Here is a 72089-nt window from a genome sequence, read left to right on the forward strand (position 1 = left end):
CAAGTTCACTGCAGTTATCTAAAGAAGTAGAAAGCCGAACTGGGGTGACTATTTCCTGTGACACAATACGGCGTACACTGCAGAGGAATGGCATGCATCGGTGCCGTCCATGAAAGAAGCTTCTCCTAAAGCCCAGGCACAAAAAAAGCCCACCTAGAGTTTGCCAGGGCCCATGCTGACAAAGATGAAGACTACTGGGACTCTATACTCTGGAGTGATGAGACCAAGATAAATGTTTTTGGAAATGATGCCTTGTATGTTGTCGCAAAGGTGAGGAACACAAATAAAAATGCATGGTGCCTACAGTGAAACATGGTGGTGGCAGTGTCCTTGTGTGGGGCTGCATGAGTGCTGCTGGTGTCGGGGAGCTGCATTTCATTGATGGCATCATGAATTCACAGATGTACTGCTCTATACTGAAAGAGAAGTTGCTACCATCACTCCGTGCCCTTGGTCGTCATGCAATTTTTCCAACTTGACAGTGATCCTAAACACATTTCTGAAGAAGAACAGGATGAAAGTGATTCAGTGGCTCCTGATCTGAACCCAATCGAACACCTATGGGGAATTCTGAAGAGACAAGTTGAGCATCACTCTCCATCCAGCATCCAGTCTCTAAAAGAGGTCATTCTTGAAGAATGGAAAAAGATAGATGTTGCAAAATGTCGCCAACCTGTTCATTCCATGCCTAGAAGACTTGGTGCTGTCATTAAAAATCATGGAGGCCATACAAAGTACTAGATGTAGTAGTTTTTGTTGTGGGGTGTACTCATTTTTGCATCACCCCAATTTGAGTAAAACTGAAAAATGTGTAATCTAAGTTATATTATTAACCTTACTTTCATGTTATAAGTTAAACAGATTTTATATTAAACTTAGTCTTGTCAACATTTTGGAAACTGTTTTTGTGTTCATTGAGATATGGTTTAAATGTTACTTTTCAAAGGGGGTGTACTCATTTACGCTGAGCACTGTATATAGATGCCTCATTAGCAGCTGTTTCAATGGGCCGCTATACATAAGCCGTCCGCCATATTGGAATGGTCAAAGCCAGTTTGTGAACAAGCATTTAAACATTTAAGCTTAAGCATTTAGATCAAAATGGATTTAGTCTTTTTGAGCTGGTCTCTTCACCTTATTAATAGACATGGAAACAGCTAGAATAAACCAGTTGGTTAAGTTTAAATTATTTTAACTTATTGTGGCAAGTTTCCCAACTCCAATACTGTATTGTATCAAGTCACTCAAGTTTGTACAGTAAACCTTTTATCAAAGTCCCTGTAGCCAAAAATGAAAACATTGGCATTACACAAACACTTTCCTCATATGAAAGGAACATAAAAGCACCACTTGTAGCGGTTTTCCACAGTGTGTGTGTGCGTCTATTTTTATTTGCTCTCTTCTATCTGCCAGTCTCTTCATCTTTAATTAGCACAGTAGAAACATGTCAGGGCCTTACAGTAACCGCAGGTATTTGACAGATGAAATAAAATGTGTCTTTTCTCCATGCATTCCTCTATGCGATCTGATCAGGTTTCAGACTTGAAAGGAGCCTTCCGTAATTACACTCCATGGGAAATTAGATAAACATTAACAATTCAAGGTCCAAAACATACCATTTGGCTTATCGGAAAATAACAAAACCAGAGCATGAACAAAGCCTGATGATTGATTGCACACTGAAGGAGAAATGGAAAGTTGCAACTGAGATGTGTTGGATGTTGAGTGGTGCTAAAGCCCTTAGATAAATTAATCCGTTCCAGCAGACTTGATGTCCATAACATGGTGATTTATCTTCTGCCAGACCAAGTGCATCATGCCATCTTGAACACTGAAGGCTATTTCTTCATGTTGCCGTAAATGCACAAAGCAAAGATGCCTCATGCCTTTCATGTGTTCGCTTGCAGATGACCTTGACTTAGAGGAATTCCAGTTAGCTATTGAAGAGTCCAAACTACAAACCAGCATACAGTGTACCCCTATCCCAGGTAAATTCAATCAGCAGCAGATCTCACCCTGTAGGTCAAATGTATGCCACCAAGACTATGAAGGTCTGTTCATATCAAGTACAAACAAACTAAACAACAAGCATGTTACAGGAAAAACATATTTGCAAAGAATTTTTACACCAAAACTACGCACACTTCTCAGAATTTCCACCAACACTTGGTGTGATTTGATTACCATCTGAAGAAACTTCAAGTGTTGCCATTTTCAGAAATGGTGCTGATCAAAGAAAGAAAGAAAGAAAGAAAGAAAGAAAGAAAGAAAGAAAGAAAGAAAGAAAGAAAGAAAGAAAGAAAGAAAGAAAGAAAGAAAGACGTAGTTGGTTTCAGCTGTGACCCAATTATGTTTAAAACATCTTGTGGTTAGATTTCATTTTGCATTTCAATAAGATTTGACAAATATGCTTCAGTATATTCAAAACGATAATTCATATACAGTGCCTAACTTTTTTTTCACACCTGCCAGTGGCTAGTGACTTCAGAAAATTTACTGGGCAGTAAACTGTTTCTGCAAAAACAGCCAGTTATGACACCAAAACGTTTAGATACCTGTGAAAATTCTCAATTCTCTATACCAATTTCAATACCACAGCTAACACTACTAGCCTAACTAATATAAATTTAAAACATTATTAAAGACAAGTAACAGTAATTTTAAGGTAGAGACATTGAATAAAGTAATCAAATTGTAAAATAATAGTCTTCACTGTATAAATGAAACATTAATCCTTATTAAAAAGTTATTCAGTCAAGAGCAGTGATTGATTATTTTTGTCTTTTTTTGTTTGATTAACATTAAAATCACAAAATGCAGCAGGAATATTAGGCTGCTGTCACTTTAAGACCTAATGCACAGATCCAATACACTGATGTTATACACTTGTCGTCTTTCTCGACTGTTACATTCACTCAAGCCATGATCGACTGTGGTCAGATACTCGCTGAGATGGTTGGATACTCACAGAGACAGGAATTTTTTGACAGTTTTGTTTGAATATGTCCATTCAAGTGCAAGAAGACATGAAACAGAGCTCATTTCAGTAGTCACATTCTGTCTGAGACGCAGCTTTCTGGGCACACGCTTCGGATTTGTGTGCATACTGAAATAGATACTCCCTTTCGCATCTTCTTGAGCTTCAATATTTAAATTGGTAAGGCTTAAACTTTTGAAAAAACTTATTACATAAAAGTTGACGCAAGAACTATTTTAAGAGAGATTTTCAAAATATTTTTCTGTAACATTTTGTTGTGCATTTGATCCGTAGTAAAAATTCAGTCTTGGTGTGAATAAGCCTCAAGTTAATTTGTTATTTCTGTTATAAGACTCAGATTATAATTTTTCATTTCACCCCTTCAGGTCCATTTAAACCATGTGATAACCTGTTTGACAGTTGGGTGGTACGGCTTGGCATGTGGCTCATCTCTTTGGTCTCACTGATGGGAAACAGCCTTCTCCTCTTGACTGTCTTTGCATCCCCCAGCTATCTCTCCCCAGTTAAGTTCATCATCGGCACCATCAGTGGCGCCAACCTGCTTACGGGCCTGTGTACCGGCACCTTGGCATTGGTTGATGCCCGGACATTTGGAGAGTTCGCCCTGCACGGAGCTCAATGGGAAATGGGTGCAGGTTGCCAAACAACAGGCTTTCTTTCAATTCTAGCCTCAGAGGGCTCCATACTCTTCCTGACTTTGGCTGCAGTGCAGTGCAGCGTGTCCGTGTCGTGTGCTCGCGCCTACGGAAAGTCGCCCTCCCTGGGAAGCGTGCGAGCTGCCTCAGTGGCGTGCTTGGCACTTTCGTTGGCAGTCGCCGCTTTGCCGCTGATTGGGGTCGGGGAGTACGGGGCCACTCCACTCTGCACGCCATCACCCCTGCCGGATGGCGAACCTTCCACGCTGGGTTTTATGGTTGCTCTGATAATGATGAACTCCCTGTGTTTCTTGGTGATCACCGGGACTTACATCAAACTATACTGGGACCTGATGAAGGGTGACTTCGACAGCATTTGGGATTGTGCCATGATCAAGCATGTGGCTTGGCTCATCTTTACCAACTGCCTGCTCTACTGCCCCGTAGCCTTCCTCACCTTCTCCTCCCTTCTGGGACTCTTTCCTGTGAGTGAGGAGGTTGTCAAATCAGTCGTCCTGATTCTTCTGCCTCTTCCTGCAAGCATCAACCCCTTGCTCTACCTCCTCTTCAATCCACACTTCCGCGAAGATGCACGTCTCCTTTTTAGCAGAGCTCACCACCATCATGACTGCAACCTGGATTCCTTCATCTCAGTTGACACAGAGAAAAGCTCATATGACTCCACTCAAGCCCTGGTGTCCATTGCTGCTGAAGCAGATGCAGTGTTCGAGAGTTCATCAGCACCAAACCCAGAGACAGTCACCCGGTTTTCCAGCCCACCCTCAGTGCCTCTCATCCCATGCCAGATGCAGATGAAACCCTCAACAAAGAGGGAGAGCGTTGGAGAGAACCTAGTCAGGTCAACACCAGGACTCCTCGCCAAAGAGCAGGAGCATTTTAGGAGCAGTGGACTGGAAACTCATAATGGCACCTTCTTTTCTGGAGTCTACCACTCCCCACTTCTCTCAGCTCATTCTTAAGTCTTCTCCTAAACTCTAAAGTTTTCAAGGACTCTATGAGTGTGAGAAGTCGCGAGCCCACATATGAACTGACCCCAAAATCTTCAGAGCTTACGAACAATGAATTTTAATGTGGGACTATATACAACTGTATTGTCCCAACTGCTACATGGCATATAAAAAAGAAAAAAAGAAAAGCCTACTCACATTTTGTGACACAATCTTGTGGGCCATTCTGTAATTTAATCTTAAATGTTCAAAAACAAATATGCATTTATTTTTTGTAACTTTTTAACTTGTTTGTGTAATTAGGCTTAAAGGAATGTTCCAGGTTCAGTATCATCACCATCCAGGGAATACTGAGGATTTTCATATAAAAATATTTATTATTTCCCATTCAACTCCCTTCATAAAAACAAGCGAAAAATTGCATAAAATAATGCACAAACAATAGAAGTCTATGGGGCAAAAGTACTGCACCGGCATAAACATTTAAATTCACACTGTATCTATAAAACAGTTTTACATAATTACAAATCCAACAACAGAAATAATTTTGGTAATACATAACCAGAAATTAATCTTATGGAAGCTTATTTCTGCCACCAAATAAAAAATAAAGGTAATTGTGACTTTTTATATCACAAGTCTGACTTTTTTTTTCTCTCAATAAGCGAGATATAAACTCAAATTGCGTGTTATAAAGTCAGAATTGTGTGATATAAAGTCAGAATTGCATGATATAAACTCACATTGAGGACTTATCAATCTCACAATTCTGCCTATAACACGCAATTGTGCAAGTTAAATCTTTATACGCAATTCTGACTTTATATCATGCAATTCTGACATCACGCAATTCTGACTTTATATCTCACAATTCTGACTATAATGCAATTCTGACTTTATATCATGCATTTCTGACTTTATATCTCGCAATTCTGACTATTTCTCGCAATTGCGACATTATATCTAAAAAAAAAGTCAGAATTGTGAGATAAAAAGTCACAATTACCTTTTAATTTTTTTTTTTTTTTTTTTTTTTTTTTTTAGTGGCAGAAACAAGCTTCCATACAGTACATCTCACAATTCTGACTATATAAACCTGCAATTGCGAGAAATAAAGAAATAAAGCAAACTCACAATTCTCGCAATTATGACTTCTTTTCTCAGAAATGAGTGCTAAAAAACATGAGCTCTACATGTTATTGTTTTAAACCTGGAACACTCCTTTAATTTGAAAAATATCACAGGGATGTTTGCTGATGTAAAAAAAAAAAAAAGGAGTTATGTATCTAAATATTTCAATGTGAAAAAGGTCTCTGCATAAAGCTCAGTTCTTATGTCATGTATCTAAATGCATTAATTTCCAAGTGTGTATATATCAAAGTCTTGTTAATTATTTGCAAGTCGTTACTTGCTTACGTGCCCCTAGTGAATAAAAAAAAATAATAATAATAATAATGTACGGGAAGGTAAATACCTATGTATATTGTCAAATAATATTTAGTGTCTTGAGAAACAACAACAACAACAACAACAACAAAAAGCATCATGCCAAGAGATGCTAAAACATAAGGCCAGAAACATACTCTCTGCAAGTACACAAAAGGCTTGGCCAACAGTCTGCAAGCTCCCTGTCCCATTCTACATATTTAACATGCATTGTGGTGGCAAGAAACCTCGAGAGAACAGAGTTACCTTCAAATATCTGTGCCATAAATTCAGGTGTCTAGCTATAAACATGCTGACAACTAATATTAACTAATTGACTTTCTTCAAACCATTGCTCCAACATGACACATGTTGATCTAGGAGACATTTTGCTTATTCATACCATAATCCACCTGCCAGAAACTCTGAGAATGCAAGATGTGTTAAAATGAGTTAAAACGTAATTCGTAATGCAACAGAATTCAACAAGGCATGAACATCAAGCTTGTGTAGTTAGAAGCATTGTGTTCACGTACTTGCATAGACGATGTCTGAGCCTCACAACATATATTTGTGTTGCATTTCCTTTTTTACATCAAGTTAACAGGATTAAGGAAAAGCAAAAAGTTAAATGAACATGTCAGTGCTATAAACTGAAGATATAAAAGGAACTATGAGTGATTTGATTAATAAAGCTTGGTCGGGATCTTTTACAGATTGTAAAGTAGGCTAGCTATTGTATTGTAAAATATAACTACCTCTGATCTAGCATGCTATACCTTTTTTATCCGTATTGATTTCTATTCTTTTTATATTAAAATGTATATTAAAATGTAATTTTTTATATTGAAATTTTAAGATCTTTGTACAACAGACACTATTCTGGATGTAAATATTTTCATATTTCTGTACACATGTGATAAAGAATGATTTAATAAAGTTATTAGTTTCATAAATGTATGTCTTGAGGACTACTGAACAATTCAGAGAGATGTGAATGTAGTGTACTTTTGAATATTTTATCAACAATAAACCCAGATATAAAAGAAACTATAAAAATGAGATTCAATTAATTTAATTCAGATGTTTGTTTAATACACTACATGCACATTTTCTTGGGTTGCTCTACAGTGCTTCTCTCTTTTGAGCAGTTTTCTTATTTGTATTCACATTATAAGTCTTTTCTTCTGTCTCCACACAACCCTTCAAACACAACAGAGAAGGCAAACACTGCGATTCAGAGTGAAGAACCAAATAACAATGGCTCCCCCCAGTGGCTCATATTTGTAATGACAGTGTATGAAGTGTTGAGCTCGACCTGGCTAAAAACCTTACATTGTTCTTCTGGACTGCATGTTCAGCCATACATTTCTTTGCCTTCTCTCTAGATTTGTTGTGTTTAAATTGTGAGAAATGAAAAAAGTCCTTTAATTTTCAAAAAAGAGCTAGCTCTTGACCTAGCTGTTATAGTTTTTCACACATGCTGACTTGATTCTCTTCATAATGTCTAAATGCAACATAATTATTAAAAAAATAAATAAATAATCCAGTCTTTGATAGTTTGAAGTTCACCCAAATACGAAAATTCTGTCACCATTTACTCACCTATGTTCCAAACACATTTAAGGCTAGTTCATTGTCAAATGAAGATATTTTTGTGCCTACATTGAACGTTTTCAAGCTTTGAATCTTCAAGCTTAAACAGGTAACGTTAAAGACGGTAAAAGTAATCCATGTGAATCAAACAATGTAATCCACATCAAGCTCAATCCTTTGGGCTTGACATGTGATCATGCCTCGTGGATTACTTGATTTTGGGGTGAAATATACCTTTATTAATAGTCAAAACCACCAAAAAAAAAAAAAAACTTGAATAAAGATTTTTAAAATGTCATGTTGATTCCCATTAATAGTAGCCAAATGTTTATATGCAGATCGCAACCTATGGTTATTGTCAACTCTCTTTAACTAAAACCATATACAGAAAATTACTTTCAGTGAATATTAGGTATTCATCGTGTTTTTTTACTTACTGGTGATGTTTCTGTCGAGTTTTGCTTGTTCACTGATTAACTAGGTCTGAATCATTTAGCCCGCTAAAAGTTCACAGTCTTCATTGTATGACCATGCGTGGCTTTTCTGCTAATGCATTATGGGTTTTGTAGTTTTGCGGCTTTGTTTGTCATAGTTTGATTCTTTTTCGCGTGAACTTAAATCAAAGTTCAACAGTTTCTGTCCTCTAAACTAAAATTGCAATAACTTTTTGTACCTTTCAGATACCAAAAACAATGGTTTTGTGGGCCTTTTTTTGTAACTTTTCCTTTGCTTAACTTTATTCATACACCTTTTATTGAAATGTTCCTTAAAATAACCTTAATGTAAATAGATATAAGCCTAGTGTAAGTGATGCACAAAACTTTCTACAACATATTCGACCAAAATGGTTGAAATCTAAAATGGGCAGAAATCACTGACTGAATCAGTGACACTTCATTAGCCCTTCTCCAATCTACCAATAATAATACACATCAAATTCTGTAAGCTTTATAATGAAATTCAAATAATAAATGATGTAATGTCACCATAGCCATTGCACTCATGAACCGATCATCTTTAGGACCTTCTAGTTATAGCATGAAATAATCATGAATGAATATCAGAAGTAATGTTGAAAGAAACAGTACAACTGAAATGTGTCATGTCTCATTTAATCACTAAATCAGTGTTTCAACCACAGAAACAGGTCATTACCCCAGGAAAGCCATTTAATATTCATAGTTCGTTAGTCAGCGCGAGAAAAAAAAAAAAATTCTATAGAGGAGCGTTTTGCTAAATATGCACTATATTACATATTCATTATATTTTTAATTGACCAGTTGTCTTCATTATTTAATGTATTAATGAATAAATCTGTCAATTTACAGCCACCGTTCAAATGTTCATTATTCAACAATGAATTAAAATACATTTTGATCCTGACAACATTTGGCAGGACAGATATCATTACATATCAGTATTACACGGTAATTTTACTTCAGAGCAGTGGCAAAAATAGCTTGAAATGTGATGAGTTTCTCTCTTTTGTTCTCCATTTGGACATCTGTGAACCCAGAGGACTGCAGCGCTTCCATGTAGACCTCAGGATGCCAGCTCTCCCCGCTAAACATGTTCTTTGCGGCTGCTTTTTTAACAGTCTCTAGTCTGAGAGTTGTAACCATAATTCCACCTAAGGAACAGAAAATAATTTTTGAATATTAAACATTGGTCAAAGTGACACAGCTTAATTCTTAAATCATGCTCACATGAATCATCAGGTTTGCAGAAACTACATGCTGCCATTAATGCAAAACCATTCCATATCAAGTCAAATGAGCGTTTTCACTCTAATTGTTATGCTGGTATCATTTTAATGAAAAAGTCTATTAAATTAGTTTTTTTTTTTTTGTTGTTTGTTTTGGAAAAATATTAGACTGTTAATATTAAGCAAATATTAGACTGCTGTCACTTTAAGACATAATGCACGGATCCAAAATACCTGATACACATGCCGTTGTCTTTCTTATCGTTTACTTCAGACATAACCTACTGTTTGCTAGGATACTCGCCAAGATGGGCATATTGACAATTTTTGTGGTTATTTGTCCGTTCAAGCAAGACTTGAAAGAGAACTCAATATTTGCATGCTGTGTGAGACGCGCAGTGTGTACTTCAGATGAGAGCACACAAATCTTCTCACAGCGTGCGCGAGTTCTCTTTCACGTCTTGTGCTCGAATGTTAAAACTGGCAAGGCTTAAATGAGTTTAGTTAAAACACAGATAGCAACGTGTGCTGTTCAGGTCTCACCTGCGCTCACGCGCTATTAACACCCAGGTGATGATGGCGTAATTGACTGGTCATAGAACATAGGGCACTCGCATTGAACAAAGTTTAGGAGAAGCCAGAATGCATATCCATCAACAGAAAAATAGCCTAAATACGGTTCGATTTTTTTTACAGAGAACCGTTACACCCCTAGTTTACATGCACTCTCATCATGCGATTATAATGAGATTTAGGTAATAGTGCAATTAAACTTTACCTCATTATTTGTTAAAAATTATTTTCAATGAATTGTTATCTTTCAATACTATTGAATAACTTTAAAAACCAATTATATCATAAAGACCAGATTCAAGAGCATTATCAAAACAATGTTGTAGGCCTACCTGGGATTGGGAAAAAAGAAGTGAATAAGGCCCAATCCCAATTCTATTTTATACCCCTTCGCCCTTGCCCCTTGAAACAGAGTGGCAAGGTGTAGGGGTGAAAATATTCCCCTAAGAAATGGGACACCACTACTACACCAGTACACACATCATCATACCTTGTTTCTTTTATTAGTGTCCTGTAACATTTAACCAGTATGAACAGCAATGAAGTGCGCATATCAACAGAAATCAGGAGCGAGCAAGTTTAACAAGTTTCCCAAGACTGATGAAGCCGCTTTTCCATCGGGCCAAGCTGTTTGTTTAACTGTTGCATTTCGTGCCGAGCCAGTCGGTACGGACGTGGTTTCGTTTTCTACTGTGGTGCTGCGATAACGGAGCTCTTTGCAATGTAATACAAACGAGTCAGTTGTTGCCTTGGTAACGCAAGAGTTTACAGAAGATACAAGATGCAAATAGCAACTGCGCTATGAAGGATGACCAGATATTTTGTTTAACTGTATCACTCATTTGTGTTCACATCATTCAGATGCGTTTAGCAAGCTACAGAGAAACTGGCAGCCAGGTAACACATAAGTGATTGATCCTGAGTGGAAATATCACTACCATGATCACTACACGCATTCTAGCAGCACGGTAGTCGGTGTATGCAGGGAAATTTCTCATACCCCTTCGTTCGAAGTGTGGTCCTGAAAAATCTTCATTTGAAGGGCTATCTGGCCCTTCCCCTTCCCCCTACCACTCCAGCCAAAAGAGAATCGAGACACCCCTACCCCTTCATGTGAACACGCAAAACGAAGGTGTAGGGGAAAGGGGAAGTGGTAAGGGGTAGAAATGGGATTGGGCCTAAGTCTACATTTGTGCTATAAAGACTTTTATTCTCAACTCTGGCCATCGAGGTCCACTTTACTGCAGAGTTTAGCTCCAACCCCAATCAAACACACCTGCAGAAGCTAATCCAGGAATGTGGTTGAGAATCACTGCCATAATCTAAGCCAAAGAGTATAGAACCCAAGAGGCGACACTCTTATCCTTTTTGGGCAACAGCCACTAGATGGCGCTCCGGTAGTGCGGCCGCCATTATAGGGTGAAAATACTAATTGTACCATAGAATCCTTCACATCTTACGTACCCAAAATCGACAAATTTCACTGCCAAATCAGAAGCGCAAAAGAACATTTTTCAAATGAAATCATCAGTAAATTTTATGGCATCTACGGTAAATGTTGTATTGTCTTATATATGTTTTATTTTACCAGTTGTGGAATCCAACCATTCAATCATCTGAGGTAACGTAGTTAGCATACTTTATAGAGTATTTCCATTTTATGCAACTTTACACATTTATTAATAGTAAATTATTAATTAATACATTTAAGATCATCATGTTTGCAGTGAACAATATAGTGGAGTAATAGTAATAATAGTATCACTCCACTAGGTCTGAATTGAAATAGGCTATATTGTACGTTTTAACAGATCACGCTACAAACATAATGATCTTACAATACATGATTCATTGCTGTGTCCGTTATCGCTTAAAGGGTTAGTTCACCCAAAAATGAAAATTATGTCATTAATGACTCACCCTCATGTCGTTCCAAACCCGTAAGACCTCCGTTCATCTTCGGAACACAGTTTAAGATATTTTCATTTCATTCGGTTTATTCTACATAGAGTAGCCTATTTCTTTTCGTTTTGAATTATTTTGTTTTCGTTAAAGTAGATATTTCATGCTTTCTATAGAGATATTTCTCATTTCTCTGAGGCAAGCAGCCTATACGCTGAGTTTCAGTTCATTCATGTAAGACGCGTTCCAGTTCACGCGCCAGTGATCGCGCATGCACCTCCACGTCATGATTATATTTTCTATTATATGTGCTTCTTATTTATTACATCCAGGCAATTGGTTGATGAAACATTGATTAAAATTAAGATACAATTTTTACAAAACGAAATTCACTTTAAAGAAAGGCTTTCTACAAAATAAAACTTCATGAAGTGGTCAAAATCATGTCTGAACACTCCATGTCTCCCGACATACTGCGCATCTTATGATGCATCTTACTCATGCTCTTCACTTTTCATAATCAAATAGATGAATTTAAAACATAACATAGGACTATTTAAACATAAATATGAAACCACGTAGCCTATAGTACAGTACAGAGAAATTTCACGTGTGAATTACCAATTCAAATGTGAACAAAAATAAAAGCAATTAAATGTGTTATTATAATTAAAAGATGAAAATTAAAATGATGGGTAATAATAGATGATGAGGATTTTTTTTACGACCCTGTCCGTCAAAATGAGTTACAGTCTAAGGCAACCTCTGGTCAGCAGCGTCACTGTCCGGAGCAGAAGGGGGCGGTAATGCACCAATAAGCTGGATGCCAACCGCCGTAAAACAGGAAAGAAGAAGAAGCAGCGTCACTGCGGAGTCGTGAACGCGGATTGTCAATAGACCCGGAAGAGAAGACAATGCTGATTAAAGTCGTAGTTTTTGTTATTTTTGGATTTGATGTCACATGGACTACTTTGATGATGTTTTATTACCTTTCTGGACATGGACAGTATACCGTACATACATTTTCAATGGAGGGACAGAAAGCTCTCAGACTAAATCTAAAATATCTTAAACTGTGTTCCGAAGATGAACGGAGGTCTTACGGGTTTGGAACGACATGAGGGTGAGTCATTAATGACATAATTTTCATTTTTGGGTGAACTAACCCTTTAATTCCCACTTTTGGACACTTTTGCTTTAACGGACATTAGACAATACTGTAAAATCAAACGGTTATATTCATATATTTATTGTCCAACATTCCCAATTTTTCTGATGCATGTCCTTAATTTAATTTCATATATTGGTATTAATTCATTGTTTATAAGCCTAATGCTAATACTAGATCTTTTAAAGAATTTTAACCCAAACTGACTGGGTTTCTAGAGAGTAAAAAGGTTTTGTGAAAAAAGTGGAAGGCTTACACAGAAGTTAACTAGTGATAGTATTTTATTCTGTGTTGTCATCATTCAGGTTGGATTTCAGCTTTAATGTACTTTTTTTTTTTAAACAAAGCAGCTGATATTGCCATAGAAACTAGTGGATTGCTGAGTCGCTTACACCCCAAAATGGCAGAAGCGCAGGGCTGCTGCTGGGCAATGCAACATTCTATTGAGTGTCGCTTCTTGTTAGTGTATATTCTTTGTCTAAACTCAGTAGGCTCATCAGCAAAAAGGTGGATAGGTGTGTAGTGTTTCTTTACACAGTGACCGCCATCTACTGGCCTGGCAGCATAATACAGCATTGTTAGTCATTTTCATGGAACGGGGATCATTTTGACAACTTTTCAAAAAAGGAAAAGTAAAACTTTTCTGTTTTTAGTACATTGTTGTTGTGTAAAATCGTGTAAACGTACCATTAACTTGTCACAATAGTTTTAGTAATTTCTACACAACTCAATATTCTTCATAATTAGAGACAACACAACACTGACATAAAAAAAAAAAAAAAACACAACTGAAAAGTTTTTTTCTTTGTATATGACAACACTGTCAAAATTATCCCGTTCACACAGATCTGTGAAAATGACTAAAAACTCTGTATTATTCATGCCAGGCCAGTAGTTGGCAATGTCACTTTGTAAATAAACACTATGCACCTGTGCCATGCTGCAACCTCCCCCAGTTTCTCTTGAAGCCAATACGGAAGTGACTTAAACTGCGATTCATCGAATGGCCGCTAGGGACAGGTTCCAAAAGAGAGCAGAATCTCATTGTGTCCCTTGTTAAAATGGCCAACTTTACAGCAGAAAAAAAACATGTTTACAGCCTGGATCAAATTGTGGTTTTGGTCTATACAGCTAATTTTGCCCTTCATGACAACTCTGAGGGGGGTGAATTTTTTTTATAACTCATCCATTTAAATTATATTAAGCCTTAAATTTCGGCATAATTAAGGGTGTGATCGCTTGAGTGACAGGTTTGCTGCTGCTGTCTGTGAGCCGTCACTTTACCTCAGCTAATTCCAACTGCTGAATTTGGCATCTCTGCCATGTTTGTGCTTTTTTTTTTTCGGGATTATTTTATAAAATTATAAAATAATAATATACAAACCCGATTCCAAAAAAGTTGGGACACTGTACAAATTATGAATAAAAAAGGAATGCAATAATTTACAAATCTCATAAACTTATATTTTATTCACAATAGAATATAGATAACATATCAAATGTTGAAAGTGAGACATTTCCAAATGTTTGGAAAACTGGGACGCCATGTCATCCGGACTAAAGAGGACAAGGACAACCCAAGTTGTTATCAGCGCTCAGTTCAGAAGCCTGCATCTCTGATGGTGTGGGGTTGCATGAATGCATGTGGCATGGGCAGCTTACACATCTGGAAAAGCACCATCAATGCTGAAAGGTATATCCAAGTTCTAGAACAACATATGCTCCCATCCAGACGTCGTCTCTTTCAGGGAAGACCTTGCAATTTCCAACATGACAATGCCAGACCACATGCTGCATCAATTACAACATCATGGCTGCATAGAAGGAGGATCCGGGTACTGAAATGGTCAGCCTGCAGTCCAGATCTTTCACCCATAGAAAACATTTGGTGCATCATAAAGAGGAAGAAGACCTAAGACAGTTGAGCAACTAGAAGCCTGTATTAGACAAGAATGGGACAACATTCCTATTCCTAAACTTGAGCAACTTGTCTCCTCAGTACCCAGACGTTTGCAGACTGTTATAAAAAGAAGAGGGGATGCCACACAGTGGTAAACATGGCCTTGTCCCAACTCTTTTGAGATTGTGTTTGTAACGTAGTTCGTAAACGGGAAGAAAGAGGCGGGAACCGGCGAATATTCAATCAAAACTTTAATACCAAAATAAAACAAAGAACAAAACGAAAGTAATGCCGGCAGACCCTCGCGGACGTCTGCCGGCCACACAAACATAATAAAACATAACATAAAGTCCAGGCCTGGTCCTCTCTCGTACGTCACGGTCGTCGCTCCTCCTTTTATGCTCCCGGAGCTCCTCCGTGAGAGACTCAAGGCCGGTGCGCTTCCCAGGTGATGCTCGTTATCACTTGCGTCACCGGCCTCGCGCTGTTCCCTCACGGCTCTCGCCCACCCTGGTCGCCACAGTGTTGATGCCATGAAATTTAAAATCAACTTATTTTTCCCTTAAAATGATACATTTTCTCAGTTTAAACATTTGATGTGTCATCTATGTTGTATTCTGAATAAAATATTGAAATTTGAAACTTCCACATCATTTCATTCTGTTTTTATTCACAATTTGTACAGTGTCCCAACTTTTTTGGAATCGGGTTTTTATACAATTATAAAATAATATAGCTTACTGCGTTAATGGTCAAGACTCGAGATAGATGTGTGTCTGTGTACATGTGCACGCATGCAGAAGATAAACAGAACACACGTTTTTGGATCGTGGGATTGGCTAAAATTTTTGTTCCTGAGATTTACTGCAATGACAATGGCGGCAGAATATAAAACGACAAAACTGCTTACTGCTGCATTTTGAAAAATTATACTTTGGACGTGGGCTCATTTGTTTGTGAGATATATATGAGAATATACAGGTTTACAACATAAACACTGCTCAGGTTGCATAATTTCTTGAAGAACGATGATGAAGAGCAGATCATTCAGAAGAAATGTGATGCAAACAATAATAATATTATGTTTATAATATGGATAATATATCAATATTTCATGGATTTAATGCTTTTGTGGACAAAAAGTACTGTTTTTTGTTTTTCAAAGGACACTCATGGACATTTTACCCAAGTAGATCTCGTGGTTGCTATTTCATTATAAAGGTACGAAGTCCCATTTGATTTTTCATGTTATTTGCACACCCGACACAAACTACAATTACTGGTGTTGGAGCATCTATATTGTGAAAAAGACATCGTAGATTGACAGTAAACATTTAGAACTTTGAAATGATATAACCTGTTATCTTTATTAATATTTTAGATAGTATCTAAGATGGATAGATAGCTCCTTTGCCTGCTAACATGATCACGTCAAGCTAGGCGGGCGTGGTTTCAGCACCCAGGCACCTCAGTTCCAACCACTTCCTGCCTCTTTGCCCATTTTCAGTTATCCGGGAGTGACATGCGGTGACGCTGCTAAGATGCAGCCGCCTCATTTTTGCTTCAAAAATGCTCTTCAGAAATCAACTGGTGACATCACGGACACTATGCCCATATTTTTTTTTTTACAGTCTATGGCCTGTGCACATAGACATTCTTTTACAGAGCACTCGCGCCAAACGCAAATGCCTATAGACTAAACACGTAATACACGTTAATGTCACAATTTTCACAGATCTGCGTTTTTGTTGTTGCACTTTAAAACCGTTTTCAAAAGTTTGAGTTTTCAGACCCCCAAAACGCCATTGTCGTGTCTGTTTTCTATTTTTAGTTGAAAACAGTGTCGTGTAAACAGCCCCTTTGACACCCCTGTTTATGGCATTGCTGCAAATAATAACCCTTTTTGGATCTCTTTATTTTTAAGAGTGTAAGATGCAAATATGTTCCCCTTAAGAACAGTGCGAATTTATTGCTAAATTGTAACATAAGAGTTTAGCGTGTAGGCTAGAGGATGATGATGGTGATGTTGCATCCTCCATTTTATTAAGGGAAATAAATAACACTTGCATATTAAGTTGTTATAGCACAATTTTGAAAATCATGTCCCACTATTGCTTTTTACGTAAGTAAAAAGAGATAGTGAGAGATTAAGTTCTCATGATCTCACCTGGTTTCATCACTCTGTGAATCGCTCTCGCTCCTGCTTTCAGATCCGGCCAGAAGTAATAACAGTTACAGTGAAACACCTTGTCAACAGTGTTTTCCTCTATCGGCATGGCCACCAAATCACTGCAATACAACACAGCCTTTCCTCTGGAGATCTGCTCCTTCATGCGCTCACTGGCCATCTGATGCATGTATTTTGAGTAGTCTACACCGATCAGTTTCCCTCTCGGGCCCGTGAGGAGCTGCGAGGCCGCCTGCAGACCGAGGCCCGGCCCGTGACCCAGCTCCAGCACAGTGTCGTTGGGTTGTATGTTGCTCAATTTCACTGCATTTTCCTCCAAAATCGGATTGTGCCATTTAAAGAACTTGCTTACCAACCATCCAGTTAAAGAATACGTAGGGTGACCCAGCTGTTTGCCCACTTTGTCAGACAGCATTTCTATACAAACAAATCAAAAGTATTTATTTTACACACAAACATTGTTATGTCCAAAGCAGAATTTAATGCAATTCAAAATTATTTCAAATGTAGTTTCAATTCATCCATATATATATATATACAACTGTTTTCAACATTGATAATAATAATGAATGTTTCTTGAGCATCAAATCATCATATTAGATTGATTTCTGAAGGATCATGTGACACTGAAGACTGAAGTAATGATGCTGAAAATTCAGCTTTGATCACAGGAATAAATTACACTTTACTGTATATTGACATAGAAAACAGCTGTTTTAAATTGGAATACTATTTCACAATATTACTGTTTTTGTTTGTATTTTACAAGTAGTGTAAATATTGTATATATATATATATATATATATATATACACAATATATAGTGTATATATATATACACTATATATATACATATATATATATATATATATATATATATACACACGATAGTGTGTATATATATATATACACATACATACACACACACCGATCAGGCATAACATTATGACCACCACCTTCCTAATATTGTGCTGGTCCCCCTTTTGCTGTCAAAGCAGCCCTGACCTGTCAAGGCATGGACTCCACTAGACCCCTGAAGGTGTGCTGTGGTATCTGGCACCAAGATGTTAGCAGCAGATCCTTTAAGTCCTGTAAGTTGCGATGTGGGGCCTCCATGGATCGGATTTGTTTGTTCAGCACATCCCACAGATGCTCGATTGGATTGAGATCTGGGGAATTTGGAGGCCAAGTCAACACCTCAAACTCGTTGTGCTCCTCAAACCATTCCTGACCCATTTTTGCTTTGTGGCAGGGTGCATTATCCTGCTGAAAGAGGCCACAGCCACCAGGGAATACCGTTTCCATGAAAGGGTGTATATGGTCTGCAACAATGCTTAGGTAGGTAGTATGTGTCAAAGTAACATCCACATGGATGGCAGGACCCAAGGTTTCCCAGCAGAACATTGCACAAAGCATCACACTGCCTTCGTCGACTTGCCTTCTTCCCATAGTGCATCCTGGTGCCGTGTGTTCCCCAGGTAAGTGAAGCACACGCACCCAGCCAGCCACGTGATGTAAAAGAAAACGTCATTCATCAGACCAGGCCACCTTCTTACATTGCTCTGTGGTCCATTTCTGATGCTCACATGCCCACTGTTGGCGCTTTCAGTGGTGGACAGGGGTCAGCATGGGCACCCTGACTGGTCTGCGGCTATGTGAAGCACTGTGTATTCTGACACCTTTCTACCAGAACCAGCAATCTGAGCTACAGTAGCTCATCTGTTGGATCGGACCACACGGGCCAACCTTCGCTCCACATGTGCATCAATGAGCCTTGGCCGCCAATGACCCTGTCGCCGGTTCACTACTGTTCCTTCCTTGAACCACTTTTGATAGATACTGACCACTGCAGACCGGGATCACCCCACAAGAGCAGATACTCTGACCCAGTCGTCTAGCCATCACAATTTGGCCCTTGTCAAACTCGCTCAAATCCTTACGCTTGCCCATTTTTCCTGCTTCTAACACATCAACTTTAAAGACAAAATGGTCATTTGCTGCCTAATATATCCCACCCACTAACAGGTGCCGTGATGAAGAAATAATCAATGGTCACAATGCTACGCCTGATGAGTGTATATATGTATACACACACATATATATTCTGATAAATTATTAAGTTATATGCTTTAACAGGGACACAAGATGTCTTAAATAATGTTCACAGTATCCATAAAGTAGAATCACAAGTATAAAAACTGTTGTTCTTTTGTCCTTTTGTCCCCAGCAGGGTGGACATTTTTGATCTACCATTTCTTTGATTTTGTTTAAGAAATGGTTACATTTATTTACCCGAGCTTGATCAAAATTATTTTTCAAATGTTTTAAATCACAGTACCATGATTACACACACACCCCAAACAAATCTTTTAAAAACTGAGTTTGATTTTCTAAATTTTATGAGGTCCAAATTCCACGCTACGTGCTGGACTATGAAATGAGAAGGCAATGTCCATTCTCTGCGTTCTAGTCTAATGTAAACTCACACAGGTACAGACAAACTTATGTTTAAGTAGTTTCAGGGTTAAAAGCTTTAGCGCGGTAAAATAACATTTAGTTGCGATATTCACTTTCCCTTGGCCGTGCTCTCTGTTAGCAAAAGTCTGTCTTTTATGACAAGCACAATTACGTATTCGATTTTATAAGTATACTACAAATATAGTTAACATAACATTTAATCAAAAACTGTCAACATGTGTTAATATAACAGAAGTATGTCTGCTGCTCCGACGCGCTTTACTTGCCTGCAGTAAATAAGGGACCGTGCTATTCCAATGACGACGCCACCGTCTGAGCGTCACGACCTGTCACTCACATGAGATCGACCAATAGAGGGTATGCAGGTGACATCACCGTCGACCGTTACGACTGCGTCACGCCCGCTAAGTGGCAAAAGACTCAGCGGCTATGGAAAGCCGTTTTAACATTTAAAAGTTAAGTTTGACTATCCGGAATTAACGTTGTAGATATCACCAACATCTTTCTGACTAGTCATAATTACATTTTGGATAGTTGGAATTGTCATTCGAGATATCTGTAACGTAATTGTGACTAGTCGAAACGACAGATAGAGATATCTGTAATGCAGTTTTGACTACGCAAAACTGAATTACAGATATCTGCAATGACGTCATTGAAAACGACATTCAACTCGTCACACATCTTAAATGACAATTGCAGATATCCGTAATTCAGTTTTGCCTAGGCAGAATGAAGGTTAAAGATATCTCAAACGTCATTATGACTAGTGACGGCATGGTGCCAATCAGTGCTAATTACGAGTTAACAGGTGCGATTTGAATGATTAGAACAACAACACGCTCAGCTCCCGCCTAAAAGTGCCGGCCTAATTTGCATAAAGATATCTGCAATGTCATTTCGCCTAGTCAAAACTCTAATTCGAGATATCTGCGATTACATTTTGACTAGGCGGAATGAAAGTTACAGATATCTCAAATTTCAGATATCTCTAATCAAAATTCATTTCAAGATATCCATAACTTGATAATAGATAATTAAATTATGACTATCCCTAACTCCAGTTTGAGATATCTACAACGCCATTTTGACTAGTCATAATTCCGGTTACAGATATCTACAACGTAATTTCGCCTAGTCAAAACTTAATTTGAGATATCTGAAAAGGAACATGTAGATATCTTGAATTGAGTTGAATTGAATCTTGAACTGGAGTTGTGACTAGTCAGAATCAAATTGTAGATATCTCAAACTGGAATTACAGATATCTACAATTCAGTTACAGATATCCATAATTCGCATAGTGGATATCTACAACTGAATTGTAGATATCTGTAATGATAAACCCCATACAAATGAATTGCAAAAGTGATGTCATTTGTCCTAGGAAGAATGTCTTTGTGGATATCTGAAATGACAATTATGGATAGGAAGAACGTAGTTGCGGATATCCGAAATGTTCTTTTTGACGAGGCAAAACTGAAATACAGATATCCGCAACACATATCCAGTCTAGCTGTTAAATGTTAAAACAGCTTGCCATAAACGGCAGCATTTGTTTTCAGCGTGAATGTCGCGAAAAACACCCAACACAGAAAAGAGCAATTGTGATTGAATGTACAAATAGCTTTGACACAAAACCTGAGGTATATATACTGCTGAAAGCTATAGAAAAAAGAAGCAAATGGATTGCTGCAATTCCCAGAAACAACTGGACTCCAGCAGAGAAACATGTTATCATTTTGTGTCAAATTGTTGGATTTTGAGGTAAAATCATACCGTATATATAATATAATTTTCCGTCTTATATCCTGCATAATTGTGTGTTTTAAACACTGACAAAAACTATATCATAAAACCATATATGTTTTAGGGCTGGACAATATATATAACATTGATATAAGTGATTACGCGGACTTAAACCTACCGATATTGTAGTTATATAAAATATTCACAGGCAGATTTTCTTTATGTATTTCCCCGGCGTGGAAATCAGGCACATTTAAATGTCAGGAAACACGACTCCTGGTTGCATGTCAATATCCATGGATTAGGTTTATTTGACAAGTTGTAAGAAACACTTTCGTGTCCAACCTTTAGTGTAATCGTTTGTTTTACTCGCGTTTTCGCAGTTATTAAATCCAGTCACGCAGCAGGTTCTTTTGCCACTCAGTCCCAAGAAGTCCTCGCTGCAGCCTGTAGCGCGATGACGTAGCTGGATCAGATCCAATACGTACTGGACGTTGTCACGCGCATGCGCGGTGGTGTTTTGCCGACATCATAGACGCATGCGCAGTACCGATCTCTGGATTATAATGCGCAAGCGCTGGTCTTGAGTGACACGCATGCTCAATATTGTATTGAGATGATGTTCTAACCTCTGTAGTACTGATGAATTTTAATAAGTAATTTTTGATGAATAAGTAATTATTTACATAAATGTGATGCTTAAGTCATCCTAACTTCTCTACACACATGCAAAATATGACACATTTAAATCACACGATTTTAGAGTTTTTAAACCTAAATTTGATAGATTAATAGCATAATGTCACCTTAAGTATTTTTATTTAATGTGTGTATATAGAACATTTTAAAATAAAGCCATTTTATTTTATTCAGGTCATATTTGCTGTTGAGTGGAACCAAAAATGAGTCAAATAATTGTCTCTGTAATTTTAATCCTAAAAAGGTACAATACAATAAAGTCTGTATACAACTTATAATACCAGTACACATTCAAGGGAAAATGCAAAACTTTAACAGCACCAAGAAAAAAAATATTGTCAGATGTCAAAATAAAAAAAAGTGCTTAATGATATTTTGTCTGGTTTTCAACAGTGATCTGTACATAAGATTCCTCTTAATTTGCTGTTCAGTGTCTGCAAGACATGCAAGTACATTTATTAAACAAAAAAAAACAAACAAAAAAAAAACAAAAACATGAATTCAATTTAAATTGAATATACCAGTGGTTCTCAAACCTGTCCTGGGGACCCCCCACCACTGCACATTTTGCATGTCACCCTCATCTAACACACCTGATTCAAGTCATCAGCTAATTAGTAGAGACTGCAAGAGTTGAATTGGGTGTGTTAGATGAGGGAGACATGCAAAATGTGCAGTGGTGGGGGGTCCCCAGGACAGGTTTGAGAACCACTGGAATATACAAACTGATCACAGCAGTCAGATCAACAGTTGTCACTCAAGTGACCATTTATTAACTTTGTTAATAGTTGTCCTTGGGGCTATAGTGATTGCCGTCACAGATGAAGCAGTCTGCTGAGCAGTAACCTTCAAACTCTTTGGTCGAGTAAAATGCACAAAGGATTCCTTTCCTTCCATCTCCAATATAGCCTGGCGGGAAGTCTTTAAATAAGTCCCCACAACAAAGGCAACTGGTCAGTTTATATGGCACTCGATACATCTCCTTGTAGTCACTGGAATATGCACTCCAGTTGACAATGCCTATTGTAAGAAAGAGATTTAAAGTAATAAAAATTTCTGAGAAACGCTTAAAATGCATTTGCAGCTTAAACTTAATGTGTAGAACTATCTACTGGTAAAAATATAAAAATAATAAAATTAAATAACTTACTGTCAAGCCAGGCAAAATGAGCCTCTTTTCTTAATGATGCCTCACAAACAACATCATGGAAAAGCCAGCACATCAGAGACAGTCTGAAGAAAGCCACATCTCCATCTTCTTTGACCACATTCATGAGGATATGTCTCAGGATCTCAGGTGGCATCTGCTGGAAAAAAATTATTCAATATTAAAATAAGAGTCGAATAATAGCATACATTTAACATGTTAAAAATAAAAGAATTTGAAATAGGGATAACTCCCACCTTACTTATGTAATCAGCTTCCATTTCCAATTCTCCTAAAGAAAGAAATTATATTCACACCAATACATCAATCATGAAATATTTATGGAAAATGGATCTTGAACATTTTATCAACAGTTGTCACAAACCTATTTTAGTTAAAGTTATACCTGTCTTCATTTCTTTGAGCCTTTTTCTGAGTAGCTTTCTTTCAGCATCTGATCTTAAATTATATATTTAAAAAAAGGTTTTGCCTAGAAAGCATTTACTCAACACAGGAAAAAAAAAATTCACCATAAAACACCAAATACTGTGCAAATTAACATTATTAGAGAGAGGATAAAAAAAAAAACTGCTACTTCTGCTCCTCCATCACCTACTGCTAATAAATATGTTTTATTTATTGGAAGTACTTGCAAATAGGCTTACTTCACAGGATAATTTGTTAGCAGGAGCAAGCACCACCATCTCCTTACTGCAGCCATGTCAGACTGGAAAATATGCTTAATGTAAATCACTATCACCCTTTAAGAATAAACTTTTCCCCAAATCATTAGTTTTGATAGCTCACCTCAGCAAAATCAAAGACACCTCCTATTACAACATAGAGTGCGTACTGTAAAATTAATATCAAGTTACATCAAAACAGACATAAACAATAGTAATGAACTTTAATTAAATGGTTTTGTTTGATAGTATCAATATCTTAAGTTTGTTGGATATTGATTTTGCTCATAAACTAAAAAATAAATTAACAAAGACCGCAATCTGACAAAGCTATCAAGGAAAATAAACAGTTCTTATTGTTAACAAATAATTCTTCCATCAACACAAACCCTCCACAGTTATTTGAACAATCATGCCTTGGAGCACTGTTGAGTTAAATTGAAATAAACATATTATAATTATTCAAAAATGCAATCAAAAACAATGGGGTTGAATATCTAAAATGGAATTTAGTGATGGCAACAAGAAAACTGCTTACGTTGAGATCATCACGTCCATACTCTTTCCACGGCCCAGGATGTAGTTGCTGTGCAAGTATTCTACAAAGCATTTAAACAACAACAACAATTAAAACAAAAATGTACTAAATAATAATAATGAAATAATAATAAACAAACAAACTGGGGTGGAACAACCCCAACCAAATTCTTGGCTCATTTATCACTGTTTAAACAATTTTATCTTTGAACTATAAAAACGAATTATCATCCAAAGGTTTGATGACCAGGAAGGCAGTAAGATAAAGTCACATTCTGCTATATGGTCCTAATACAGACAACAAACATTTTTAAATGCCACCCAAAATGACCCTAGTTAACTTCTATTAAAGGTGCCCTAGAATCAAAAATTGAATTTACCTTGGCATAGTTGAATAACAAGAGTTCAGTACATGGAAAAGACATACATTGAGTTTCAAACTCCATTGCTTCCTCCTTCTTATGTAAATCTCAATTGTTTAAAAGACCTGCAAAGAACAGGCGAATCTCAACATAACACTGACTGTTACCTAACAGTCGGGATCATTAATATGTACGCCCCCAATATTTGCATATGCCAGCCCATGTTCAAGGCATTACACAAGCCAGTATTAATGACTGGAGCAGCACAGCTGAATCATCAGACTAGGTAAGCAAGCAAGGACAACAGCGAAAAATGGCAAATGGAGCAATAATAACTGACATGATCCATGATAACATGATATTTTTAGTGATATTTGTAAATTGTCTTTCTAAATGTTTCGTTAGCATGTTGCTAATGTACTGTTAAATGTGATTAAAGTTACCATTGTTTATTACTGTATTCACAGAGACAAGAGCCATCACTATTTTCATTTTTAAACACTTGCAGTCTGTATAATTCATAAACACAACTTCATTCTTTATAAATCTCTCCAACAGTGTAGCATTAGCCCGTTAGCCACGGAGCACTATCAAACTCATTCAGAATCAAATGTAAACATCCAAATAAATACTATACTCACATGATCCGAAGCATGCATGCAGCATGCATGACGAACATTTTGTAAAGATCCATTTTGAGGGTTATATTAGCTGTGCGAATGTTTAAAAATGTCATAGTCATTACGGGTAAGTTAGTTGAAGGGTCTGCACACAATGGTGGCAACCATGTCACTGTCACATATGAGCTAAAACAATGAACCTTTATGTTCTGTTAGATACCATTTAAAATTACAGTTAATAAAGGATCACTTATGCACAGTTTCTCACTCCAAAAAAAAAAAAAAAAGGTTCCTCACAAAAGACAGGAAAAATATTACCTTTAAGTCAGCAATATCTCTGACAATTGAAAGGCAGGTATTCAAAATCTGTAATAATTTGAGAGAAACCAAATTTAATATTCGCTCATCACAAAACAAAAGCATGATTGTGCATGTGATAATACTCACAGTCCCTTCAACATCATTTGGATGTCCCAAGGTAATAAAATCTGATCTGTCCAGAATTGTTACTCCTACTTGAGCCAAAAATTGTTGTTGTGATTCCTTTTCATTTAAAGCATTTTTTATCAAGAAAAACAAAAACAATTGTATGTATGTTACATATACATATATACACTTTGCATAAAAATGCAAAATAATTCAACATAATTCATTTGGTCACTGCTTTGTGGATGCATCCAGCATGCCCTGTTTGCTCTGTTTCAGCGACTGCGATAGTGAAACTCAGTTCTCCTTGTGGTGAAGTGCCATGGAGTTTCATCGTTGCATTCCACCGTGTTCTCGCTTCATTGCGAGCAATGACCCACACAGTAAGTGTGTTAAATGTTTGGGTTTTTCGTACGCGCGTGAGGCTGTTCATGGCGCTTCTGCTTGTAAATTCTGTGAAAATCTCCTTCTCAAAACTCTCCGTTCTAGGCTCGCGGTTTTTGAGAAGGAGTCATCCGTTTTTCTCCGTTGCGCTCCCGAAGCCGCCGCAGTCTTCGAGGGCAGGCCGGCGTGTGGAGTGTGGACGGGAGAGTTCCTCTCTTGGCACATAAACAGCTTGGAGCTCAGGGCTGTATATCCCTGGCCCTGCTGCACTTTCTCCCCTTTCTCAGGGGATGCCACATCATTGTCAGGACGGACAACATGGCGGTGGTATCTCATATAAATCGTCAAGGGGGCTCATGATCACGCACCCTGGACAGGCATGCGCGTCGTCTCCTCCTTTGGGCTCAGAACAAACTCCTCTCCCTGAGAGCGGTTCATGTACCCGGGACCCTGAACCTCATGGCAGATTTTCTGTCGAGGCAGAAACTCAGATTGGGAGAATGGATGCTAAACCCTCAAACAGTAGCCCAGATTTGGGAAGTGTTTGGCAGAGCGGAAGTGGACCTCTTTGCGTTGCAGGAGTCATCTCAGTGCCCGCTTTGGTTCTCCCTGAGCTCACCAGCGCCTCTGGGCATAGATGTGTTCGCTCACCCATGGCCGAGATTGAAACTCTATGCGTTCCCGCCTGTCAAGCTGATCCCGGCTGTTCTGTGCAGGGTGAGGGAGAGCAGGATCCGTCTCCTACTTGTAGCCCCATTCTGGCCATCCCAGGCATGGTTCTCAGAGCTGACTCTTCTTCTGGACTCCCCTCCATGGGAGATCCCGATCAGACAAGACCTGCTGTCTCAGCTTCAGGGCAAGATATGGCATCCTTGTCCGGAGATTTGGAAGCTGTGAGTATGGCCCATCAAAGGCCGTCAGCTTTAATCTCTAGTCTTCCTGCTGACATCCAGGAGACCATCGTGAGTGCGAGAGCTTTTTCCACAAGAAGGCTGTATTCCTCCAAGTGGAGGGTTTTTGAGTCTTGGTGTTCAGCTCATGATGTGGATCCACTCAACTGCCCTGTGGGTTCAGTGCTGGAGTTCCTACAAGAAAAACTTGCTGCAGGGGCAGCTGAAACTACTCTGAAGGTGATGATACACGGGGCAATTTTTTGAGCAATGTTGCCGTCAACGGGCAACCTGATGAGACACAGGGCAACTAATTAGGGCAACAGACAGTTGGCAGCAACTAATCAGAAATGAGCAAATCTATTGCCAACTCAATAAATACTTTATTATAAACACTTGTTAGGCACTTTATTTCAACTTTTCAAATATTTTCTTCATTTTTATTAAAAATAAATGCCTTTCCGATCTGATTTGTGACAGGAAAAGGGAGAAGAACGAGTTCGGCAAAAGGCGGATTCGAACCCGCGTCGATCGCATCAAAAGTTATTTCTATGTCAAACGCCCTACAGCCTACGCTACTAGAGACGTTAAAAAAATCCCGTCTTTTTAGTATTTAACAGAAATCATTCAATAGCTTCATTACAGCATACACACATTACTTTCGGACAGTTGTTGGTATTTTAAGCAATATATGAGGTAAATTCCCTGTTTTGGGTTTACGCATGACAACTTACTAGCGTAAAAAGATAAAAGTTCACACTCCTTTTCTCCGCTCCACTGCCGCTGAGAGGCCGCCATCTTGTTTGAATTTTTTCTGAAATCTCCGAACCGGTCACGTGATCGGCTGCTAACATTCTGATTGGAGGATCTCAATAAATTGCCCACGACCGATCTAACGTATCCAGATATAAATTTGTTGCTCATTCTCAGTGGGAAAGTGCCCAAGCAACGTTGCTCGGCAACATTGCCCGGCAACATTGCTCAAAAAGTTGCCCCGTGTATCATCACCTTGAGAGTTTATATCACAACCGTTGCTGCTTGAAGGGAGTCAGATGAAATTCCCCTGGTCAAACATAGGTTGGTCTCGGCATTTATGCGTGGGGTTCAGCGCCTGAAGCCAGCACGCCCCCCTAGAATTCCCTCTTGGGATCTGTCAGTCGTCCTGAAGGGCTTAATGGAGGCTCCTTTTGAGCCCTTGGAGTCAGCTCCAGAACGAATTCTCACTCATAAGGTTGCTCTTTTGTTGGCTCTAACTTCTTTAAAGCTAGTGGGGGATTTGCAAACTCTCTCTGTTAGCAAGGCGTGTATGGACTTTGCCCCTGGTCTAGTTAAGGTAACCTTAAGTCCCAGGCCAGGATATGTGTCCAAAGTCCTGTCTACACCATTTCACTCTCAAGTTATCACCCTTCACTCATTTCATCCTCCTCCCTTCGCCTCTGACGAGGATGAAAAACTTCACTTGCTCTGCCCTGTCTGAGCTCTGAAGTCTTACGTAGATCGCTGTAGCGGTTGGAGAAGAACGAACCAGCTTTTTGTATGTTTTGGTGCTGGCTGCCACGGGCTTGCCGCATCAAAGCAGAGAATTTCTCACTGGGTTACGGAGGCTATTTCGCTGGCATATGAGGTGCGTGGTCTGTCTTCCCCTCTCAGCGTTCGGGCACATTCCACCAGAAGTGTGGCTTCCTCTCAAGCTCTTTTTAGAGGGGTCCTCCTGGAGGACATTTGTGTAGCGGCAGGATGGTCCTCCCTGCACACGTTTGTTAAATTTTATAGTTTGGATCTCGATATGGCTCCGGGTTCCCAGGTTCTGTTTGTTTGAACTGGCCATGGTTGCTATCTGGTTTTTCATTGTGCCAGATACGGCAGTGCTTTAGCTTGGTGTGTTTGGTATATCGTTCCCATTGCATCATAGCTACGCAGCGTCAAGTAAACCTTTGAAAGAGAACGTTTTGGGTTACTGTTCTCTGAATAGGGAACGAGATGCTGCGTCCGCTGCCAAGCTCCTCGCGCTGCCAGCAAGTGGCTTTTTCGGCAGAGAAATCTGAGGAGCAGATGGTGTATTCATCAGTATAGGATGGCGACGTAAGAGCGTCGGGGCAGTGCCCGCGCCATCAGCCAATGAGTTGGCGTGATTCTATACGGGCTTCAGACAATCGGCACACCTAGAGGGCGTTCCCATTGCGTCATAGCTACGCAGCGTTTCGTTCCCTATTCAGAGAACATAGGTTACGCCAGTAACCCGAGACGATTTAATAGGGGAAACTGCGAAAACGCGAGTAAAACTAAGAAATTACACTTAAGGTTGGAATTGAATGTGTTCCTTACAACTTGTCAAATAAACCTAATCCATGGATATTGACATGCAGGAGTCGTGTTTCCTGACATTTATATGTGCCTTATTTCGACGGCGGGGATATACATAAAGCAAATCTTCCTGTGAATATTTTATATAACTACAATATAGGTAGGTTTAAATCCACATAATCACTTATCAATGTTATATCGTCATATTGTTCAGCCCTAAAACATATATAGTTTTATAGTATAGTTTTTGTCAGTGTTGTTTATTTAAAAACACCCAATTATGCAGAATATAAGATGGAAAATATTTAATTGATGAGTTGTCAACATAATATATAACAGTACAATATATGGTATGATTTTACCTCAAAATCCAACAATTTGATACAAAATGATAACTGCAAAACATGTTTCTCTGCCTGCATGGTCCAGCTCTTTCTGTGAATTGCAGTGATCCATTTGCTTCTTTTTTTCTGTAGCTTTTGGTAGTCTTTAAATATATACCTCAGGTTTTGTGTCAAAGCTATTTGTACAGTCAATCACAAAGCTCTTTCCCGTTTTGGATGTGTTTTGTGTGTTTTTCGCGTCATTCACGCTAAAAACCAATTCACCGGCTCAGTCTTTTGCCACTTTGCGGGCGTGACCGCAGTCATAACGGTCGACGGTGACGTCACGTGCATACCCTCTATACACAAATCCGCCGCGAACTCTATGGGCGCCGCCATCTTGCCTGCCGCCATTACTGCGTGCCTGCGAAGTGTGACGGTGTGACACTTGCCGGTGCCCTCTAATGACATTTAAATTAAAGTTCATCCTGCTCATTAAAGAAAATCTCTGGTGAAAGGGAACATTGGTAGATGATGTCAGGCAGTGGCCAAAACTTACCGATAAAGGTAATTTATTGACAACATAATGTAATAATGTAAAAATGTAATGTAATGTAATTAAGAAGTGTATTAATTGATGACAACAATAAAACCGAACGCTGTCATTACTAGCTGTGTTGCTAATATGTTCACAAGCTTAAGTTTCAAATAATTATTAGGCCATCCTTAAAAATATTCTTGTTTGCCATAACCCGATTTCAATTTAGGACCGACCCAATTAATTATTTTTTCCCCTTTTAGTCCGACCGACTTGCCGATTGTAATTGCGTTAAGACCCACGGATTTTTTTTTACTCTTCAAACAGCTAATACAAATGCAATAAAATGTGAGACACACGCAATTGACGCTTTTCACACGCTCTCACGCCACACATCCATTTTCTCACGCACAGAAAAATCGCGAAGAGGACACAGAGACCGACAGACTAGACAGAGCAGGTTACTTATGATAGAAAAAAATCTCAGCTCTCAGATTCTGTCAATTTTATTACGAAATTCAAACAATAAATACCGTTTTGGTGCTTGTAAATGTGACATGCTAGAAATACAGATTAAAAAATATTACAACACCAAACGACGTATAATGTTATGTTCTTGTAAACATGTTTTTCAAAATGGATTTATGTATTCACACTTACCTTCGTCTGAGGTAAATCTCTCAGAAATGACCGAACGCTGTCAGCTAGCAGCCCCTCACACAGAACCTGTTTTGGCTGATATGTGTACTGTATTACATCTTTATTATATTTTTACTTATATCATTAAATAAAGTTGTTATTATAATAAAAAATGCATTATATTTAAATTGTTATTTTTAAATAATACTGCCAGCTGATAGGGCTCTCTGTATGTTTACAGCATTAAGTTAGGTGAGTTGTTTTTTTCTTGAGAAAAATTAATGCCTACCTTGTGTAGCCTAGTTAATATTTATCCAAATGAGTCAATATTAAATCAAATCACAATAATAATTAAATAATAATAATAATTGAATAAAAATAATAAAAAAAGTGTAACTTACCAGAAATTGTAGCCTACCATGTAAACATTGTAACGTCACTAAACCTAATAAAATTCAGCTTAGTTACTAAAATGTTTTGACAATCACAATACACTTAATGTGATGCAATAAAAAAAAGTTTTTTACATTTTTTACGACCTACCGACCATTTTTTATTTTTTTGGCTGTTAGGGCAAACCAAAATATTTTTAAGGATGGCCTTAGCCAGGACCAGTTGTAGCAATAAAATACATGTTCTTATAGGTATTCAAGATTATTTTATTAATCATCTGGCATGCGATGAGCCATCTCGGTTATGTGTTTCATCCACTTTTGACGCACATCTTGGTCCTCCGCTCGACCAGGAACTCTGTGCAATCCGTATGGCCGTAAACATGGGCAGTCAATGTGCAACAAAGCTTCGTGGATTACACAAACGGTTTTATTCCAGGCTTGTAGTTTTGTGCTGTTGTTAAAACAACCAGCCACACAACACGCTCTGCCCGGCATCACTGGACAGCATAGGTACTAAAAAACTATATAGCTAACATCTGCTACAGCCTACGGGACCAACACGCTACTTCTGCTACTTCCTTAGCAGCAAGGCACGCAGTAATGGCGGCGCTGCTTTACTTCCGTGTTTCGCCGGATTTGTCTATAGCAAACTATACACATCCAACCATCCAATCGATTTCCCATAGACAATATCAAGCCCCGCCCTACATTTTTTGTTACGTTTAAAAAAGCCATTTCACTAGGCAATACGTCACAACATGGAAGAAAAGTCTATCAACATTTTCATGTCGACTGAACAAGCATGTTATGCATTTTCAGAAATAATCCAGCAACAGCGCTATAAAGTTTTACCTAGCAACACTAATGTGCAACACTAATATTCTGAATGTTTATATCAACATACTCCTGTTCACATTTAAATCTCAAGTTTTTAAATGTTTACATTCTACAACAGATGCTATAATGTATTGAGGACTAATGAACAATTCAGAAGGATGCACATTTAGTGTAACTTTAAATAGGCTATACTTTTTACATCCACATTCAACAGTAAACAAGACAAAATAATCAAACCACAAAGATAATCAACTTAAAATCATTATGTATAAGTCATTTGTAAAATATAAACCTACTATATGCATACTTTCTTGGTATTCTCTAAATTCTCCTGCGCTTCTCTCTTTTTGCAGTTTTCATTGCAATTTTTATTCTCTGTAGAAGTCTTTTCTTTTATCTCCACACAACCCTTCAAACACAAGAGAGAACTGAAACAGAGTAAACAGAGTAAAGAATAAAAAAACAATGGCTCCTCCAAGTGGCTCATATGTGTAATGTCAGTGTATGAAACTCGACAGCCCTTTAAAGCAAAAATCGTACCTTGTTCTTCTGGATTGCATGTTCAGCCGTCCATTTCTTTGCCTTCTCTAGATACAGTGGTTTGTTGTATTTAAATTTTGAAGACTGGAAAGTATGTAAGACGCTCCATTAATTTCCAAGAGGAATGTGAGAGCAAAGAAAGTCAGAACACCTCATGAAGTCATGAAAGCAGCACAAAAACAAAGTCATTGTTTGAACAAACAGCTAATTCTCAACTTAAACCATTCGTTCAGTCAATGTTATGTCAGGCTGTTCAAACAAACAGATTTCAATTCCATAAGTTACACGCTTGACCTTTAAAATGGAGGGAACATACAGTAGTTTAAACTCACTATATCAGCCATGAGTGGGTTGTCAGGGTTCGGTTCGGCCATCAGTAACTGTTAAAATGACTAGAAGTGTCATACAAAAAAATATAAAAAATTATGTTTTGCAAAACATATATAATTTACACTAGATTTATATTAAAGGTTTTGGTTGAATTATTTGTTTAGTCTTTACCTTTGGTGGCAATTTCAGAGCATCAAAACAAATGCGTCCTGCATTGCAATGTTGGGGTGATAGATGGGTGTCAGGAAACGCATCTTCAGAGGCTCAAACGGTTACATTCAAACATGAGAAAAGTGTCTAAAACATGTCTAAAACATGTCTAAAAATCAATTTAATAAAACTGCACAATGATGCTAAGTTCAGTTAAACCTCTGGTAGATTTCAGTCATTTAAGACCGAAATTTTTTTTGTTTTGATTTTTAAAATTGTTTACGTAATCGGAATGGTAGGAAACTTGGTGACTATTTAACTTAATGTCTAAAAATATATCCAAATGCAGAACCTTATTAAAGTAAAAAATAATATGTTTGAAAACAAACACGGTTCTCAATATATATATGTGTGTGTGTGGTTTTATCTCTTCATCACGGCACCTGTTAGTGGGTGGGATATATTAGGCAGAAAGTGAACATTTTGTCCTCAAAGTTGATGTGTTAGAAGTAGGGATGCACCGATACCATTGTTGCTTGTCAGACTTTACGAACATGATCCTCATGTCACACTGTGGGATCTCAGTTGTCCTATATGTCAGACTGCACGACAGTCAAGACGCATTAAAAATGGACTTGCACTTGAAAACTTGTCCGGAGTTTTACATCATAAACCCACGCACATTCGGTGACAGTGAGCTGCATTACACGCGGGACTGAAATGATGGCTAACAAATAAATCTCTAGCGTTAATTTTGATCACGGCTTATCTTGAAAAACGAAGACAATTTGATGTTTGTTGTAGGAGAAGTCACACTGCAGGACTGTGCGCCAAATCTTCTGACACTGCCAGAATTTCGTCGGAGGTAAAATTTGATCACAGCTGTCGGTGAACATGTCAAAGTAGCGATCAAAGACTACAGATTTTTGCCTAGGATTATAGGAATCTTTTAGGATTCTCAAAATTTGTCTCAGACAACCAAATTATGGCCAAAATCATACAGTGTGCACCAGCTTTACATGGATGTCAGAAACAAAGAAAACATGTAAACTGTTCTTGGTGAAATTTTGCACTGTAAGAGCCCTAACTTTACAAAATTATGTTACTTGGTGCCATGAAAAAACTATGTTTTTAATAATTTTTTCAAAAACGTGCTAACCAAATGGTTGATTTGTCACTTTATGGTAAACGTAGAAAAGCTAAGCTAATGTTTTCAGATCATCCATTTCTGCAGTCAGAATTGACTATTTGCTGAGAAATATAAATTATTATCTATTCTTAGCTATTGTTATTTATTCATGAATATACTGAAATAATTTCTTAAGAATGTATTTTTTGCCACTTTTGGATATTTTTTGAAGTAAATATAATGAATTCATAGAATTAATGTGTGGAAATCATAATTATCAGAGGCAGTTACTTCTTAAATGACAAATGCTGGTGTACTAACATTACTAAAATTGTAAGAGATTATTTATTTATTTATTTGCTTGTTGTTGTTTTTTTTTTTACAATTACTAGATGGATGTCAACAGTTTCTATGGTACAAGAACTCTGCAGGCCCTTGTACCAGAAAACCCCCAAGACTCTGACCCAAGACCCCGTCCAAGAAGAGGTAGCTGGCAACAGTTGAGTCCCTGGATGAAGAAGATGTCCCTCAACAAGCACATCCTCTACAAAGCTTCCATGTAAGTCCAAGGAAAAGATGACTATCCTGTGTCCATCACTCATCCCTGATTACACTGAGCATATGGGTGGGATAGATCTTTCTGACATGCTGGTACACTTGTACAAGACCTCAGCCAAGTCAAGGAGATGTTACATTCCCCTCTTTGGATTCATCCTTGATCTGTCCATTGCAAACTTCTGGCTGGTCTACAAGAGGGACTGTGGAGGGGGGGTTCTCATGTTCAGGAAGCACTCGTGCTTGTTGTTGCACCATTTCACATGTAAGAGATGTTGCTGAAATGTTTTACAAACCCTAGTGTTTTATATTGTTTGAGGGATTTTTTCTAATGTTGGCTTACATTACACAGCATTGCTGGTTTACAAAGAAATGTTCATTTATCTAAAAAAAGAAAGAAAAAAAATCCTGTTACACTACCACACTTGACGGTGTGCTTCTTGAATCATAAAAGCCTAAAATGCCATTATGTTACTATCTTTTGCTATTGGTAACTAGCGACATAAGAAGATAAGAAATGCAAACAAAAAAAATTTCAAAAGCCTTTCAGTTGAATGAAGCAGTATGTAGAGAGAAATACATACTGCCATCTGTGGAAGTCTTGGTATGTTGGCAGGGGCCAAGATTTTCAGTAAGCTTGATGCAAACTCTGGATTTTAGCAAATTCCCTTAACTCGTCAGCTGATGGAATCAGACCTAGGGATGGTGAATCAGTTGGGCAAATTTATACCACAACTTGCTGAGAAAGATAGACCACTTAGAGATTTATTGTCAAAGAGAAATCACTGGGTCTGGGGATCAGAGCAGGACCAAGCTTTCAAGGAGTTAAAAGAAGAACTTGCATCTACTTCTGTGTTAGCAATGTATGATCTTGAAAAAGACATCAAAGTGTCTGCGGATGGTTCATCATTTGGATTGGGAGCTGTTCAATTGTAGAAATGGGAAAATGAGTGGAGACCTGTAGCATATGCCTCACGCTCTCTTTCTTTGGTGGAGCAGCGGTATGCTCAAGTCGAGAAGGAAGAGCTAAGTCTGACATGGGCATGTGAAAGCTTCAAAGATTTCCTTATTGGGAAAGAGTTCAAGATGGAAAAGGATCATAAACCCCTCACCAGCCTGCTGGGAACATAGTTGTTGGACTCCTTACCTCCTAGAATCCAAAGTTTCAGAATGAGACTGATGAGGTACAGTACTCCTATTCAGTGGAGCATGTTCCAGGGAAGAGTTTGTGGACTGCTGATGCTCTCTCATGCAAACCTGTAAAAACAGAGCTCAAATCTGATGATGCAGAGTTGCATTAGAGGACACAAATATTTATGTAGACACAGAGATACAGAGTTTTGAAACTTGTGTGTATTAACATTGGTAAGCTGTAAGATAAAAAAAACAGTACTCATAACTTGTAACGTTCATGCTAAAAAGGTTGTTGCAATATAGTAAGAAAGGGAAAAAAATATGTTTTTGGAAAAAGGAAGATGATATTCGTAATAATTTGGTAATAGGTGGATTGCGTAATGACAGGGGGAGGAGCTTCGGCTGTGTGGAGAGTGTGTTAGTATGATGGCAGCTATTGACAGATGTCATTTAACTAAGTTCCTGCAAGTGATAGACTCGCGCATGATTTTCTTGTTAGAAAATAAGACAGTGTCCACCGCCGAAAGCACCAACAGTGGGCACGTGAGCATCAGAACTGGACCACGGAGCAATGGAAGAGGGTGGCCTGGTCTGATAATTCACGTTTTCTTCTACATCACGTGGATGGCCAGGTGCGTGTGCGTCAATTTCCTTGGGAAACACATGGCACCAGGATGCACTATGGGAAGAAGGCAAGCCAGCAGAAGCAATGTGATGCTTTGGGCATTCGTTCTGCTGGGAAACCTTGGGTCCTGACACATACAACCTACCTAAGCATTGATGCAGACCATGTACACCCTTAATGAAAAACGGTATTCCCTGGTGGCTGTGGCCTCTTTCAGGATAATGCGCCCTGCCACAAAGCAAAAATATGAACCCTATATAATTCCGCAGACACCACTTAAGACAGCCAGCCATTGAGTAATGACAGTCTGCTAGGTATCTCATCACTCCGGTGAACAGGGAGGGGGCCAAAGCAAATTATAGTGTCTGACATTCATACTTGTGAGTTCACACACCACTTTAATATTAATATTAATGATCTTCGACTGGCTAAGGATTCTCAGTGGGTGCGTCACTGAGTGGAACGGAAAAGCGGTGTTTTGTCCCGCGACTATGCTGTCTCACAGTCACCCAGTTGCCCTGCTGCATGTGCTCTACAGCCAGAACCAAACAATATATGGGGTTCGCTAAAGCTAGTCGCATCCAAAACAGTATCTACAGCCCTTGCATTCTTACTATCCTCAATTAAAGTTTGGATGTGTTGTCTCTAATTCTGAAATCATCTCTGTCAGCCTTGACTATTTCCCTGCATTTAAGATGTGAATTCCTCGTTCGTTGACAGAGAAAGGAAGGCTCTTGATCTGCCGTCCTTTGGATGAGATGTTAAACCGAAGTCCTGACTCACTGTGGTCATTAAAAATGTCAGTAAAAAAACTTATTTTAGGACAACAAAAAAATGCTAAACCTGGACAAAAAGTGATTTTATTGTTATAATTGTGATTTAATAATATGTAGATATGACTCCAACTTATGGAAAGATGTCTTTCAGTTAGTCAAAAAGCATGCCAAATAGCATAGTAAATAGCAAATAAAAAGTGGAGCTCTGTAGCCATTTACTGGTGAAAGTGACATTTCTTTTTACTTTTAAAGGTCTATTTTTCCAACAGATGGAAAAAATCTTACACGAAACCATGTTATCTTCGATTAATGAAAATAAGAAATGTGGAGCTTTTTTTTTCTTTTTTTTTTTTACATGAAATTAAAGCTATTTTACATTAATGTTACTGTATTTTTTGTTTAAACCTATGTAAAAAATAAATAAATAATGAATTTATATAAAATTATTAAAACAATAAATAACGTGAGAAAAATTACATTTGTTTTTTAACATTTTATTCTGGGGTGTACATTCCAAGGGAACAGCTTACATGGGTGTTCTGGATCATTAATTTAATGATGATTACAATACCAATACATAGTAGCTTCTTTTAAAAAATAGTTGCCATAGTAACATTCCATGACAGTTAAATTCAGTTAATTGCATCAGTTAAAGTTAGTACAACACAGAAGAAACTTGAAGCAAGCCATTCATTTTGTGATCCTCTGTAGAAAGCATTGTCTGTAAGTTTTGTGATCAATTTGTATTCAATTTGTTAAATTTACTAGTTATAAAGCTGTGTAATGTGTAATGTTAGCCATTTTAAGAATTATATACAATGAATTCATATTAGTGTTATGTTGTTGGAGATAACGTAGTTGTTTTATTATGTTTACATCTCCTCTCTGTAGTTTCACTCTGTTTCAACATATTCATCGTGGTGTGAAATAAAGCAGCATTCTCCCACAAGCCTACGTGTTGGAAAGAGTTTACCTATCTGTCTAACTTTGGGAAGAGAGACGCCATTGTGAGGGCAGAATAATGGGTTAAATGAACATATGCCTACTTCAGTATGCTTATGCAGGCCATTCACACTGTGCTCTGATATTGGCCACATTCAAAATAGTGAACAGCCAAAGGAGAAGAAAAAAAAACAAACAGATCTTGTGTGTTACAATAGCAGTGTGAATGTAGCCCAAGTCTCAGTTTTCAAATTGTCAGTTTTATTACAAAATTCAAATAATGCCGTTTTGCCGCTCCTTAATACGGCATGACAATGTTTCAGAAAGCCATATTCAATGTCCACAGTTCGTTAGTCAGTGTAGAAAAAAAAAGAAAAAAACTCAAGAAAAGAGTATTTTGCTAACTATGCACTACAGGCCTACATATTATATTTTTACCTAACCTGTTGACTTCATTATTTAATGAATGTTTGAATAAAGTTGTCATGAAAAGAAGTTTTCATTAAAGCCACTGTTGTTTAAAGGTGCTACAGAGAATCTTTTCGTCGACTGAGAAACCAAAGACTGTTAGTGAGTTTTTGAAATGAGCGCATGCGTAAGAACAACCCCCTCCTTCACAGCTCATTTGGAGGGAACGCCTCCCAAAACTCATGCACGAGTATTGGAACATGAGTGTTTACCACCGGCATTCGCTGTGTCGTGTTAGTGGATTCATTATGTCGGACTCACCGCAGGTAACTCATAATCTGCAGTTGTTACTCCTGTCTCCTGACAAAAACATTGCATGCGGCACCTGTGGAGTGTGGAAAGTTACTGGAGCGCGCAGCCGCGCACGTCTTCTCACAATGTCATGGCAGTGATTGACAAGCCAGAGGGCCAATCCACGCACGTCTCTCACAAGGAACATAATGGCAGTGATTGACAAGCCAGAGGGCCAATCGCGTAAACGATTGGCTGATGTTTTTAAGGCCCTACCTCGTGCACAGATGATGTATATTAATATTATTCCTTTCAGTGCACCTAATAAATAGTCTTTTATCAGTTAGTAAGACAGTTTCAAGTAATATTGCAAAAATGTATAAAACAAAACATCCTCTGTAGCACCTTTAAATGTTTATATTTCAACAACAAACTGGAGTAGAATCAATCCTGTTAAAGTTTGGCAAGGCACATATCTTGGTTAGCACTTTATTTTAGTCATGTTCCGCATGTACATTGTGATGAAAATGTTTTATGTACTGGTCTCAGATTTGGTCAAAAGGGTATTTTCAACATGAAATGTACAGAAAATGCAGACTAAGGATGCTCAGGTCAAAGACCATGTAAACTTACCTAAAAAGTGCTAGAACTAACAGTAGAACTAACAGTCAAATGATTAGATCATTACAAACTAATCACCAGAACAAATCACAGTGAAGAAGACTTGAGTGACATTGATTTTTACTCAAGCTGTAAGATTTAAATGTGACCCTGGACCATAAAACCATCATAAGTCATAAGTGTCAATTTTTAAATTTATACATCATCTGAAAGCTGAATAAATAAGCTTTCCATTTATGGATGGTTTGTTAGAATAGGACAATATTTGGCCACTATTTGAAAATCTGGAATCTGGGGGTGCAAAAAAAAAAAAAAAAAAATCTAAATATTGAGAAAATCACCTTTAAAGTTACAACAAAAGTAACCGCTCAAGTGTTATTGAGGTAGTGAGGAATAGACGTACTAAAGCCACGTTTACTACTTTTACTTACTGGTATTCGGTGTGTTTCGACTGCAGGAACCAGGGTCTAAATGAAGTTCCAGGTAAAAAAAATTCACCCTCAGAAAGGCCCGATCCCAAATAACACCCTAAATCCTTACGGTCTTCCTCTGAGTCCACACTTGAATGACGTAATGCCACTTTGACTGCCGGGTAAAGTCCTCTGCGTAGCTTGCAGACTTGCAGGCTCAGCTGAAGTGCGCTCGGCAGCCATGGTAAGTCCACAAGACTGAAAGTGCGCCATTTGGGATTCAGCCAAGTACCTGCTTGTACTTTGGCATGTACTTTTTCAAAGTTCCGGGGTGGGACTGGGCACTAAACATTCTGATTGGTTGAGTTCACACAGCATTTTATTTCAACCATTTTTTAAAGTCTGTTGCGGTGTGTGCAGTAACAGTTGTTTGCTATTCGAATCAACAATGGAGTTTAAAAAATACGACCGATGGACTTGACGATGAGGTTCAGGCTTTATTAAGCTTATATGCGGAGGGACGAAATCCAGCGGGAACTGGAAAGTCGTGTGCAGTCCTACGTCAACGGACTATCTTCATGGTACTTTAGACAAAGAATATACACTAACAAGAAGCGACACTCAATAGAACGTTCCATTGCAACACCGGCGCCCAGCAGCAGCCCTGCATTTCCGCCATTTTGTGGTGAAAGCGAGTCGGCAGTCCACTAGTTTCTATGGCAATATCAGCTGTTTTGTTAAAAAAAAAAAAAAAAAGTACATTAAAGCTGAAATCCAACCTGAATGAGGACAACACAGAACAAAATACTACACTAGTTATTCACTAGTGATCATCAAATACTTTTAACAGTTTATTTTACAGACTTTGTGTTTAAGTCTTCCACTTTTTTCACAAAAACTTTGCTCTCTAGAAACCCAGACAGTTTGGGTTAAAATTCTTTGAAGTTCAAGTATTAGCATTATAAACACTGAATTAATACCAACATATGAAATTAAATTAAGGACATGCATCAGAAAAATTGGGAATGTTGGACTATAAATATATAACAGAAAATAACAGCTTGTTTTTGCAGTGTTGTATGTTAAAGCAAAAGTCTCCAAAAGTGGGAATTATGCGATAACGGACACAGCAAGGCATCATGTATTATAAGATCATTATGTTTGTGTGATCCATTAAAATATACAATATATATATTTCAATTCAAACCTAGTGATACTATTATTACTATTACTCCACTAGGTCTGAAATATATTGTTTGCTGCAAACATGATGATCTTAAATGTATTAATTATTAATTTACTATTAATAAATGTGTAAAGTTGCATAAAATGGAAATACTCAAAGTAAGCTATAACTACGTTACCTCAGATGGATGATTGGTTGGATTCCATAACCGGTCAAATAAAACATATATAAGACAATACAACATTTACCATAGGAGCCATACAATTTACTTGTGACTCAATTTAAAAAAATGTTCTATTGCGCTTCTGATTTGGCAGTGAAATTCGCCGATTTTGGGTGCGTAAGATGTGCCTAAGGATTCTATGGTCCAGTTAGTATTTTCACCCCATAATGGCGGCCACGCTACCGGAGCGCCATCTAGTGGCTGTTACCCAAAAATTATCAGTGTCGCCTCTTGGGTTCTATACTCTTTGCTTTAGACCACTATGGAAACGCAGCTAGCAATAGGTCTAGGGAAAAAAGTTTCTGGGATAAATTGTTCCGGGTAATTTCGGTGGAAACACGGCTTAAACGTATTGAGAAGTTTCCACGACAACATACTATGTACTTATTATAGCAATTACAATAACTGTATTTTAACTATGTACTAACCCTGAATCTACCCCTAAACGTAATCTTAACCCATGTAGTTACCTTATATTACCAGTACTTCCTTGGGTAAGTACACAGTAAGTAAATCGTACTGTAAAATAAAGTGTAACCTAATGTCTTATTACATATCAGTATATTACACAGGAATGTTATTCTCAAGGCAGTGGCAAAAACATCTTGAAACGTGATGTTTCTCTCTTTTTTATTCTCCATTCGGACATCTGTGAATCCGGAGGACTGCAGTGCTTCCATGTAGACCTCAGGACGCCATTTGTCTCCAGTGAGCACTCCCATTGATGCAGCTTTGATCACACTGTCTAGTCTGAGAGTCGTAACCATAATTCCACCTGAAGTAACAGAAAATAATTTGCACATTGTTTTGGTTATTAAATATTGGGTCAAAACAGTGGGTCAAAACATTGGGACATACAGTGGGTCTTAAATTTAGTGCCAAAGTTTTCAAATCATGTTCACATGAATCATCAGGTTTGCACAAACGTGTGAACTACTGTACATGCTGTCACAAAAGCAAAACCTTTTCATCATTCAAATTAGCGTTTTCACTGCAATTGTTATGCTGGTACTATCATTTTAACAAAAAAAAAAAAAGTGACACGATGAATGCGGAGGCCTCAGAGGAGAGAGCCAAACAAAGTGCAGGTCACTAATTAGAAGTCTAAAACAGCAAAAGAAGAAGGCGTAGTATGCCATGGCATTGTTTACTACATTGCGGAAGTTAATGCTTTTTGGATGCATGTTCGAATGCGTATGGCTGTCGCACCGGAAGCTCATTATTTTACTTTATAAAGTTTTAAATAAGGATAGTTGTCTTATACAAACGCATTGATTTGCTTTAAAAGGCCTTAATTTACCCCCCTGGAGTCATATGTATTTTTTTTTTTATTTTTTTTTTGGATGGATGGATGCACTTTTTTTTTTTCTTCAAAATTTGGGCAGCAATTCACAACCATTATAAAGCTTGGAGGACTAAGGGTATTTTTAAATATATCTCTGATGTTGTTCGTCTGAAAGAAGAATTTTGTCACCTAGGATGGCTTGAGGGTGAGTAAATCATAGAATAATTTTCATTTTTGGGTGAACTATCCCTTTAAGTGCTAACTGGGGTGTCAACCCAAAATGGCCACCCTCATTCGCTGAATCAGCCAATAGTGAGCCTGCAAGGGTGAAGTCACAGCTGCATGACACCAATCATTTAATGTAATTAGTAAAATCTTTTAATTAAGACACTGAAACTTTAAAAAATTGACTTGCATTGTGCAATTATCACAGATTAGTGTGGATGTTCTGTAATCATTTTCTATTGAAAAGTCTCATCATTTACAGTTGCAGCAATGATCCGAACATGAGTTCTATCATCAGTGGTTCCAACAACTCCAGGGAAGTCTGAAATCCTCATAAAAGTGGCTTGCTTTTGCCTTATAAACTGACATACAGTAGTGGCCAAAAGTGATGTTTGGCCTAGGAAAATTGTACATATTCACCCTTTATTCAAATATTTTTAAAATGCGTCAAAAGTTTTTTTTTTTTTTTTTTTAAAGCATATTGCATAGTTGTGCTTGGAGTTAGTTGTTTTATTTGTGATAACACAATGAAACATGCCAAATTGTGCAGACATCATTTTAGGCCAGGCTGTCATACAAATAAATTACAAACACATGCAAAAACAAGAGAGGACCAATGGAATATTAATAACTGATTATGTTGCTGTCATTGTATGCTTTTTTGTTTTTCTAAAATCTTGTAGCTGTAGTTTTCCATTTTTTGCCAAATAATTTTGCCAGATAAATACCTTCACTAAGTTTAGTGTTTTGTTCTTCCCTGATATTTTAAAATAATTAAAAAAAATATAAATATAAAAATGTTTCCTCATATTTTGATGGTTTAAGCAATCTTGTAGAGTCATTTAAAAAAAAAAAAAAAAACGCTCTGCACATCACTTTTGGCCACTACTGTATGTTTGGTGTGGTCAGTTTCACAGTAGTGCTATTTAAAAACCTGCTTACTGTGGACTGATGGGCACATTCAGGTTCATTCTCACGTTAAGCAGCATGTTTGAGCTTTAAGAACCAATGAGGTTTATTCTCGTGTGTTACGCAGCACGTTCGCATTTCTACAAGAACCAGTGAGGTTCATTCTCATGTTAAGCAGTATTTTTGAGCTTCTGCAAGAACCAGTGAGGTTCATTCTCATGTTACGCAGCACGTTTGAGTTTCTGCAAGAACCAGTGAGGTTCATTCTCGTGTTAAGCAGTACTTTTGAGCTTCTGCAAGAACCAGTGAGGTTCATTCTCACATGTTACGCAGCACATTTGAGCTTCAGCAAGTACCAGTGAGGTTCATTCTCACATGTTACGCAGCACATTTGAGCTTCAGCAAGAACCAGTGAGGTTAATTCTTGTGTTACACAGCACGTTTAAGCTTCCACAAGAACCAATGAGGTTCATTCTTGTGTGTTACACAGCACTTCTGAGCTTCCGCAAGAACCAATGAGGGTCATTCTCGTGTTACACAGCAGGTTTCAGTTTCCACAAGAAGCAATGTGGTTTGTTCTTGGCTGTCAAAGAATGGTTTAGCTTCTGTTTATGTTCACTGATCAATGTTCATATGTGAATAAAAGCCTAAATTCTCTCATCATATAAAGCCAGCATGTCTCTTCAGAAAATTTGGACTAAACCTCTCGATTCATATTGGATTAGTTTTACGATTTCTTTATAAACTTTTTTTGACAATGAGGTAGTTGCGTGGAATGTCAGTGGAAGAATGGAAATCTTAGATTTGTTTTGAAGATGAACAAAAGACTTATGAGTTATGCACGACATGTGGGTGAGTAATTGACAACATTTTACGTGTCGTTTTTTTTTTATTTTTTTTTTCTCAATTTTGGGTCAACTAACCCTTTAACCAACAGAGATAGCTACAGAGATAACAACGAATTTGAATATTACATTTATATTCAATGTCTCATTTATTAACATTAAGTATTAACCAAAAATAACAACAATATATTTGCTAATTTATAATCTTTATTTAGTTAATAAAAATAGTCTCATTGTTAGTTGAAATCTGCATTAACTAATTTAACAAAGAAACCTTACTGTTTTGCTTAATAAGATTAAGAGAAAACTGTTATTCACTTTTATAGTAACACTTTACAAAATGCAACCATAATCACAAATGTTTATGAAAGATGAAAAAATAGGCTTTTGTTTCTGGTTTAGATTTTACTGAATCACTCAAGTTTTTGTAATCTCACCTGGTTTCATCACTCTGTGGATTGCTGTTGCTGCACAAAGCTAAAGAGAAAGCGCAAAGTCCTATCTATGAAAATAATTTAGAAAAATTCAGATAAACGATATTGTCATATGATATCACCCATCCCTAACCAGAAGTAATCAAACACAGCAGCTACTTTTACAGCACATCCTCACTATTGAGTTGCCAACAGGTGTGTCTGGTCCTTGTGAAAACAACACCCAACTGTCGGTCTCAGTGTTTTCTTAAATGTATTTAAATACTCTATCGGCTTTAAAATACAAAATACATGTATTTTGCCGTATTTTAAATACATGTATCAAATCACTGTAATACAACACAGCCTTTCCTCTGGAGATCTGCTCCTTCATGCGCTCACTGGCCATCTGATGTATGTATTTTGAGTAGTCCACACCGATCAGTTTTCCTCTCGGGCCCGTGAGGAGCCGCGAGGCCGCCTGCAGACCGAAGCCCGGCCCGTGACCCAGCTCCAGCACCGTGTTCGTTGGGTTGTATGTTGCTCAATTTCACTGCATTTTCCTCCAAAATCTGATTGTGCCATTTAAAGAACTTGGTCACCAACCATCCAGTTAAAGAATACGTGGGGTGACCCAGCTGTTTGCCCACCTTTTTAGACAGCATTTCTATGCACACAAAGCAAAATTATTTATTTTACACAACATTTATGCAGAATTGAAAGCAATTCAAAATTATTATTATTATTTTTTACAATAATTTCATAAAAAAAGCACACACACAAAAAAAACACAAAACAACAACAAAAAAAATACTAATAATTTAGTGACTGAAAATTTATTGGAGTATCAATAATGTAATAGAACCTACTTTAAAAAAGTGAACAAAAACACCTTTTAGGCATTTTGTATCTGAAAATGTAAAATGTACGTTTGTGAGAAAGTAGCTTAAAGGTGCAATATGTAATATTTTTGCAGTAAAATATCCAAATATCACTAGGCCAGTGTTATATATTTTGTTCACTTGAGTACTTACAATATCCCAAATGTTTCCAACTATGTAAATTCGTGAGAAAATTGCAATTTTAACCAATGCTCCGGGACGTGTGAGTCGCCGCCTGTCAATTGCGTCATACCCTCGTTACCCTCGGTTTCCGGTTTTATTTTGTAGAAACCATGGAAACACCAAAGACGCTTTAAAATATTGACATGTTTTAATAGACAAGGGAACAACTGGTTTGATATATTTATAGACAGAAAACTAATTGTTATTATATAGGTCAACCCGTTTAGTCTTTTTTTTTTCCGATTTACCATGCTTTACCATGCCTCAGAGAAAAACACTATTTTGTCAAGTAGCTAACATAGCATAATCAGATGTGTCTCGCAGTGTCTCGCAGCAGCCGTCGAGTGAACGCACAGAGTAACGTTATATTTTCAACACACTCAAATGGTATCTAATATGTTAAACAGATCTGTGTTACCTCATACTCATGACCGGAAGAGCGAAAGCGGCGCCGGCGACTGTGTCATAATAAAAGTTCTGCTGCTCGTGAGGCGTGTGTTGCGCAATAGCTCCAGCAGCCTCGTTCAGCTCCCACAACACTCGGTCCTGCTCTGCTTCATACTACAGTAACGTTAATAATCTCATCCATGAACATGATTTATTCCCGACTCCAATCTCTATTCTTTTGCACCGTCCGTTGAGATGGAGACCACATGTCCCAAGATTCTGCTCTAAAACTTGGCGTCATCAAGTTACGCCTTTGTTTTGAATAGGCTTCTAGCGACCTCTAGCGGACAGAATTATTACATATTGTACTTTTAAGTACAATTCATCCATCTACACAATAGTCAACATTTTAAGTGGATCAAAAAAAGTTTATCAAAGAACTAAGTTGTCCTAAGAAGAATGTTTTAGGATAACTTTGATAAAAGGCTTTGATCCATTTCAAACGTTGAATACTGTATATATATGTATGTATGTATGTATGTATATATATATATATATATATATATATATATATATATATATATATATATATATATATATATATATATATATATATATATATATATATATATATATATATATATATATATGTATATATATATATATATATATATATATATATATATATATATATATATATGATTTTAAAGGGACACCAGATGTCTAAGATAATGTTCACAGTATCCATAAAGTAGAATCACAAGTATTTTAAACTCTTGTTCTTTTGTCTCTAGCAGGGTGGACATATTTTTGATCTACCACTTGATTTGGTTTAATAAATGGTTACATTTATTTACCCGAGCTTGACCAAAATAATTTTTCAAATGTTTTACATCATGGCATCATGATTGCACCAACAATTTCTTTCCAAAACTGAGTTTTCTAAATTTTATGATGTCCAAAAGACACCGAATACCGGTATGTGCTGGAGAAGGCATTGTCCATCTGCGTAGTCTAAATGTAAACTCACACGTACAGACAAACTTACGTTTAAATATTTCCAGGGTTAAAGGTTATAGAGCGGTAAAGTAACATTTAGTTACGATAATTCACTTTACCCTGGCCGTGCTCTCTGGCAGCGACAGTCTATATTTTTTCCATGCACAACTACGTAGACGATTTTATAACTTATAATACAGTTAACAACATTTAATCAAAAACTGTCAACGCGTTTTGATATAACAGAAGTATTTTGTCTGCTGCTCCGCGCTTTCACTTGCCTGCAGTAAATAAGGGACCACGTTCTTCCACCGACTGGGCAAACAATGTCTGCAAACTAAAGTGTTACCTATATAGGGCTAATTAATATAGGTTACACTTTATTTTAGTGTCATCGTTACATATGTTACATGTAGTTACTCCAGTAATAATTATAAATTATGTATAATAAATTATGTATTACATGCAACTAACCATAACTATGCCTAAACCAAACCAAATCCTAACCCTATTTCACAAATCACGAAGAGTGACATGTTGCAATAGTATTCACGTCTAAGCCAGCGCACTGCGGATTTATAAACAAAAGAAATCTGAATTTCAAACCGCAAACTATCTTTACTGTGGGGGTCTATTTGTGAAATCGGCTTGCTATAACCTCTGACAAGAAGAAAATATGCGGAAAAACGAATATTTTTTTTTTTTTTTATTGCTTTAAACAACAAAATACAACAACATATATTTTGGAGCCAGGGGAGCAAAGAGAACACAATACAGGAAGGGAAAAAAAAAAAAAAAAAACATTCACAGAAAAACAAGACCTTTATATCATTCAAAAAGTTTGAAGATATTACACAGATAAACAGTCTTTATAGCTTTTCCATTATTACTATTCTGAATAGTGGACAAGTACTTTTCAAATTCTTTAAGAACTACTGAGAAAAGGGGCTTTTTGTTAGAAAACTTACACTTATGAATGTGAAATTTGACTAATAAAATTAACAGATTAATTACAAAAGCTTCCTTATTCACCCTGCTATCATACTTTATAAATCCAAAAACTACATTTTCAAAATGCAAAACAAAAGTAAAGAGTACCTTTTTCTTAATAAACAGAGATACATCATACCAAAGTTTTTTCACATGACTACAATTCCAAAAAATGTGGGGCACCGTTTCTAAATGCAAAGAGCAAAATGAACAGTTAACATCAATATCTTTCTTAAACTTACTAAGGAAATGTTTGACAGGGTAGAATTTGTGTATTATTATCTTAAAAGAAATTTCTTTTACCTTGTTTGTAATAAAAAACTTATGAGGTAATAACCAAACACTTACCCAATCAATGTCCTGGACAAATTTAGTCCAATAAACAGTAGAACAAGACTTAGTAACAGCCTCCATTAGAAATAGAGAACGAATAGATTTGTTTTTGCTTTTGGACTGTGAAAAACAGATTTTACCACATACTGTATCAGTTGGGTCAATTACGGGCATATCAACCGGTGACAACACATCTCTACATAAAGAAATGATACCAGAATTGATTGCAGAGAATACAAGGGAGTATTCTTTGGGAGTCACAGGAAAATTGAAATGCACAAGAAACTCGTCATATGTCATAAGATATCCCTGAGTGTTAAACAACTGACGAACTAAAATATGTCATAAGATATCATAAGTCATATGTCATATGTCATACGTCATATGTCATAAGATATCCCTGAGTGTTAAACAACTGACGAACTAAAATAATACCCTTATCAAACCAACTTTTTAAAAAAAAACACTTTTGTGCTTATACAAAATACAACGATTATTCCAAACAAAGTAACGTTGTGGAGAGAAGTTGTGCTTGTAGATCAATTTCCAAGCCAACAAAGCTTGCGCATGAAAGGCAGATAGTTTCACAGGCAACATGTCAATCTTGTAATCATACATTAGTAAAAAAGAAAGACCCCCAAGATGGTCAAAAATAAAATTTGGAATAAAATTCCATAAAGAAGGTTGTTTTAGACAAAATTTTAACCAATTAATTTTGAGGGTATTATTTAATGTAGAGAAATCTAGAAAATCAAGGCCACCATATTTAATTGAATTCATAACAACAGATTTGCGAATATAGTGTACACGATTCTTCCATAGAAAATTAAATAAAATCTGATCAATAGTTTTGATAGTTTTATTGTCTAAATGTATAGATGAAGCAATATAGGTTAGTCTAGAAATTCCTTCTGCCTTCGACAAAAGAACTCTTCCTCTAAGGGAGAGGTCTCTTAACAACCATAGATTAAATTTGCTTTTAATCTTTTTACAGGCAGGATCATAATTCAGAGAAACTCTATCTTTTTCATTCTTTGAGACTGCTACACCTAAATAATTAACAGTATCTTTAACAGGGATACCATCCACAGATACAGTGGAGGAGTTTTTCAAGGCTAATATTTCACATTTTTTAATATTCAAAAACAAACCTGAAGCATTTGAAAACAACTGAATATTTTTAATTGCCTGATGAACCTGGCTAGAATTTTTCTAAAAATAAGGCTGTGTCATCCGCAAGTTGACTAATTAAAATGCTTCTACCAGCAATATGAATTCCTTCTAGCTGACTATCTTTAATAAAATGACAGAAGACCTGTGCAACAATCAGAAAGAGATACACAGAGACTGGACAGCCTTGCCGAATCCCTTTCTAGAAAAAATCTTTGTGTTGTACCATGTGCTAATTTCACAGAGCTATTTCCCCCAGTATACAGAGTTTTCATAGCGTTACAAAAATAGGGCCCAAAACCAAAACGCTCTAGACAAAAAAAGATAAATGGATGCTCAATAGTATCAAAGGCTTTGAAGAAGTCTAAAAAAAGAATCAAGCTGTCATCCTCAATAAGATCTGAGTAATCAATGAGGTCAAAGACAAGTCTAATATTATTAAAAATATGGCGGTTTTTCATAAAACCTGACTGATTCTCATCAATAATGGAGCTCAAAATCAACTTAAAACGCCTTGAGAAAATTAGGGCAAACAGCTTATAATCATTATTAAGAAGGCTGATTGGTCTCCAATTATCTAAAAAAAAGTATCCTTTTTAGGTTTAGGTACTAAACATATGACACCCTGCTTCATACTAGCTGTAAGCTCAGAGCAATTTAAGATTTCTGTATAGACTTCAAGAAGAAAAGGGGATAGAAGTTCAGAGTAAAACTTATAAAATTCGGCCGTTATTCCATCATTACCAGGCGACTTGTTATTTTTTAATTGAGAAATTGCTTCCTTAACCTCATCAACAGTAATAGGCAAATCACAATTTTTTTTTTCATCTAGATTTATAGCATTGACATAACCAAGATGCCTACAAAAAGAATCTAAATTAGCTTGATTAAATTATAGATTTATACAAATTTGAATAAAAGTTATAGCAAAATTGGGAAATTTCTTTAGGATTTTCTGAAACAGAACTACCAATATTTAATTGAGAAATAGAATTGTATTTCGCCCTATTTTTCTCAAGTTTAAAAAAATAAGACGACATCTGTTCTCCATATTCTAGCCACCTTTGCCTTGACCTAATGAACGCACCATTCGCTCTTAATTTATACAAATCATCTAACTTAATTTGTAAATCAACTAAATACGCTTTCTGACTATCCGTCAAATTTTCAGGTACAATTTTGGTAAGAGATGAGATTTCACTAACAACCTTCATTTCTTCTACACGTTTTGATTTGGCCAAATTAGAACTATATTTTCTTAAAAATTTCCCTATTTCAAATTTTAACAATTCCCAATTGGTTCTAAATACATTTTCTTGTTTAGCTTTATTCCAATAAAGACCAATAAGTCTTTCCAGCTCTGACTTGATCTCATTATGTTTAAGTAATGAGCTATTCATCTTCCAATAAGACGAGCCTCTGTTATATCTGTCTTCAGGAGAAAGCAAAATTTTAATGCAAACAGCCTTATGATCAGTCAACGGTGTCGCAGAGATATCAACACAAATAGCATCTTTGTTGAGATTCCTAGAGACTAACCAATTCAAGTCAATTCAAAGCCTAGAAGAATTTTTATTGCTCCAAGTGTATACTCTGTCATTTATGTTTTTTTCCCCCCACACATCGATAAGCTCAAACCTATTCATAAATGCTTTCAAAGCGGTGTTTGAATTTGTAGGGCGACCAGGAGGCCACCTATCAAGGGATTCATTTAAGACGACATTAAAGTCAACACCTATCAATAAGTAGGCATTTGGAAATTTTGACTGCCAATAAGCAAGCTTATCTTCCACAGAAAATAATAACTGATCATTCTCAGAACTAGAGTTATACCCATAATAATTAACAATAATAAGATTCACATTATAACACTTTAGAACTAATAAAATAAAGTGTCCATACTCATCACAGTATGTGTGCAAAACATCACCTGTAAAGTTATTTTTTAAACAAGAAACCCCTGCTGAATGCCCCGAACCATGAGAGAACCATATGTCGCTACCCCACTGTGATCTCCAAAAATTTCTATCACCATCTTTAGAATGGGACTCTTGAAAAAATACAAAGTCAGAACCAAACTGTCTGGCAAACAAAAACAAGGCCTTGCATTTAACAGCATCTCTTAAACCCCTGGCATTTAAAGACACAACAGAAAAAGACATTTAAGGGAACTTACAAACACTATTAACCTGCTTTAGGAAAAAAAAAATGGCAATCGAAGTTATTTGTAAAAAGGTCACAAAATCAAAAAGTGCTAGGAAAGATCACATAACAGCAGCATCATTTTGCATCTCAAAAATTGCAAAAAGAACCATAACAAAAAACCAGCGACAGTCTCTTAAGTGGTACAGACACCAAAATCCTTATCAGGAAAAGATAATCCTGACATATCAAACAGTCAAAGTCAAATTTGGCAACGTCAGGCATTAAGATAAAAACATCGTATGTAGAGAGAATAATTTCACCCTGTCCTTGAATGAAAGCTCTGGCTCCGATGAAGTACGCTGTCTTCCCCTCCGCACGTGCCTTTTGGACCTCTGGCCACAGTTTCCTTCTCCTTTCACGATCTCCAGCCGAAAAATCCTCCATGAAACGCAGACCGTTATCTCTCAGATACGAGGAATTCTTTGCGGCCTTCCAGACAGCATCTCTATACGAGCGAACGGAAAACTGTACAATATCCCGGATCTTTCAACGCCACTCTGTTGAATCTTCCCGAGACGGTGGACTACGTCAATAACCTCAGAAAGCTTATCCTTTGCATTAGGAAGAACGTTTTGGCAGATTCTGATCACTTCAAGGCGAATATCTTCATGTGCATTTTCTGGAATCCCGCCAATCCTCAAATTACGCCTTCTCAAATACGTTTCCATGTCATCCATCCTTCGCTGCATCTGAACTATGGGCCGTTCAACATCATCCATACGCCGCTCAAGACTCGTACCCTTCTCAACAACGGCCTTCAGTTCAGCAGACATGTCAGAGATCTTCTTTTCTATCCCATCAGAGCGGCTGTTGATCAACTGTGTTATGCCTAACAGCTAGCGACGAGATATCAGCTCGAGTATCATCACTCGCTCTTTTCTTTGTGATCGGCGATTTACTCGGGGTGATAGGCAGCATAGGAAACTCTTCCTCAGCTAAACTAAACATATCTTCCTCGCTCGCACAAGAAACAACGTAATCATGGCCACTACTGGCTGGTGAACAAGCGTTACCACCAGTCGGCTTAGCAACGGCTGAAGAGTAACTGTGTGTTCACACCGCCGGCGGCAAGAGCGTCAAAGTGACGCTAGTCATTCATTTTCAATGAGAGCCGGCGGCGAGTGTCGTAACAAAAAGTCAGTGTCGTAACAAAATAGCAAACACGGTTTACAAACAACTAAAAGTACTTTTTGCGCTGTCTAAGAACAGATGGTGCAAGAGCTTGAACAAACCCGTCTGATCAGGTAGCCATCTTGGACCAACCCCACGGAAAAACGAATCCAGTCAGACTCGTTGAGTCACGTTACGTAAACACGCCTGTGACAAACGATAATGGAGTGATATTTGTGTCAATAAAAAGTTTGTGGCGAACCATCTTACCTAGTACCTAGTGTGAAGCAGAGAGCGAAGTTTATAGATGTTGGTCTCTCCCAAGCGGCAACCTCCCCCTTTCTCTCGTGAAGCCAACACGGAAGTAACTTAAACTGCGATTCATCGACTGGCCGCTAGGGACAGGCTCCAAAAGAGAGCAGAATCTCATAGAGTCCCATGTTAAATTGGCCAAGTTTATAGCAGAAAAAAACATGTTTACAAGTTGGTTCAAATTGTGGTTTTGGTCTATACTGCTATTTTTGCCCTTCATGACAACTCTGAGGGGGGTGGATTTTTTTTATAACTTATCCGTTTAAATTATATTAAGCCTTAAAGTTCTGCATAATTAAGGGCGTGGTCACTTGAGTGACAGGTGGATTGCGCTGCTGTCTGAGCCGTCGTTACCTCAGCTGCCGCTGAATTTGGCATCTCAGCCGTTTTTGTGCTTTTTTTTCTCGATTATTTTATACAATTATAAAATATGGCTTGCTGCATAATATTCGAGACTGATGTGTGTCTGTGTAGATGTGCATGCATGCGGAAGAGACACAGAACACACGTTGTTGGATCGTGGCATTGGCTGAAAGTTTTGGTTGTGAGATTTAATGACAATACCAGGAGGATATACAACTCTGACAGCACTGCTTGGATATTATAACTAAAACTGCTGCACTATTTTGAAAAAAATATACTTTGGACACAGGCACATTTGTTTGTTAGATACGATCGTATACAGTTTTACAACATAAAGGCTGCTCAGATTGCATCCTTTCTTGAAGAACGATGACAGAGAGCAGATCATTCAGAAGAAATGTGAAATGTTTTTTTTGTTTTGCAATGGACACTCATATTTTACCCAAGTGCCACAGATTGGATTCATCTCGCGATCTCTATTTCATTATAAAGGTATGAAGTCCCATTTTGATTTTCCATGTTGTTATTTGCACACCCAACACTACTGGTGTTGGAGGATCTTAAAAAACACCGTAGATTGACAGTAAACCTTTATAACTTTCTGATGATAAAACTTATCTTCATTAATATTTTAGATCGTATCTAAGATAGATAGATAGCTCCTTTGCTTGCTAACATGGTCACGTCGAGCTAGGTGGGCGTGGTTTCAGCAACCAGTCATATCAACTCAAACCACTTCCCCGCCTCTTTGCCCATTTTCAGTTATCCGGGAGTGACGTGCGGTGACGCGCAGCTAAGATGGCCGCGGCCTCATTTAGGCGTCAAAACTGCTGTTCAGAACTCTATGGGTGACGTCACGGACGTTACGTCCATATTTTTTTACAGTCTATGGTCTCTCCACACAAACACTTAACCACACCCCTCGACACAGGGGCGGCGCCAGAGAATTTTGAAGCAGGAGATGAGGGGGCGCTAGATCATTGACAAGGGAATCAAAGATGAAAGGTTTTAAAATAAATTGTATTATAATGATAACGAATTACAAGAATATGATAAAGGAATAATAAGGTTGAAGTGCAAATGCAAAAATAGAGCTATTCAAAAACTTGATCTGGCATCATGTATAGGCCAGAACCATAGACTGTAAAAAAATATGGACGTAGTGTCCGTGACGTCACCCATAGAGAACAGCAGTTTTGACGCATAAATGAGGCCGCGGCCATCTTAGCTGCACGTGACCGCACGTCACTCACTGATAACTGAAAATGGGCAAAGAGGCGGGATGTAGTTGGAGCCCATGCGACTTGTTGCTGAAACCATGCCCGCCTAGCATATCTATCTTAGATACTATCTAAAATATTAATAAAGATAACAATACCATTAGAAAGTACTAAAGTTTTACTGTCAATCTACGGTGATTTTTAAGACGTTATAACGTTAGATGCTCTAACACCAGTAGGCTAATTAATTTGTGTGGGGTGTGCAAATAACACAAAAAAATCAACTGGGACTTCATACCTTTAATGAAAAACTGATCGCGAGATGAATCCAATCCGTTGCACTTGGATAAAATGTCCATTTCAAAACATAAAAAAAACTACTTTTTGTTCAAAAGTTAAATCCAGAAATCTTTATATTATCCATCGTTTGCATTACATATCTAAGGAATGATTTGCTCTCCATCATCGTTCTTGAATCAATCAATCGTTTATAACGTAAAACTCTTGCACAGATATTGTATAACTCTCAAATGTTCTCTCAAATAAAATGTCCAAAGTATAATTTCAAAAAGTGCACAGTTTTATAAAAAAAGTGCTGTCGGAGTTGTATATCCTCCTGGTATTTTTTGTAAATTCAGGAACACTTTTGCCAATGCCAAGATCCAACAACGTGTGTTCCGCATGCGAGCACATGTACACAGACCGACATCTGTCTCGAGTATGCAGCAAGCCATATTGTATAAAATAATACAGAAAAAAGCACAAATACGGCTGAGATGTCAAACTCAGCGGCTGGAATTAGCTGAGGTAACATGACGGCTCACAGACAGCAGCGCCAATCCACCTGTCACTCAAGTGACCACGCCCTTAATTATGCAGAACTTTAAGGCTTAATATAATTTATCGGATGAGTTATAAAAAAAATTCACCCCCCTCAGAGTTGTCATGAAAGGCAAAATTAGCAGTATAGACCAAAACACAATTTGAACCAGAGTGTAAACTTGTTTTTTTCTGCTGTAAAATTGGCTGTTTTAACATGATGGTCAATGAGATTCTGCTCCCTTTTGCAGCCTGTCCCTAGCGGCCAGTCGATGAATCACAGTTTAAGTTACTTCCGTATTGGCTTCACGAGAAATTGGGGGAGGTTGCCGCTTGGCCAGAACACATCAAGCCGACGCCGACGAACTAGTGGCGACGAAAGCAGACTGCGGGGTTGGCTCACGTCGGCTGCGTCTGGGAAAAAATATGTGCTTGAACACACCAAAAGAACTTCAGCCGACTGTCAACTAGCACACACGTTCTGCGCCTGCGTATAAATGAGATATCTATTTAAGCAGATATATTTCTCTATATTCGTCATTCAAAAACGGAAAGCAAAACTATGACTGCATGTATACAAACCATAAATAAAGCAGGGCTTGCTTACCGTTTAGAATATCAGTCATGCTGATCATGTTCTTTATTCCACTCCGCTCATGTTATTATGAAAATATTCGTGCATTCGAGTGCTCAGGTAAGATGACGTAAAATTGGAACAACCTTCTGTCTGTGCCGTCATGACTTATTTGCTTGCTTTCATAACTTTTGCTTATATTCTCATGAACTGACTGGTTTGCTATACTACACAGCCAATCAGAGTTCTGTCTCTCGCCGACGGCCCGACACCGATTCTACATGTCAAATCGGCCGGAAAAAAAGCCGACAAGGACCAAATTCAACCGACGGTGTGGAACACACGGTGGAAACTTAGTCGGCCGACGAAGAAAAACTGCCCGACGGCCGACCGTCGGCTTGGTGTGTTCCTGCCTTATGAGATACAAGAAACAGATTTGATTCTCAGGAAGTGTGGGTCTTCTTTTGTATTGGCTAAAATCACAGCAGCCCCTCCTGACAAGCCCAGCCAAAAGAACAACCTGAAGGATGAACATTCTGGATCGGGCCGTGTCTTCATTGGGTTTGGCCACACTGAATAGCCTGACAGTCCAGAGCCCTGGTCCGATTAGCCGAAACTGGTAGGGAGTACAGGGGCCGAAGAAAACCCTCAGTCCCACTGCAGGGTCCCTCAGGAGCAGCCAGGCAATGTTGGGACAGACACCCACTTCCTTTGCTATTGTGTCTAGGTAAGGGATATAGTCCATTTGAAGAGCAGCCAGCTTAGGACAGGGGTAACTATAGAGAGATAGCAGAGTTCAAAATGGGTATTGATTAACTGTCAAAGCAAAATCTGTTTGGAATTACCATCAAGGTAAACAAATAATTACCTCTTTAATGCTTTTATGTCCTTCTCAATTATTTTATCAATTTTATCAGCTGGAGGAAGATGGTTTAGTCCTTGAAGATCAGAAGGATAATTAAAAAGTGAAAAACTTTTCAAACCATAATCATATATAATTGATTAAATCATATAGGAAAGTCTCATATAGAAAAACTGCCTTGGAAATGTGTTTACCATGCTTTCATAATTTTTTTAAGTTTTATATACAGATTGTAAAAAGAAAAAAGAAACATTGAAATTGTAAATTGTCTTGCTCCTTATGCAGGCCTCACTGAGCCATCTGATTTAATAAAAAATATCTTAATTTGTGTTCCGAAGATGAACTAAGGTCTTACGGTTGTGGAACGACATAAGGGTGAGTTTTTTGGGTGAACTAACCCTTTAACCTTGTTTTTATCTCTCTGGATGTCAAAAGGTGCATTGACATTGCTGCCTGTGTGGATCAGATACCTTCGGATTTCATTAAAAAAAAAAAAAATTATTTATCTTGGCATAGTCAAATAACAAGAGTTCAGTACATGGAAATGACATACAGTGAGTCTCAAACTCCATTGTTTCCTCCTTCTTATATAAATCTCATTTGTTTAAAAGACCTCCGAAGAACAGGCGAATCTCAACATAACACCGACTGTTATGAAACAGTCGGGGTGTACGCCCCCAATATTTGCATATGCCAGCCCATGTTCCCAACATTATGAAAGGCATTAGACAAGGGCAGCCAGTAACGTCTGGATCTGCACAGGTGAATCATCAGACTAGGTAAGCAAGCAAGAACAATAGCGAAAAATGGCAGATGGAGCAATAATAACTGACATGATCCATGATATCATGATATTTTTAGTGATATTTGTAAATTGTCTTTCTAAATGTTTCGTTAGCATGTTGCTAATGTACTGTTAAATGTGGTTAAAGTTACCATCGTTTCTTACTGTATTCACGGAGACAAGAGCCGTCGCTATTTTCATTATTAAACACTTGCAGTCTGTATAATGCATAAACACAACTTCATTCTTTATAAATCTCTCCAACAGTGTAGCATTAGCCGTTAGCCACTGAGCACAGCCTCAAATTCATTCAGAATCAAATGTAAACAATATAACAGTATACAATACTCACATAATCCGACGCATGCATGCCGCATGCATGACGAACACTTTGTAAAGATCCATTTGAGGGTTATATTAGCTGTGTAAACTTTGTTTATGCACTGTTCAAGGCAAGCGCGAGCTCCGTGGGCATGGAGCACGAGAATTAAAGGGCCAGTAGCGCTGAATCGGCTCATTTATAATGATGCCCCAAAATAGGCAGTTAAAAAAATGAATTAAAAAAAATCTATGGGGTATTTTGAGCTGAAACTTCACAGACACATTCAGGGGACACCTTAGACTTATAATACATCTTTTTAAAAAAAGTTCTAGGGCACCTTTAAAAGAAGCTCAACAAGGCTGCATTTACTTGTGAAATTTATATTCTCCATTTATATATATATATATATAAAATTTCCATGTCACATGATCCTTCAGAAATCATGCTAATACAGTATGTGTTACATGTGCACTCATGCGTGTTTTGGACTTGTTTTGTGCCATTTCTTGCCACTTTATCACTGGAGTCTGAGTCAAGTCTGGAGTCTTTTGTCACGAGTCCGAGTCGAGTCTCGAGTCATTAAAAAAAATAAAAATAAATAAATTCTCATAATTAAATCCTAGTTTATCCTAGTTGTATTATATAGAAAAATTATATGATCTTTCTATAATCTGTTTTATTTGAAATTAAGGTCCTATGATGTAAGGGATAATGTACATCCAGTTTTTTGCTTTATAATCCATTACAATGTACAAAACAGTCGTCCTGGCAACACGAGTAGTCATTTTCAATACAGTCTCTAAATGGACACAAGAGGGCGCCAGTGAGTCACGGTTTGTTATACAGCAGTTTGTTATACAGCTTCGTTGTTATTGACGACAGTCATTATCAGAAAATATCAAACTTCGGAATGTTTAAGAATGTCAATATAAAACACATGCTGACTGTGATACGTTAAAATATGAGCTTTAAGTAATAAATGGATTAACATCTCTTTCTATCTCTCTTATGGACACACATTAAGAAATAGAAAAGCTGCAAATAATACGAAGATTGATAAAAACGTAGTGCTAGGTTTAAAGTCTAGATTTTTTTTGTTCATATTTTAACAGGCTGGCAATTCAAATGAGCCATGCAGCTACACCACAGTATAATAGCTAGCTGCGTGAGTTTATGTGACTAACCTTTGTGGATGCGATGTCTCATAAAATTTGATGATGTTGTTCCGGCGTCTTTAATTGTTTTTCCACATTCTGTGCGTCTAGCTGATCTGACGTGATAATAAACCCAAACGAAAGAACATATGTCAAGGTGGCTCCCGTCATGTTTCATGGGACTCTTATTATGACATTTCGGAGTTTATGCGCATGGACATACGTAATCAAATTCTATGACAAGAGTCTAATCTACCACGACATGTAAGGAAATATATGTGACGCAGATATTATAAAACCATTTAAACACAACACAAATTCTTTCTTTAAAATATTCGGAGTCTTTTGTGCCGAGTCGAGTCAAGTCTGAAGTCATTTCAGGTCGAGTCCGAGTCCGAGTCTGAAGTCTGTTAAAATGCGACTCGAGTGCGACTCGAGTCCGAGTCTCTAACTCGAGTGCCCATCTCTGTCCATCACCCACCTTGTTATCCTGTGTTTATTAGCCCTGTGTTTTTTAGTCATATGTTATCCTGTATCGTTCATGTTTTGTGTGGTTGTCTCCCTGTGGAACCTGTCTGTGGATTACCTGCTTTGTGGATTTATTAAAGAGAGTTATACTTATATCCTCCTCTTCGTGCGTGTTAATGCTCACAACCAGCTATTGTAACAGAATACCGGACCAAAATAGTTAAACAGATTGTGGCGTGGTTTTTTTTTTTGGTTTGCCTTGTCAGTGTTTTTCATGTTTCACTTTTTACCGTCACTATGTATACACCCACATTTCTGTTAATCTGCCTTGAGCAGAAGGACCACTCCCTCAAGGCACATTAGGACAGTTTTTTTTGTTCCTAGTACCATCTACAACTTTCCCGGACAGCAGCCTCTGCAACTTCCTGTATGCCTGCCTGAACACCACCACCAAAGCGCATCTGTCCAAGGAAGGGCCTCGAGGGAGTTTTCCCGAATACGTGGAGTGTCTGCTGGCATCATGCGGATCATCCTTTACCGTAGGATTCAATGACACGTCACCAGCACCACTCCAACTCCAGTGCCCAGCCATCAACTGCGAGGATCGGCAGCATGAGCCCACCGCGAGCCGTGAGAAGGACTTCGCTGCAATGTTCAAGCCAGCACCGGAGGGAGCGACTGAACAGAATATCAACAACATCAGCCTGACCAACGCGGGACTGACCAGGTGTGTGAGCCGGCTGTACCATCCGTCGCCGAGGGAATTCTAGTGGAATACGAGGGTATGGAAGTGAGCCCCACCCAATCCCCTGCCACTGAGAGTGAGTTTTTGGCATGCAATGGTGACTTTTTTTTTTATTATTTAGGAGAGGTTAATCTTCTGCCTGTTTTACTACTGTCTGAATCTACATGTTACATGTCCAATTCTCTGGCCCCTCCCAAACTCCCTCTCCCACCACCTCACCAAAATCATGTTGAGACTCTCTTTATCTTCTGGATTTTGTAGCACTCTCCAAACCCCTCTTCCTGTCCCCGGCTACGCCTATCACCCAGTCATCACTGTCTCCCATCAGCCCTTCAGTTTCTCCTCCATCTCCTCTCAGTGGTGGGGATCCACCTTGGGACTGCTGGGAGCCACCTTCTCCTGGGCATGAGGAGCCTGGGGTTCTGCCTCCAGCCTTAGAGCTCTCCACTCCGCCTCAACCTGGCTCCTACACCTACGGACCTTCCACCCTCGTCGTCAACAGGTACCATCGGCATTCGGCCTCAAAGGGTTCCCTTGGCACGTCGGCTTCGCCTGGGTCGGACATCTCCACGCCTCCGCTGCGGACATACGGGCCATCTGCTGCTCCCTGGCGCTCCACCCCTTCGGCTACGGCTAGCTCCGCCCTCCCTCAGGTTCCACCTCCATCCTCGGACGCTCCACCTCTGCCCTCTGGATCCCTGCTTCCACCTTGGGGGGTCGTCGCTGCGGCTCTGTCACGGTCGCCTAGGCCATTGGGGTCCCTTCAAGTCTTCAGTGCTCTGGCTGCATGGTGGGCTCCAACTCTTATGTCATTGTTTTTCTGTTTATATAAACGGGGAAAAATCTAAGATCACGATAGTAAACTATGGAGTGCCGCAAGGATCGGTGTTAGGCCCTCTGCTATTTTCAATATACATGCTGCCACTCGGCAATATTATAAGAAAACATGGAATTAGTTTTCACTGCTATGCCGATGATACTCAGTTATATATCTCATCACGACCAGATGAAATCTCTAAATTATCCAAACTGACAGAGTGTGTTAAAGAAGTAAAACATTGGATGACTAGTAATTTTCTTCTATTAAATTCAGATAAGACTGAAGTATTACTTATTGGACCAAAAACCTGTACACAGAATCTCTCAGACTACAATCTGCATTTAGAAGGATGTACTGTTACTCCATCCTCGACAGTTAAAGACCTGGGTGTTATATTAGACAGCAACTTGTCCTTTGAAAATCATATTTCATATGTTACAAAAACAGCCTTCTTCCACCTCAGAAACATTGCTAAGATACGGAATATGTTATCTATTTCTGATGCAGAAAAGTTAGTTCATGCTTTCATGACGTCTCGACTAGATTACTGTAATGCATTATTAGCTGGTTGTCCTGCTTCATCAATAAACAAGCTACAATTAGTACAAAATGCAGCTGCTAGAGTTCTTACCAGGTCAAGAAAATATGATCATATAACACCAATCTTATCATCTCTACACTGGTTACCTATTAAGTTCCGTATCGATTATAAAGTATTGCTAATGACCTATAAGGCTCTAAATGGTTTAGCTCCTGTGTACTTAACCGATCTTCTATCGCCCTACAATCCTTCACGCTCTCTAAGGTCACAAAACTCTGGACTTCTGGTTGTACCTAGGATAGCTAAGTCCACTAAAGGAGGGAGAGCATTTCACATTTGGCTCCTAAACTCTGGAATAGCCTTCCTGATAATGTTAGGAGCTCAGACTCGCTCACCCAGTTTAAATCTAGATTAAAGACGCATCTCTTTAGCCAAGCATTCACATAATGCATCTCATACCAGATCAACTGCACAAGACTATCTTTGCTTAAAGTTATGAACAGCAGCTACGCTAATTATTCTCCTTTTGCTTTTCTGTTTTGCCTCGGGACACCCGCCCTGAGGTGACTAGAGAGGACTTCAGCTTCAGTTTGGATCCAGCCTCTTAAGAAGACCTCAGATGACCATCACCTGTGAAGAGATGGCGCCAGCTCCTGCGAGGACTTCAGAAGACGCAATCATCTGGATCAACATTCACATTGCACAATCTCTATATCCTAATTTTTTGTTAATGTAATTCATTTTCCAGGAGCTCTTTGCTTCTACCTTCAGTTAAACCGCTAACAGTGATTGTAATTAATTACCTAAAGTATATCATTTGCTAACTACATTTTTTAAATTGTAATGTTGACATCCGTTTTCTGTAAAGCTGCTTTGAAATGATATGTATCGTGAAAAGCGCTACACAAATAAATTTGAATTGAATTGAATTGAATCGTCGCTTCTGGTCGTCCCCTTGGTGGCATCTATGACTAGTTCACCATGGCTCCTCCTGCCTGCAAAGCCGTCATGGGGCGCAGTCTTGGCTGTGGCCTGGATGGGTATACTTCTTCCTCTGTTCAAGGCACCTCCCTGGTCTTCACCACCATCTGCACCTCCCTGGATTTCTCCATCACCTGCACCACCCTGGACTCCTGCACTTCGCTTCCTCTCGGTTAGCCATCCGCCTCCTACACCATCTTCAGCATCTCATCTTCATCTTCTCCTCTCCATGGCCGTGAGGGGGCGATATGTTACATGTGCACTCTGTTTTGGACTTGTGTTGTGCCATTATTGTAAATAAGCATTATTGTAATGAGCATTATTGCGGCATTATTGTAAATGAGTTTTCTAGTTAAAAACTGGACATGAACACCCTCTCAAGTCATATTAGGTTAGAGTTCAGGTTAGTAGAATAAATTTACTATAGAGTTATGCTGCGTTCCAGGCAACCCATAACCTGGGTTTTTCCAACCTTCTACCCGTGAAAGTGCACTGGAACAGCGGTCAAAGCCGTGACTTCCCACCCGGGAACTCGTACTAGATCAATGTACTCCCAGTTATGGGTTCTGAAGTCACATAGCCCACGAAACAACAATGGCAGCCCCTACGGATGCAGTGTTTATGCTAGTGCACAGTAAAATAATGTAAAATAAAGGTATAATAGCTTCTCTTGCCTTATGTGCCATTTTCCCCCATCCATTTCCCTCAAATAAGCAAGGAGTAAGCACCTTTGGCGATAGAAATAATTGTTAATGAGCAAAAGCCCTGTATGGTCTGTCATGCTGGTCTGTTTACACTTTATGCAGTTTTGCGTGACTTTCCTGGAACGTACAAAGTGAGTCAAGATTTGAATTCGTGACTTACAGGCTCAAAAACCTGCCTGGAACTCAGCACTAGTTATGGTTAGTAGAATGAATAGAATGAAAAGAATATATTGCTTGGAGGGATGCAAAAATTGAGAAGCCATTTATTTGGGCACTAAAGTTTTGAGAATGAATGTAAATTTCTCAATAGAATGTAAAAATTGAGAATGTAAATTTCTCAGAGTGCTTTTTATATTATATAATTATATAATATAATATTTATATAATTAATATTATAATTACATTGTTTTAAATATCAACATATTTGAGAAAATTTACGTTAAACAGACATGCGAAGAACTGCAGCAGTTGAGAGTGATGCACCATTAATACATGGAACTTTAACAACAAAAGAGTTTGATAGTGCAACAATTACATGCAAAACTACACATAAAATCAATTATTTTTACAATGAAGTTAAATGTTCATTATACACAAACTGTGTTTCAAATGTTAAAGCACTTTGTGATTCAGTATCAAGTATTTTATTATTTTCATGATGTTGACTACAATTTACCCTAATTGAAGCACACGTCTTATGATATTAGATCTCATAAAAAGTATATTAAGTTTCTGATATATATTTCATGATCACTGTTTGGTCACTGGCAATGGTAGAAGAGCCCTGATCGTGTCCAGGAAGTGATGAAGGGTCTGCTATGAGCATGTGCAGACTGGCCCTGCTGTAATACAGAGCAGACAGCAGCGCTGCAACTGACACTGAGAATATGAGTGAATGAGAGGAGCGCTGTGACTGCGGCTCCGGTGCACAGCGTGTTTTCAGAGGCTCGGTGACTCGATCCCACTGAGTTAGGATGGCCTGACGCGCACCTTCCCATTGGCCTGGTCCGTGTAAGCGAAACTGGTACGGTGTGCAGGGCCCAAAGATGATGTTCAGAGCCAGTCTAGGGTCTGTCAGGACCAGCTTCAGGATAGAAGGACGAACACACACTTGTTTAGCCAACTCATCCATGTATGGGATGTAGTCCACCTGGATGGTGTGTCTCTGGGCAGCTACAAACCTGCATGACAGTGTGATTAAGAGTCATCAAGATATACTGAAATTTCATTTCTAGAAATTATGTAAAAGCTGTGTTATAAAGTCATGTGATATGAAGTGTGGAGAACCTTTGAGCCATTGCTTCCTCTTTTGCTTTAATGTCCTTCATCATTGCACTTATTGGAGGCAGTTTACACAGTCCTAGTGAGCATATCACAGTTTGTTATGTACAAAAACACTATACTTAATGTTCTGACATGTTCAGAAAGAATAATTAGAAAAAATAAGAATATCCTGAAAAATATTTTTAAGTACTATGTCATCATACTGTAACTTTCAGAACCAGTCATAAAATACCAAGACAAGAACAAAACAAGACAAAATGTCATTGTCTAATTGTCAAAATACTTTGCTTAAAGCAGGCATCTTCAAACTCATTTCTAGAGGGCCACTGTCCTGCAGAGTTTAGCTCCAACCCCATTTAAACACACCTGAACCAGCTAATTAAGGTCTAATTAGGCATACTAGAAACATCCTGGCAGGTGTGTTGAGACAAGTTAAAGCTAAACTCTGCAGGACATTGGCCCTCCAGGACCGAGTTTGGAGAACCCTGGCTTAAAGGATTGGTTCACTTTAAAATGAAATTTACTCCAAGATTTACTCACCCTCAAGCCATTCTAGGTGTATGTTACTTTCTTCTTAATATCTATATTAATAAATATCCTGACACATTCGAGCTTCATAATGGAAGAGAATGGGAACACCGAGTATGAAGCTCAAGAAAGTGCATCCATCCATCATAAACGTTCTCCATACGGCTTCAGGGGGTTAATAAAGGCCTTCTGAAGCTTCCGTCAGACCACCTTCCATATTCAACTTATGATAAAGTGTCTGTTACGCTGTTCATAGAGTGAAGCTAGATATTTTCCTCTATAACTTATTAAATATGGATATTTTTCTTGGTGTGGAGTACATTTATAATGGATTGGAGCACTTTCTTGTGCTTCATACTTGAGTTCATACTCAAGTTTAATATTATGATAAAGCTCAAATGTGTCAGGATACTTATTAATTAATAAAACTCAGATTGTGTTCAACAGAAAGAAGAAAGTCATGTACACCTAGGAAGGTTTGAGGTTAAATAAATCTAGGGGTAATTTTCATTTTAAAGTGAACTGATCCTTTAATTAAATGTCAGAGAAAAAAAACTCATGAAAAACAACATTTTAGGAGATAGAAATCTTAAATATTAGTATAAAGTACAGCTTTGTTGTTCTGAATTATATGAACATGAATATACCCTTAGTTTTCTGTGTAGAAGATCAGAATTATGATTTGATACCTTTAAAAACACGTGTGGCCCAGCGCGCTTGCATCTCAGATATGGGCATAATGGATCCCAGAGGGTGGATCAGACCAATCATGGCTAAAGTTGAGCGTTCTAGTGCTGGGGGATACATGTATTTGTACAGGGATACCTTGTTCTTTGTGACAGGAATTATATGTGAAGACAGGAAGGGGAATGAGAAAGTGTAGCCTGTGGCAAACACCACCAGATCAATGTCATCCTCAACTGTGCCATCCTCAAAAACCACACTTGATCCACAAAACTCTTGAACATTCGGCTTGACTGAGATGGTACCGGAGAGGATCCGGTGTGGTAAATCATCATTGATCATGGGTTCTCGGCTGAAAACTCTGAGAAATAATCAAAAGACATTATATAGAACACTATGAAAAGTTTAATTGCATCAGAGATAAGTTCAGAGTACCTGTGTGCAGGCTGGAGCCCATAGAGCTTGTGGTCAAACCGTTTATTAAGTTGTTTCTCTCCCACATTGTTGATAAATCCAACCGGCAACATTTGATTAATCCAAACACGCATTCTGTTATTAAACATCATATCTGATGGAAGACCATTGTCTCCAACACGATTTAGTATCCAAGATCCCTTTCGGGTGCTTAGATAAACCTGGAATAAAGTAAGAAAGGGAAACAATGTGGAATACAGGGGCTTTAATAGGAGTATAATAATTCATACACTATAATCATTTACACAGTAATTGTGGTATATCACCTGTTTGGCCATTCTGCTCAGCTCTACAGCAATATCTCCTCCAGAGTTCCCAATGCCAATCACAACTACCCTCTTCCCTCGCCATTCATCGGGGGATTTGTAGTCACGACTGTGGAAGTATTTCCCCTGAAAAGTGTCTATTCCTAAAAAGAGGATTTGAATAATTATCCATTATAATATAGCAAGTATATGTATACTTTCTGAAAAACAATATTTCTGTACAACTGCCTGAGATTCTGCTTAATGCTACAACAGTTGTACAAGAGCTGTGATTAGGCCCTAATGACTCTTGTACAACTAAAGTTTACTATGAGTGTCCTAGATTGGCTTTTATTGACTTTGCATATAGACTCTTTGCATGGTCATCACATGTACTGCACCTGGAAAGTCCTTTAGAGGGAGGTGAGGGTGACAGTGGAGACCGGTGCAGACCATCACAGCATCAAACACCTGCTTCTCTCTCAGACCATCCTTGGACTCTATCTCTACATCCCACTGTCCAGAGTGAGAGAAGTCGAGCCTTGGTGTAACATGAAGGACTTTTGTCTAAGAAACACAAAACATGTAAATCTTTGAAACCCCAAAAACCTAGGATAAATATGATGTACAGTATATTTCTAATTTCACATTTGCTTTGAAGCCAGACCTGGAAAAGGATGTGCCGTGTGAGCTGGAAGTGCTCAGCATACATTCGGAAGTAGTCCATGATGAGGGAGTTGTGCATGTAGTTTGGGAAGTGGGCAGGGATGGGGAAATCACTGTAGCACATCATCTCCTTTGAAGTGTTGGTAATCAAAGAGTGGTAAATGCTAGCATGATCAGGATTTTCCTGAGATGGAAAGACAGTAAGCAAACTGCATCAATATCTCATAGCATCTTGTTTATTGATGGTCTGCAATTAAATGTGCCTCAGGGTTCAGTGTTTGGCCTCTTTCTTTTCTTCATATGTCTTATAGCATCTGCAGATATTTTGTATAAATAACAGTCCAGGGACATTCCAGTGCAGCAATGAAGCGCAGCTTCTTGTTCCCACATTTTCAGGGAACAGGGTTAGTTGACTTAATCTTGTGGAGGGAGCCCTAGCTATTAAAAATAACATCAGCTGAAAGCCCTGTGTCCCTCAGTTGGTTCCTCTCAGGGGCCAAACATAAAGGTTTTCACATCTCCAGTCGGGGATAAAATATAGTCTCCTGCAACAGTTTCTATTCCCCCATTGGTATGCTGGTCTGCACAGTAAATCTGCTCCCACATTAAGATATCTGGGGATGTAAATCACCCTGTGGGACAGAAACTTGTCCAGAGCCCAGAGCAGAATACGCTGCACTTCCCTGTCTAGACGTTGCAAACGCAGTCCACCCTGGCAATTTGTATTAGAGGCTAACAAAGTAATGTCCACCCCCACTAGGACATGGTAACCCCTTAACTCAGGGGTAGGCAAGTTCGGTCCTAGAGAGCCGCTGTCCTGCAGAGTTTAGCTCCAACCCTGAAAAAAAACCTTCAGCTGCCTATAGCCTTAGTAATCCTGAAGAGCTTGATTAGCTTGTTCAGGTGTGTTTAATTAAGGTTGGAGCTAAACTCAGAAGGACAGCGGCTCTCTAGGACCGAACTTGCCTACCCCTGCCTTAACTGGTGGAGGAGGCACTTCAGGGCCAGAAATAAAGCCATCAATTTTGAGGCAATTAATGTGCCAATTGAGATGATGACCTCACCACATCACTTTGGACTGGACGACAACCTAAGACTGCTCCCCAGCCCGTATGGCCCGTTGTTAGCATCTTGCAACATTAACGCATATAGAGTGGGACCCACGGTGAAGAACCGGGGTCTGAGCCACATAGAATGGGAAGAAAGCCACAGCATGAAGCCCTTATCATGAACATGGATTTCTAAATGTGCACAAAGCATTAACATGTGACTTACTATAGATATGGATTTCAGAAAGGGCATAAAGCACTCAGCGCATGCCCTTGCCCTTATTTGCCATGAGGAATTGCTTGGACAAAATATCTTGGCTCTTAGCCACAGCTGAAACAGTCTCGTATGCAAAAGGCCCATAGGAATCACAGAGGATGCTGACGCCATGAGACCTAACATTTCTTGATGCTGAAGGGTGGTTAGAATGGACTTGACTTGAGCGGGAGACAATTGTGCCCGGATCATGGTGGAATCCTAGACTGGGTAAACCCAGCCTGATCTGCCAGCGATTTGATTTCACCTGGCAACTCAGTCTGGAAACCTGTACATTCATTTCTACTGCTTCTGTTACACTTTTGCAGGAACCAATCACAGACTGGCTTATCCACCTTGCTCGCTATTGGTGGGTATAACACGATGACGATAGAGAAGCGGCGGCAAGTCAAGATGTGTTCCAAGTGCGATATGATTGTTACACACCGATTGAAAACTCTAACTGATTTACCCGTTTCTCACACGACCGTCAATCCAATTCTTTTTTACCTCTTGACGATACTGAATGACTTCTTTAGTTTAGCAAACAAATCGCTCGAGTGGGTGTAAATACCACTCACTTTCATGTATTTTTGCACAACATGCAAAAATCGCTCGATGCCATTGCTGCATCTGCAAACCGCTGATCAATGCTACAAACCAATACAAACCAAACCTATCTGGAGTTTTCGCGTTGCTCTGCAAAGTACGTTACCTGGATCGTTGATCTGATTGGTTGAAGGACTATCCAATTGTGTGAATAATGCTCGTTGATCACGCCTCTTGTGCAGTAGAAAATACATAGCAGACTCCCCAGACCAATGTTCAATTTTAAATTGAGCTTGGTCTGGTGATAGCCAGACAAGTGGAATTCCATATGAACCCTAAATATGTCGTTCTCTGGGTAAGGACAGAGAACACTTTTCTTCTTCGTTTAGTCTCAACCCTAGAGAAACTATATGAGCTAGTATGACATCTCTGTGTTGTAATGCCATCTCTTGTGATTGTGCTAGTATCAGCCATCTATGTAATTCAAAATGCGAATGTCTTGGAGTCGCAATTGAGCCAGTGCTGCATCCATGCATTTTGTCCTGGGTGATAGGGCTAGGCTGAATGGCAGAACCCGATATTGGTAAGCTTTGCACCCGAAAGCAAACCTCAGGAACCTCCTGTGTTGTAGCAATATTTCTGTGTGAAAATATGTGTCCTTGAGATCGAGCATGTCGAGCCAACTTGTTGTGTACAGCAAAAGACCCAGAAACAAAGGAGCGATTAAACATGGTTTATTTAGAGAACAATTTAAAGTCTAGGCAGACTGCAAGGCGTCGTCACACTGGGATGCTGCAGCTGGTAACCTGGATAACCCTAAAAAAATGTTAAGAAAAGTCAAATCGAAAACAAACCTTCTGGATTCTGTATGAAAAGAGACTCAGAAGTCCGTGATTGCTCATTATCTGCTAATGCGGCCAGCCCACGGAGCCAGCTCGCAGGGCACACTAGCTTGCTGGCAGATCTGGACGCACCTCAGGCTGAAGGTGGTGAGTAATAAGCCTGGCGGATGGAAGGAACCAGGCTTGTAGATCAGAGTGCTCAGATAGATGGATTACGAGACAGCTACTGGGACTGGGAATAAGACTGGGATAACACACAAACAGGCGCTCCAGAGGAAGAGGACTGGCGAGAGCGAAGGAAGTCTTTGATGAGTGAGTGTTCCAGGACGTCCTGGACTGGAATCCAGCTACTCTCCTCGGGACCGTAACCCGCATATCGAGCTATTGAACCACTCAAAAATACCACAAGGAAAACTCCAAAACCACGACAGCCTGACAAGACAGCGATATCTAAGAGATAACACAGACAAACGCCACAGGTTGTTAATCATCCAACAAAGACACGAACAAACAGCAGGGAGAAATAGCCAAGACAATCAACGAAGACAAAACGCTCGCGCCTTCTCGCATCCTTTTGCTTAACGGACATTAGACATCACTGCAAAATCAAGCTGTTATATTCATATTTTTTGTCCAACATTCACAATTTTTCTGATGCATTTCCTTAATTTAATTTCATATGTTGGTAATAATTTAGTAGTGTTTATAAGCCTTTTAAAGAATTTTAATCCAAACTGACTGGGTTTCTAGACTGTGTTTTCTAGAGTTTTGAGAAAAATTGGAAGACTTAAACACAAAGTGTGTAAAATAAACTGTTATTATTAGGGGTTCAAGTGCAGAGCGCTGAAATCCTATTATAATTGTTAAATTTTCCAAGGATCAGCATTCTCCCCTAAAAGTGATCGGCCAGACCAAACCGTAAGTCGTAGGGACTTGAAACTTTGAGGGCTGGTAGTACTCCAAGGCTCGCCCCAATCGGCCTGACGGGGACGCCATTTCGTAAAAAGTACGAAATGGCTCATAACTTCTGAACTGTTAGGCCCTGGCTCAAGTTTTTTTATATCGATGGAATCATTGGCTCAAGGTAGACGAGATGCATGCCTCAGATTTGCTTGTGACCCTGTTGAAATTTTCAGGTATTTTGGGATTTTTGAAAACGTACTTTCGTGAACTAGTCCTAGGTTTTTTGCCCGATCAGAACCAAACCAGTGCAGAGATGTTCTCTGGAGTCTAAATATCAAAAGTTATAAAAAAAAACCAGGCTCATACTTTGGTCACGATAAAAATAAAATTGCGTAGACTGGACACTAGGTGGCGCTATAACTTGAAAGCAATAAAAACTCGAAAACAGCTGTAACTACGCAAACGTTAGTCTGATCGACTTGAAATTTGCCTTGCAGTGTCCTGGACCAAGGGGGCATGACAGCCTATGAGGACAGTGAAAAACATGGCTGCCATCGTCCAATGAAGTTTGAGCACCTATTAGACAAGGTTAATGGAGGCCGATTAAAACGAAACTCGGC

At 38.4% G+C, this 72089-nt stretch overlaps 2 protein-coding genes, 1 long non-coding RNA gene and 2 pseudogenes across 3 annotated transcripts; 1 reads left to right on the forward strand and 4 right to left on the reverse strand.

Annotated features, from left to right (window-relative positions):
* Positions 1-1677: 1677 nt before the first annotated feature.
* Positions 1678-5290, forward strand: LOC125260787 (leucine-rich repeat-containing G-protein coupled receptor 6). Its single transcript, XM_048179314.1, has 2 exons — positions 1678-1988; positions 3364-5290. The coding sequence occupies exons 1-2, from the start codon at positions 1883-1885 to the stop codon at positions 4611-4613; spliced, it is 1356 nt and encodes a 451-aa protein (XP_048035271.1). The 5' UTR covers positions 1678-1882; the 3' UTR covers positions 4614-5290.
* A 3427-nt stretch (positions 5291-8717) lies between these two features.
* On the reverse strand, positions 8718-21518 carry zgc:194242 (uncharacterized protein LOC100005854 homolog). Its single transcript, XM_048179140.1, has 3 exons — positions 21463-21518; positions 17038-17475; positions 8718-9252 (listed from the first exon to the last, which is right to left on the reverse strand). The coding sequence occupies exons 2-3, from the start codon at positions 17471-17473 to the stop codon at positions 9056-9058; spliced, it is 633 nt and encodes a 210-aa protein (XP_048035097.1). The 5' UTR covers positions 17474-17475; positions 21463-21518; the 3' UTR covers positions 8718-9055.
* Positions 21519-23538: 2020 nt separating this feature from the next.
* Positions 23539-23963, reverse strand: LOC125260661. The gene is made up of 3 exons (XR_007183099.1): positions 23938-23963; positions 23796-23857; positions 23539-23589 (listed from the first exon to the last, which is right to left on the reverse strand). It is a non-coding gene; the product is annotated as an uncharacterized LOC125260661 (long non-coding RNA).
* An 8400-nt stretch (positions 23964-32363) lies between these two features.
* Positions 32364-35030, reverse strand: LOC125259782 (annotated as a pseudogene).
* Positions 35031-64711: 29681 nt separating this feature from the next.
* The window catches only part of LOC125260693, an 8506-nt pseudogene continuing 1128 nt past the window's right edge, over positions 64712-72089 (reverse strand).

This window comes from Megalobrama amblycephala, linkage group LG24 (assembly GCF_018812025.1).
Source record: "Megalobrama amblycephala isolate DHTTF-2021 linkage group LG24, ASM1881202v1, whole genome shotgun sequence".
NCBI classification, from domain to species: domain Eukaryota; kingdom Metazoa; phylum Chordata; class Actinopteri; order Cypriniformes; family Xenocyprididae; genus Megalobrama; species Megalobrama amblycephala.

Coding starts and splice junctions, on each gene's coding strand:
- zgc:194242 (XM_048179140.1), bottom strand. CDS start 17,473: ATGCTGTCTGACAAAGTGGGCAAACAGCTGGGTCACCCTACGTATTCT. Junction 9,253..17,037: donor TCACAGAGTGATGAAACCAG/GTGAGATCATGA, acceptor TCTGTTCCTTAG/GTGGAATTATGGTTACAACT.
- LOC125260787 (XM_048179314.1), top strand. CDS start 1,883: ATGCCTTTCATGTGTTCGCTTGCAGATGACCTTGACTTAGAGGAATTC. Junction 1,989..3,363: donor ACAGTGTACCCCTATCCCAG/GTAAATTCAATC, acceptor TCACCCCTTCAG/GTCCATTTAAACCATGTGAT.